Raw genomic sequence first — 67,220 nt, forward strand, 5'->3', positions numbered from 1 at the left:
ACACTTAGGTAGTACTTCTATTCGGTTGTATAGGTTGCTATGAGTCAGAATAGATTTCATGGCAAGAGTCTGACTTGGTTATAGAATGTGTTTGAATCTGGGATCTCTTTTCCCCTAAAACAAGTGTTAAATAATGAAACTGATTTTAATGAATTGATTCATTTCAAATGATACATACACGCTTTAAATATTTTCATTTAAAACAGATGTAGACTTTAAATCACCAGCCATTTGTTACAGGTCCAATATTTTTTTCTCTTAATAGGAATCTGCTGATTTGATTTCCCTGATGTCATTTTCTACAAACTACACGTGAAATGCATTGTCAGAGATGGTCTAGTGCATTGAGTACTGAAAAAAAAAAAACACTTTTAAAGTAAATGTAAACATCTACATTTTTTTCTATTCCCTCAAAGTTTGATAGTTGTCTAATCTACAACCTAATTAGACAACTCACCTTTATCCTGCATTTCCAAAGCAGTCAATTTCATTTTTATAGAAACAGTCCTCTTTCAGTCGTACATCATTAGTTTACGTATTTGTTTCCACATAAAAGAAACAAGTAAACTAAAATAAACATACTTAGGAGCACAAATGACTCTTGGCAGCGTACAAAGTGAAAGCTGGCCTCAGAACTGAATAGATACACTAAAGAAAGCTACTAGATGCAAACATCAATTGTTCCGTAGCACTGGGACTCAGACAGAAAATAAAGGAAACAGACTGTTAATCCAGCCAAGTCCCAAACAGAAATAATAAACATAATATATTTGTTGGGATTAATAGCTAAACCTTTTACTGAAGCTAGTATTTCGTTTCATTTGTAAACTTTTACATCTGAAGATATAGTTTTCCTTTGAATATATCATAGGCTAGAACTGTCATATTGTGTATGTCAACTATGTCTTCCTTTAAAAGTAGCACCATTTTGCTGGTAAAACGTAGAGGCAGTATATTCTAATATACATTAGTGTCTCCATTTAGAAATGTTACTAAAAATTCACCATGAAGCTCTTACTTGTATATTCAGATCGCATTGTATATCTCCAGGCACTCTTAACAAACACAGCAGGAAATTTCATATATTGTTTGTAGGTTTCTTATTGTTATCTTCCATTGGCTTTTTCTCTAGTCTCATTTTTCTTTAGTTCTGCCATTTGCTCTAGCAGAATGAACTAATTTATTATCATTTTACTTATTTGGTAGATGCATGGCTGACAGTAACTGAAAACACAGGAAACCAAGAGTAATAAAAACAAAGATAAATGTTATTTGAAGTTTTATTCAGGCAGTGACTGTTCTTAGGATCTGAATGGTATAACAATATGAATTGGAAGTAATCACCTTTAACTGCAGAGTATAAACTGTATCTAAACTATAAAGATTACTCTAAGAAATCTTCAAAGGCAATCAATAAATTCTAAATTTTCTATAACAAAAGAAGATAATACAGTTAAATTTGTATTATCAGCTGGAATTCAATGAGCTTACCTTGTTTTTCCAGTTCTCTCAAGTTTTCCTCCTTCCACAAAGTGTACTTTTTCTCTCTCATATCAGAAAATATGAGGTTTTCTTCTCTGACAGGCTTCGCCTTACAAAGTGCAGTGTAGTAAATTACTTATTATGGCCTTCTGAGCGTATTCCTGCACTATGTTGTAAATCCTAGCCTCTGCGCCTGTAGTTATAGTCTTATTTTTGTTGTTGTTAAGTGTCGTCAAATTGGTTCCAACTGACAGCAACCCTGTATAGCGTTTCCTAGGAGTAGCTGGTGAGCTTGCAGTTCGAATTGACTGCAGTCCAGCACATTAACACACAGCATCTGTTGTTAACCAGGCAGGATTAAGGTGAGATGTATCTTGAGTCTCCACCTTACTAGAAGGTATGACTCAAGTCACTGCCCTTTGTTTCCCTGGGAGTGTGGTCTGCATGGAGTAGACAAAAATGTTTTAGCAAAATTCCTCCTGTTTCTCTGGGTCATGCATCTTGCTTGTCTCCTGACCTCTAGTTCTTGTGACCTGTGGTCTATTTCCTAAACTGATTCACCAGCTTCTGCAGCCTTGTGAATCAACAGTCTGTCCTCTAACCTACAATTCAGGTTCCACAGTCCTTGCAACCACTTGGGTGAGAATCCTCAGTACTGACTCCTGAACTATGAATTTGGAACTTGTCAGCCTCCACCACTCATTCCCCTGTCAGTTTGTCATTCTGTGGTGGCTTGTGTGCTTCTGTGAGTCTGGAAGCTTTGTCACTGGTATTGTGATTACCAACAGGGCCATCAATGGTGGACATGTTTCAGTGGACTTTCCCAACTAAGACTGACTAGGAAGCAGGTGTGATGGACCACTTCTGAAAGGTTAGCCACTGAAGCCCTTATTAATAGCAGCAAAACACTGTCTGATAGATCCTGCTAGAAGATGAGTCCCTCAGGTTGGAAGACACTCAAAACATGACTGGGAAGACTTACATTTTCAAAGCAGAGCAGGCCTTAATGATGTGGATACACCAAAGCTTTCAGGATTTTCATTTGGTGATGGAGCACAACTCAAAGTGAGAAGAAATAGCTTCAAACATCCATTAATAATCAGGATATGGAATGTAAGAAGGATATTGTTGTAGTTTAAGTGCTATCGAGTCAGCTCCAAGACATAGAGACCCCGTTTAGGGTTTCCAAGTAGCAGCTGGTAGGTTTTAACTGCCGACCTTGTGGTTTGCAGTCCAGTGCTAAATGTATACACAAGAAGTATACATTTAGGAAAATTAGAAGTCATCAAAAATGAAATGTAACATATAAAGATCTGTATCGTGGGCACTGGTGAGTTGAAATGGTTTCATAGTGACCAGTTTGAATAAATGAATCACAAGGTTTAACTATGCAAAGAACACCAAATTAAAGTGAAATGGCATTGCATTTATTTTCAAAACGAACATTTCAAGATCTAGCTTGAAATACTATGTTGTCTGTAATAGGATAATATTTATACACTTACCTACAAGGAAGACTAGTTAATATTTTTGTTGTTTTTGTTGTTGTTATGTGCCACTGAGCCATTTCTGATTCACAGAGACCCTGTACAGGGTTTTCGAGGAGTGGTTGGGTGAGTTTGTTCAAGCTGACATTTTGACCCAGTGCTTAAGCTACAGCACCACACCAGGACTCCAATTACTGTTCACATTTACCCACCAACCACTAAAGCTAATAATGATGAAACTGAAGAATTCAACCAGCATCTTCAGTCAGAAATTGATCACACATGCAATCAAGATGCATAGATAATTAATGGTGATTGAAATATGAAAGTTGGAAACAAAGAAGAAACAGTAGTTGGAAAATATGACCTTGGTGATAGAAATTATGCTGGAGGTTGCATCACATGATAGAATTTTGCAAGACTAATTGCTTATTCATTGCAAATAGCTTTTTTCATCAAAGGTGACTATACACTGACCCTCACCAGATGAAATATACAGGAATCAAATTTACTACATCGTGGAAAGACACGATGGAGAAGCTCAATATCATCAGCCAAAACAAGGCCAGGTGTCAACTATGGAGCAGATCAGCAATTATTCATATGCAAGTTCAGGCTGAAGTTGAAGATAATTAAAACAAATCCATGAGAGCCAAAATACGACCTTGAATATATCCTACCTGAATGTAAGAACCATCTCAAGACTAGATTTGATGCATTAGACATTAATGATCAAAGGTCAGAGGAGTTGTGAGATGACATCAAGAATATCATACTGTAAGAAAGTAAAGGTCGTTAAAAAGCTAGGAAAGAAAAGACCAAAACGGATGTCCAAAGAGACTCTGAAACTTGCTCTTGAACAAAAAGACTATCAAATGACTGGAAGAAATTAAGTAAAATGGTGAACTGAAAATTTCAAAAGGCAGCTCAATAAGACAAAGTCAAGTGTTATAATGAGATGCTATTTCAAAGAGAAGTAACCCACAGAATGCGGAAATCATCAGACAGTATCATTGATATCCCAAGCGAGTTAAGTTTTACTAAAGATAATGCAAACCGGTTGCAAGCATACACTGAGAGAGAACTTCCAGAGGTTCAAGCTGGATTCATAAGAGGACAAGGAACAAGGGATATTATTGTTGACATCAGATGTACCTTAGCTGAAAGATGTTTGTTTTATTGACTATGCAAGGCCTTTTGATTGTGTGGATCATGACAAGCTATGGACAACATTGCAGAGAATGAGTATTCTGGAACACTTAATTGTGCTCAAGAAGCAGTTGTTTGAACAGAACAAGGGACCACCCAGTGGCTTAAAATTAGGAATGGTGTGTGCCAGGGCTTTATTTTTTCATCATATTTAACTTGTATGCTGAACAAATAATCCAAAAAACTGAATTATATGAAGAAAAACATAGCATCCGGATTGGAAGACTCATTAGCAATCTGTGATATGTATATGATACAACCTTGCTTGCTGAAAGCAAAGAGGAGTTAATATACTTACTTATGAAGATCAAAGACCACAGCCTTTATATCTCAATATAAAGAAAACAAAAATCCTCACCACTGGACCAAACAACATCCACATAATTGGAGAAAAGATTGAAGTTGTCAAAGACTTAATTTTGCTCAGGTCAACCATCAACATATTACATTAGGCAAATCTGCTGCACAAGACCTTTTTTATTGTTGAAGAGCAAAGATGTCAGCTTGAGGACTAAGGTGCACCTGACCTAAGCCATATTTTCGATAACCTCATATGCACGCAAAAGTTGGACAATGAATAAGGAAGACTGTAGAAGAATTTATGCATTTGAGTTATGGTGTTGGAGAATAATGAAAGTATCATGAACTGCCAAAAGAACAAACAAGTGTGTTGTTAGAAGTACAGCCAGAATGCTCCTTGGAAGCCAGCATGGCCAGACTTTTTCTCTCATACTTCGGACATATTGTCAGGAGGGACCAGTCACTGGAGAAGAATATGATGTTTGGTAAACTGGAGGGCTAGAGGAAAGAGGAAGAACCCTAATGAGATGGATTGGCACAGTAGCAGCAGTAATGGGTACACGTGTGGCAACAATTGTGAATTTGGCATAAGACCAGGCAGTTTCGTTATGTTGTACATAGGGTCGCTATGAGTCGGTACCGACTCAATGGCACCTAAAAACATTACTTTCATTTTGGTTAAATGTTGTCAGTTAGAAACATCCCAGGAATTTTTAAAATGACATTCCAGTATCTAAATATCTAAGAGTATTACATGTCATGATGGTATCTGGAGGGACAAGTGGGTGTAAAAAACGTGGAGGAGCACAATTAGTGTTATGAACCATGTACTCTTAATTTTCTTATACACTTATAACAAAAACTATTTTTCATTTACATTTCATCCCAATCTTATACAACAAAAAACAAAAAAAACCACTGCCGTTGAGTCAATTCTGACGCATAGCAATTTTATAGGACTGAGTATAACTACTCCTTAGTGTTTTCAAGACTGAATCTTTATGGGAGGTCTCTCGTTTCTCCTGTAGAACAGTTGGTGGGTTTGAACCACCAACCTTGCACCAATCAGCCAACACTTAACTCAAGACTCCTTAATGTTGTACAGGTAATTAAAGAAAATAAATTCTGAAGTTTGTGCACATTTGTAGGTATGGTGCATTTAATCTCAGATGCTAAGCAGGGTCAGGCCTGGTTGGCACTTAAATGGGAGACTGCCTGGGAATATTGGTTGTTGTAGGCTCTGCACTTGCACACAGCCACTCAGGAGCCCTGGTGTGGCACTGTGAGTTAATGTGCTGGACTACAAAGTCGGTTGAACTGCAAGGTCGGCGGTTCAAGCTCACAAGCCATTACTTGGAAACCCTATACAGAGTTTCTATGAGTCAGAACGGACTGGACAGCACTTAACATTTATGTATAGTGATGGCGTAGAGGTTACAAATTGGGCTGCTAACCTCACAGTGAGCAATTCGAAACTACCAGCTGTTCCGCGGGAGAAAGATGATGCTTTCTGCTCCTGTAAAGATTTACAGCCTTGGAAACCTTGTACAGGGTCGCTATGAGTCGGAACCACTCCACAGCACACAACATAGTGATATACAGGGGAGTTTTATAGAAGAGTTTACTTCTTACTATTACACTAAGGACATCAAGATAATGGAGTGGAAAGATTAAGACCATGGCCGTTAACCCTTTCAAGACCGAAGCATTTTCTGATTTTTTTTTTTTTAATCGTTTTCCTTCCATTACTAGGAATTTTGAATAAAATGAAAAACATTTTTTTGTATTTTAGGTTCCAGGGTCACTGAGTCGGAACCACCATCCCCAGTCATTTGAACCACAAGGTCGGTGGTTCAAGCTCACCAGCTGCTCCTTGGAAACACTATACAGGGTCGCTAGGGGTCAGAAAACGACTTGACAGCATTTAACAACATACCTGTGACTGGAGTCCTGGAAAGGAACTGTAGGATAAGCACTGGACCACAGGTAGGTTTGAACCGTTAGGTCAGCAGTTCAAGCTCACCAGCCACTTCAGAAACCGTACAGGGTTGCTTCTGAAATGACTGGATGGCACCAGCTCCCACAGCCTCAAGCATCAATGGCCTATCTTCTGACTTGCCAATTTGGATCCTTCAGTTCCTGAGACTGTGTGAGAGAAGACTCCTCCAGACGTGTATCTCTGCGCCTCCACAAGAATAGATATTACCTAACACTTAATTGTGCTATATAGACTAAGAGGCAATTGTGCCAACAGAACACAGGGGCACTAAATGTCAGTTTAACAAGAAAGGTGTGCACCAGGGTTGTATTCTTTCACCATAGTTATTCAATCTGTATGCTAAGCAAATAGTGCAAGAAACTAAAATTATATGATGAGGAACATGGCATCAGGATTAGAGGGACTCATTAAAAGTCTGCGATGTGCAGATGAATACAACATTGCTTGCTGAAGAGCAGAGGACTTTAAATACTTACTGGGATCCACCAATACTCATGGAAGCAGCAGTCAAGATTATCAAATGACTTATTGCATTAGGCAAATCTGCTACACAAGACCTCTGTAGTATTGAAGAGCAAAGAAGTCAGATTGAGGACTAAGATGCACCTGACTCAACGCATGGTATTTTCAACAGCCTTATGTGCGTATGAAAGTTGGACAGCAAGTAACAGAGACCATAGAACTGATGTATTTGAGTTATAGTATTGGAGAATATTTAAGTACCATGGGCTGCTAGAACAAATCTTGTAATGGAAAAAGCACAGCCAGAATGCTTAGAAGCCAGGAGAGTAAGACTTGTCTCATACTTCTGACAAACTGTCATAGGAGAGACCCTGGTACGATCAAAATGCTCTAAAGGAGATACAAGTTTCTTCCTTTAGAATAAAAACCAAAATTGCATTGTTAATGTCCATCTTTTGATGCCCTTTTCTAAATCATACCTCTGGGTGCAAGCATCAGTAAACAGTACTACTTAGTCGGTATTGAGTATCTAAGGGGAGCTAGGCTTTAAAGGGTAGGGTGCTACAGGAGAGGATTGGCTTGCTAGATTTTCTTTGATCCAAAAGAAGCTTCCACTGGAAAGTAAACAGAATGCATTGCCAGTTCCCCTGTATGCCTGGCCAGAAGCCATGTATTTTATTCACAGGGGAGACTGACTGGTGTCAAACCCTTAAGGTAGATGAAATAACCTTGCATTTTTCCAAACATAAGGACATCACGTTTGGTGAAGTGCAAGGTTAGGAAGACCCCCGAGATGGATTTGCACAACGGCAAATGGGTCAAGCATATCAATATGGTGAGGATGGCACAGGGCTGGGCAATGTTTTGTTGTCAAGCCTCCACAATTGTGTATCATTTCTTTTTGACAACTGTTGAGTTTTTGAGACACTGCAGTGTATTGCAGAACCCTGGGACTTGAAGGAAGGGAGGAGTGGTGATTGCTATTAAGGACTATGGAAGCATAAGACACGGTAGAAAAGTTGAACAGCTGGGATATCTGTTTACTCTAACTTATAGGGACCAGTTTAACTTTCTAAAAATCATTCATGCTGACATAAAATGGACTTTGATATAAGTAGTAGGACACATTATCCTGAGGAGTTTCTGGTACTGGGGCTGATGGGATGAGGACAGTTTGGTATGACCACGAGGAGTCCTGTTATGATAAGCACTGGACTGCTAACTACAAAGTCAGTGGTTCAAACCCATCAGCCACTCCTCAAAAATCCTATGCAGGGTTGCTGAGTCCGAAATGACTTGACAGCATGTAACAGTAATAAACACACTCACACACTGACAGTGGGATAGCAGCTTCCCACTAAACTCCAGAGGCAGAAAATGTAGATTGGGCACTGCACGTACCACTGGTCATTGAAGAGTTAACTTCTGACTGAAAGAATATTTTATTCACTAGACTAATTACTAAGTCTAGCATCACTAGGGCATCCTGGTGAGGCATTGTAGGATAAGCACGCCACTACAAAATCAGTTTGCAAACTGCAAGGTCAGCAGTTCAAACTCACTAGCCGCTCCTCTGAAACCCTACACAGGGTTGCTATGGGCCAGAATCGACTTGATGGCATTGAACAACAGCATCACTAGGAGTCCCTGTGTGGCACTGTATGATAAAGCACTAGAATGCAAAGTTGGCATGAACTACAAGGTCAGGTGGTTCAAACTTACCAGAAGCTCTTTGGAAATACAGGCTCATTTATGAGTCAGAACTGACAAGAGTGGCACTTAACAACAGTTTCAGTCAGCAAGATAAAGCCACTGAGCTGGTTATTATTAGGTTTCCAACCAAGAATGAATAGCTTCAAGTGTAAGTATATTGATATATAAATCCTCTCTTTAAGATGACCAGTAAAAACTAGGTTTCTAATGGTATGGCACTCAGAACCAGTACTAAAACTCTGCATAAAGGATGACTATTAAAAATTATATTGGTTTTTAAAGAGAACAAATATTTGCCACTGTGAGAACAAGTCTACAAAGCTACCTGAAATGATCCTATGAGACTGGTCTCAAGTCAACCTCTGAACTACCTTAGTTAGAGAGCTCAGCATTGTCAGTGCATCACCCAGATCTATAGCTACCTATCAATATGAACTCTCTTCCAAGGGGCAATATACACATTTCTAGAGAACATTTCTACAACCAAGAGTAAGGTAAACAGGGTTACAAAATGGCTACTGCCACTACTTTCTTCTACTACCTGAAAATCTTAATTTAGCATTGCTGTTGTTAGGTAATGTCAAGTCAGTTTAAACTCACAGGGTTTCCAAGAAGCAACTGGCGGTTTTGAGTCGCTAACCTTGTGTTTAGCAGAGCAGTGCTTATCCTACAGAGCCACACCAGAGCATTTAATTCAATAGTTCATTCGAAATAGTTAAAGATTAGGATAAACTGTTATCTCCTAAAATTCCTACTTAATTTTAAATAGCCAACTAGAATGCATGATATAAAACATGTATGTGAAAGATATATCCATCAGGAAATCTGTAATATTATAGAAGAAAAATGTCATAATGCTCTCTCACAGTTATAAAGGGAAAATGGAAAGACCACAGATATGAGTGAACAATTTTTATTGAAACCCTCAAAGATTAAAGAGGACCAAATGGTGAGTTTGGGTACCATAACAAAAAATCTCACCTAACTGTACCATCATTCACAGGAATGAACAAACCCAAACACCACAAAATTCAATTTCCCATGTAATTGCTACAAGTGAATATAAATGAATTAAATCATTTTATCATAGCCTCCCTTTAAACATATAAAAAAGGGAATTTACATGGCATTAACGAAAGATATGCAAAACTTACCGAAAACAAAATTCTCTTAAATTTCTCAAACTGATTTTTAAAGGATGCATCTGAAATGATTAAATGACTCAAGCTGATTCTTTTTTTTATTGCAAACTGTTTTAACATCAGCTTATCCCCCATGCATGGTATTCAAAAAGAACACAGCTTTTGAATTAGAAAGATCACAAGTTAAAATGAAGAATTAAGTATTGAAATTAGGAAAAGACTGGGGTTTCTTTTGAAAGGAATCTTCAAGTACCAACATGTATAGAAAAGAATACTAATTTTGGTTACATTTTTCCCCTTACTGTTTAAATATACAAACTATAATACCTTTCAAAATAAAATACCCACATAATTTTAATAAGAAACATTTCATAGCCAGAACTTCAAGAAACATTAAGCATGAAATTTACTAGGCCAGTGATTTTTTTTTTTTTAATTTGTGATTAATCAAACATTTGCTGTGTTTCCTATTGTAGAGCCCAGGTTCTTTCCCTTTGGTGTCTACAGTAGTTAAGAAACATTCAGTTAGTTGTGCTATTGAGACAACCAATGATAATCACTTAGGGGAGAAATGTCTTGCAATACCCTTGACAGAACTCAGAGTTAGAGTAAGGTGGGAGTTCTGGAGAAACTTTAAATGACAAAAGCACAAAATTATCAAGTGAAAAATAAGAAAACAAACTTGTTTTTTTGTTTCCAAAGGAATGCTGCACCCATTTAATTTAAGATTAGAAATCCAGGTTAAAGGCACTGGGATGTACTCCTCACCATGGACAGACTATTCAATTACACTTGACATTTCTGAGTCTGATACGGCAATCAGCTTGCTTGCTGTTTCCATGACACTTCTCACATAGAAATTTAATGTTAATTAAACAAGTTTATTCATTTGTAATGTAACTATTTTTATAAAAATATTCAGAGTTGCTAATAAAGCACCAAGAAAAAGAGAATCTCAGGGAGAGAACTCAAATCCTTCCTACAAAGTCACTCCCTTTAAAGTTTTCTCTAATAGACCTCCAAAATGACAACAGTCATATTTGACTATTGTGCCTTATCTATATGTAATATTAGGGATGTAGAACACTGCTACAGTGACTATATCCAAATGCCAATTTTCATTATAAATAGTTAAAAGAGACATTTTACAAGATTTCATGGCTTATTTCTTAAACTCTTAAAAAGGTAAAATAGGTGCAATTTTCCTTTAAGAAAGTCTTTATTTTGTAATATACTGTATTTTGATGTTCCCTTCAGTAAACACTAATATAATTACTCTGGGACTAACTACTAAAGAACTGTGAAGTAGCTATGGTTATCTCCAAATACTGTAACTTTTTTCATTTGACTACAGTATTTGTACATTTTAAGAAAATATTATATAAAAAAATTCTATAACTGAAAGCCTCAAAGAAATATGCAACTAAATTTCTTTTAATTGAAGTGACCAAAGACCACAGTAAATGAAAATACTTCTAAACATGATGTAAACATAAGTGGAGTAATGGAAAACATCAAGGTATTCAAATCTACTGTATTGCTATTTCCACCCTTAATAACATATCGCCTTTCTACAGTCTTCTTTTATAACAGTAATATAAGGGGCAGTACAATATCTTCACAACCTTATGCCATCAACTCAGTTAATACAGATGCTTCACACATTATCATTATAACAAAATCAATTTGTTTCCAGATATAAAATTAATGTTGATATGTAATTAATTAAAAAAAGATGTTAAAAAAAGGATAACTAAAAGAATACCCAGATATATGCTGTATTCCCATTTATATAGCTCTGATCAATAAAACATCAACACATTCACTTAGATACTGATTTAATCCATGGATCAAGGCCATATTTTCAAAGTATTTTAAGGATGCCAGGACACTGCAAAAGCTGGAGAAGTTGAGGAACAGTATATATACTTGCTAAACAAGAACTATGTGTTTATTTTGCTAATGAATATCTAGAATAATAAATTTTTACTTCATGATAGCAATCAGGCTCGCAAACACCCAGAAATAGGGATTAAGGGTTTTAAATGTAGTTATAAAGGTCATAAAAAGTCTGATTAGACTGAGGTACATTTACTCAAAATTTTGAGATTCATTAAGTGGTAGCAAACAAAATAATTCCTCAGACAAATGCACATTTTTTCAGTATACATACTGGGGGAAGGAAGGGAGAAGAATGTGCATTAACTGGTGAAATCCACCAAGCTGCATATCAGTATTTTGTTACACCGAACAAATTGAAGACAAGGGAAATGTTCTAATATAATTTCAGATAATGTTTCATTTGGCTAAAATAGAGCTTAAGGTTGCTTTGCCTTATTAAAAGTTTACTACAATAATTTTCCACATAAACATTTAGACTTGAACTCCAGGACTAAATATGGCATGATTATTTTGCTTTTAATCTGTCAAATAGCTAAAAATTGACAATTTAAAAACTACAACAAAGAAAAATTGAAGCAGTGTGACTCTTACATCATTGAACCACTTCTTATGGTTAACTGTTAGTATTTAACAAATTCAAAGAGTTAATGAATCCTTGCATTCATTCAGTCTTCTGTGCCTTAGCTAGGATGCATAATTACAAAAGACAGCAGATACTGGTAAAAGCTTCAGGACAGAAAGTGCTTGACGAAGTTACAGTTCTCAAGTGTGTTTGGTGAGAGTATAAGGGCATATGCGCTGATGAAAACCATTACAAGAAGAGTCAATTCTGTGTTAAAGTGTTCAAAGATGTCACCTTAAGCAGAAAAAAAGCTTTAATAACGTCTTCTTTGACTTATTAGGCATTTCCAGAGTCTACGTCATTAGTGTTGTAATTCTAATAGGATTATCTCCATAAGGTTATTGTTTGTTTCTATTTCTCTCCTGAAAGAAAAACATAAAAAGAATTACAATAAAACACTATCAATGCTTAAATATAAATCATAAGTACATATAATATAAATCATCTCCATATAAAGATCTTCAAATATTACTTCAAGAAGCTGGTTAACAATGACTTACTACTCTCAGTCCATAGTGGGATGATTACTGTGAAATATTTGAAACAAAAATCCCAAACACAGAAACATACTCCAGGAAAGGTCCTCCCCAGAGGTGGGAGGATTTTGATCAAGGTGAGATACAACAGTGCCTTTCTGATCCTTTCAATGAGCTGGAAGATTTCTTTTTTTTTTTTTTTTTAATTTACTGTGGTAAATTTTTGTGTGACATAACATTTGCCATTTAAACATTCCTCACATGTAAGTTCTGTGTTAATGAGTTTTTGATGGTGAGGTATCAAACTAATTAAGACTTTCTAGCAGTTGAAAATGATTAGTTAGCCATGGTTCAGAGTTGGATTAAAGCAATATTCCAATGTTGTTAAAAAAAAAATAATCAAACTCTGGATCAAAAATTTCCTCCATATTTTATTTTCACAATCAACACATAACTTTTCACCTCAAGGAGTATGATTAGTGTTAGGTAGATTCAGTCTGCAATATAATAAATTGAGAGAAATAAAACATTTCCATCTATCAATGAAAAAGAAAACAGCTTGAACAAAAACCAAACTAAGTGATGTTTTTGCAATATATATCAAGTATTTACTTGATACTTTAGATTGAAACCATGCATGCCAATCAATTACATATTTTGTACCATCTTTGTCATAATGTGTAATTCCGTTATTCTCAAAACTTAGCAGTCATCAGAATCAGTGATTACTGGACCCCACCCATCCCCCACAAGCCTGAGGTGGGACCTTGTGAATCTAACAAGTTCACTGGAGATACAGTTGCTCCTGGTCCAGGGACCTCACACTGAGAACCACTAGTGTTAAACACATAAGACTCTTTTCTTTCCCATTCCCATTTTATTTATTTTGCCCTCTGTAAAACATGTTTTACAGTGGACATCAATATACTTTGCAAGTGCATAAAGCTGCTAATTTGAAAGAAAACTTCGAGTTCTTTGTTATTAAAGTCCTTTCTAAGCCATACAGCAAATCTGAGAAGACGTAATAATAAAAATCAACAATTAAAAATATATCCCAAGGGAATAATCTTACAATCCAGGGACAAAGGACCCTAGAACTATCAAAGCAGAAGAGCACGAGTGGAATGTGGGACTCTATGCAGAGAAGTAATGACATCAGAGATGGGAGGCAGAGATGAGGAAGGACATGGAGAGAAAACGCAGCTGAAGACTCTACACTCAGGAAAGAAAAAGGCTGTGTGCTGGCAGCCAGGAGGCAGGCTTGCAGAATGTGCCCTTTAATTGCTGAAATGATTCCATATTCCTGAGTATTTTTGTGTACATTCCCCAGTCCCCCACAAACAAACAAACAAAAAAAAAACAGAGGAAATAGAAGTAAATAGTGTTAATTGATGATGCACAAAGGAGATTGTAATCACTGCAATGAAATGAGTGTAAAACTGTTCTCTCATGTAAACTATCACTCAATTCACAATAAAAACTTAAAAAAAAAAAAGTCCCAAGGAAACAAACAAAATCCCATAGGCTCATAAGGTTTTACAGGTGTATTTGGTAAACTACCCAAGATTTATCACTCCAACTTATACCAACTCTTTCAGAGAACAGAAAAAGTGGTATTTCCTAACATATTCAAAGATTACCATTACTTTGATGCTAATACTGCCAGGAAAAGCTAGAGAAAATAACAGTATAGTCTCATTTGCCACAAAGGACTTCTTAAGCGCTATTTGGTTGGTATAGAAATAAAAGAAGTAAAAGTGGAAGCAGGAAGGCGCGTAAGAAGGCCTTCGTACAGAGTGGAAGCTCTACAAGTGTATGGCTTGGAATACATTATGAAAGAAAGCAGAGTTAACAAGGAAGTCATGCTGATGGGTAAGATATGGAACAAGAAAAGTATCAAGAATGAGCCCAGAAAAGAGAAAGACTGTGTGCTGGTGGCCAGGAGGAAGGCTTGCAGAATGTGCCCTTAGACTGTTTAAATGATTTTATATATATATTCCTGAGGGTTTTTGTGTACATGCCTCCCTCCCCACGAAAATTCAGAGGGAACAGGAGCAATTACTGTTTAATGATGATGCACGGAGTGGACTGTAATCATTGCAATGGAATGATGAATGTAAAACTGATGTTTCTCCCATGTAAACTATCACTCAATTCACAATAAAAACTTTAAAAAAAAAAAAAAAGGGTCCAGAATTTGGCACCTGAACAACTAGAAAAATCAGAGGTGCCTTCTATGAAGATGGAGAGTGCTTCACAAAGAGTGAGTGGAAAACGTGAATTAAAAGATAATGAAAATTTCCCACTAACTTTCTGAAGCCTCTTCATATTAAATTGAAAATGCTTATTATTAACTATGATGTCTAACTGTTGCTGTCGTTAAGTGCTGTCAAGTAGGTTTGGACTCACAGTGATCCTGTATAGGGTTCCTGAGGAGTGCCTGGTGGTAAGCTTGAACCATCAACCTTGTGGTTCAAACTGATATTGCAGTCCAGCACAGGCAACCAGATATGGGACTCTAAAAATCAGATGCAAGGTCCAGGCACACAAGTTTTCGAGTCCTTAGTGCATGGCAAAGTTTATAAACAACCTAAAGTCTCCAGAAACCTATGGCCCATACTTTAAAAAGCTCTGCTTTAAGATCTACCCTTCCCATCCCACACCCCTCCCCGACAAAATCACATTTATTAGGCTTGAAGACTGTACCTAGCATTGTTACTAAATAAATATTTGAGTACAATGAGATACCTATGGCCATGCTGTCAGCTACCAAACCCAGTCACTGCTTAGAAATAGGGAACTAAATGATGAGCTATCACTGGCATCACTAGCTTCTATTGTAATTATATATGAAGCACAGATTACACAATTGACATCACATTGGCAGGCACTAGCAGGATAAGCACTCAACCTCAAGGTCAGTTTGAACCACAAGGTCAGTGGTTCAAACCCCCTAGCTGTTCTTTGGAAACCTCATACAGGGTCGCTGTTAAGTTGTAACCAACTCTATGATATTTAACAATTGTTGTTAGGAGAGTCTTAGTGCAGTGCTGTAGGATAAGCACCGGACTGTTAACCACAAGGTCAGTGGTTCAAACCTACCAGCCACTCCTCAGAAACCCTATACCAGGTGTCACTGTGAGACATTAACAGACTAGACACTCAGCAACAGTGTTGTTAGAAAGTAACAGATAGATAAAGGAAAGAAGAATTATACAAAAGAAATACATTCCAGAATGACTTAAGTTGATAGTGATAAGTGACAGCTCAAAAAGTGGTACTATAAATACACACAGTTCTTAAGATAAAAATTTTCAGAGAACCCCTTTATTTTGAGTAATAGATGACACTTAAAACCTGATTTGAAGGATTCCCCCCTGACATCCCTGTACCCCGCCTTCTACTCACAGCATTAAGCCTCAGTCAGGCAGATCCTGAGATCTAAAAGACACCTAGACAGACTGAGAAAAATTGGGTGCTACTGGTTAATGTGCTGGAATGCAAGGTCAGTGGTTCAAACTCACCACCTGCTTCTCGGAAACCCTATACAGGGTCGCTATGAGTAGGAACCGACTCGATGGGAAGACCAATATAAAATCATTAAGACTTAGAACTTGGCATCTGGAGATATACTCTTGGAAAATTAATGCCAAACCAGATCTTTGTTATGAAGTTCTGGATGAGCTAAGACCTCCTTAAGCCTTCTTTCAGGCAAATGAAGAATTGGAAAACAGATTCTTTTCAATTTCTTCAGAGGAATTAATAGTTTACCTTAATGCTTGAGGCAAAGGACACATTTTTCCTTTATTACTCGTAGGTTTTTCACCATTAGCAACATTTCAGTAGCTAGATTTGAATCCAAAGGAGGCACAAAGGAAAATTAACTGCCTATCCAGAAAGGAAACAGTAAGGATAATCACCCAGAGCACAAGTTTAATTAAAGAGAAATTCCGAAGGAGACCGTGGACACCTGAAAAAATCCAAAAGGATAGAAAAAGCTCTGGTAGCGTAGTGGTTACGAATCGGGCTGCGAACCTTAAGGTCAGCGGTTCGAAACTACCAGCCGCTCCGCGGGAGAAAGATGAGGCTTTCTACTCCCGTAAAGATTTACACCCTCGGAAACCCTGTACAGGGTCGCTATGGGTCGGACCCGACTCGATGGCACTTAACAACAACAACAACATACATAGGTACTGCAGATGCAAATACAACACACACCAAAACAAAAACAAACTAAACAGACTGGTAGTGTAGTGGTAACGAGTCAGCCTGCTAATCTTAAAGTGAGCGGTTCAAAACTACCAGATGGTCCACAGGATGAGGCTTTCTGAAACCCCATGCAGGGCCACTATGAGTCAGAACTGACTCCAGGACACATAACCACCTCTACCAAACAAACAACATTTTTTGTAGCTTAAAAATGTGGTTTTCAAACAAAAAAATGCATTAGATGAATTAAAGGGGCTAATAGCCAATGCTGGACTACTGGTGTGACACTGTAGGACAAGCATGGGACTGCTAACTGAAAGGTTCAGGGGTTCAAAGCCACCAGCTGCTGCTTATAATCCTTGCACAGGGTCACTGAGTTGGATCTGACTCTTAGGCATTTAACAACAAAATGACCGGCAGTTGTTATGTGCCATCAAGTTGGCTGTGACTCACAAGCAACACTATGTACAACAGAACAAAACACTGACCAGTCCTGCGCCACCCTTATAATTGTAATGCTTCAGCACATTGGTTGCTGCCAGTGTCAATCCATTTCGCTGGGGGTGGAAGTGGGGTATTCCTCTTTTTTCGCTGACCCTCCACTTTAACCAAGCATACTGTGTCCTTCTCCAAAGACAGGTTCTTTCCTTCTCCTGGTGTGTCAAGTATCAGACCAAGTCTCATCATTCAAATCTACGGGGAATTCTGGCTTTACTTACTTCAACACAGATTTGTTTGTTCTTCTGGCAGCCCATGGTACTTTGAACATGCTTTGTTAACACCATAATTCATATGCATCAAAATTTTTCTTCCTTCCCTGAATGTTCTTCTCCATATAATCCAGCTTCTTAGATTATTTGCTCAGCATACAGACTGAATAATTATGAAGAATACAAACCCTTTCCTATTTTAAACCATTCAGTATCTTTTGCTCAGTTTTAATAACTGCCTCTTGGTCTATGTACAGGTTCCTCATGAGCACAGTCAAGTATTCTGCAATAGCCATTACTTCTAGTGTTGTACATAATTTGTCATTATCCACACAGTCAAAAGCCTTTGCATAGTCAATAAAGCACAAGTAAACATCTTTCTGATAATCTGTGATTTCAGGCAAGATTCATCTGGTATCATTAGTGGTATCCCTAGTTCCACATCCTCTTCTGAATCCAGCTTGAGTTCTTAACAGTTGTCTGTTGATATACTGTTGCAGCTGTTTTTAAATTATCTTCAAAAAATTTACTTGCATTTGCTATTAACAATATTGTTCGACAATCTGTGCATTCCACTGGATCACCTCTCTTTGGAATGAGCACATCTCTTCCAATCGGCTGGCTAGACAACTGTTTTCCAGATATTTTAGCATAGATGAGTGAGTGCCTCCAGTGTTCCATCAGTTTGTTAACAAGATTTCAATCTGTATCCTGTCAATTCCTGGAATCTTGTTTTTCACCAATACCTTCAGCAAAGTTTAGATCTTATGTCCTTGATCATATGCCACCTCTTGAAATGGTTGAACACAGACCATTTCTTTTGATACAGTGACTTAGTGTAAACTTTCCATATTCTTTTGACACTTTCTGTATTTCTCAATATTGCAAAAGTCAAGGCTTTCAATTTTTTCTTGAGTTGTTTCAGCTTCAGAAATGCTGAGCATATTCTTCACTTTTGGTTTTCGAACTCCAGGTCTTTGGATATTTCATTATACTTGACTGTGCCTTCTCAAGCTGACTGTTGACATTTTCTGTTCAGCTCTCTTATCTCCTCCTATCTTCCATTTGCTTTAGCATCTCTATGCTGCAGAGCAAGTTTGAGTCTCTTCTGACATCCACTGAGATAGTTTTCTTCTGTCTTTTTAATTTTTCTTTTTACCAGTATGATGTTCTTGTGATAATAGCAAATCTGTTCTTGATATTATCTCTAAATTCATGTAGAATATGCTCAATGTCATATTTTGGCTCTCGTGGACTTGTCATTTTTCTTCAGCTTCAGCCTAAATTTGCATATGAGCAATCAATGGGTAATTACATAGTCTGCCCCTGGCCTTGGTTTTGGCTAATGACACTGAGCTTTTTCTACCACCTCTTTCCAAAGATACACTCAAATTTTATTACTGTGTATTCCATCTGGTGAGGTCCATGTGTTTAACCGCCTTTTGGTTATAAAAAATTACTCATTCAATCTATTGCCAAGGTCAAATTATCCAGTGACTGATCCTGCCTCTTTGTTTTCAACTTGGATTTCAATATATCTTGATGACATGTTTGATCAATTACAGACTGTTGGTAGAATTCTTTAATTTCATCATCACTGGCTTTAGTGGTTGGTGCTTACATTTGAATAATAGTGGTACTAACTGGTTTTTCTTATTGTTGCTGTGTGCTGTTGAGTCAGTTCCATCTCAGTGACCTTGCATAGGGTTTCCCAGGAGTGAGTGGTAGGTTCGAATTGCCAACCTTTCAGAGAGCAGCCTACAGTGCCAGTCTTCCTTGTAGCTACTATATGGCTATTATCCTATCACAGAAAGCATTGTACTTCAAGATAGATTTTGAAACGTTCTTTTTGATAATGAATGCTGCACTACTACCCATTTTGAATTTGTGGTTCTCAGCAGAGTAAACCATATGATTGTCAGTTTCAAAATGGCAATACCAGTCCGTTTCAGCTCACTAATGCCTAGAATATTGATCTTTATGCATTCCATTTCATTTTTGACAACTTCCAATTTTCCTAGATTTATACATTCCATGTTCAATTATTTTGGCTGTCTTCACTCATTTTGAGTTGTGCCCTATCAGCAGGTAGTCAGTAGAATATCAAGCCTAAGAAATATCTCAAATTACAGGTGGAGGGAGGGAAGATTTGGAAATAAATCTTACAGAAAAATTAAGAGAACTGTAGAACAGATCCAAAACACCTAATATAAATGAGATTGGAAAAGGGCAAATGGAAGATAAACAACTAAATATAATGAAAACTTAACAAATTATAACACTCCTCTCCTATAAGACATGGAGTTTGATTTCTCTGTTCCTGAATATGAGCTAGACTTAGAAGCTTGTACTGAAGGAAAAGAATATGCAAAGGAGAAAATGGGGCATTTTTAGTGGAGCAATAGTAGAAATCATCTTAATCAAGGAATCAAAGTTAACATCACTAAAACTAAGTTACGATGATACAGTGGGCATCTGCTTGTTGGCCTTCCCACTGTATGCGATAAGGACACACTGCCAACGTGGTATTCATCTAAAACCCCATAATTTCAGAATGTCATAAGAAAACATCATGCAAGGCAAAACTGAGAGCCATCCTACAAAATACCTGACTAGTACTCTTCAAAAATATCAAAGAGACAAAGAAAAGAGAATGCCACGAGTTGGAGGGCAGTAAAGAGACACAGCAACTAAACGCAATGTTGGCAACCTAGACAATCTTGTACACAAAAAGGATATTAATGGAAACATTGAAAGTTCTAGTAAAATCTATAGCATAGTTAATAGTACGGTGCCAGTGTTAATTAAAAACACAGTCCCCCATGGGTGTATGTGCTGTGCTCAGTGGCTTTTCTCACCATGCTTTATAACTCTCACCAAATTAATGGGTGGAACAAGGCAAATGAGATAATTCTGCCCCATCAAGGGGATTAGATAACTTGCTAATAATACAAATAAGATACACTATTGTGGGGTAAAACCATGCAAATAAAGTATATGGAACCTTAATGAGGGTATTGGTCAGTTTTGTCATCCCATTAAGGCTTAAAAAGAGTCACCAGAGGCAGAAAGGGAGACATTACTGTCATTACGAAGAAAAGCATGGGGTGGGAGCTCATCTTTTGGACTGGAGTCCAGGCACTGAGAAACACCTAGCCAAGGAGACACAATGCTGTAATACTAAAGATAGCACAAATCAATGAGAAGTGGCGGCAAGTTCAGCAGAGAACTGGCAGCAGCAGAACCAGGAAACCAAAAGGAGCAAGACAGCTGAGCACCTTCCTGGAAGAAAGGGTGCCTCCTAGCACTTGCTGATGGAGCTAGGTTTTGCTGAAAGCTGAGTACTTTGGAGTTGAAGCTTAATGGCAAAGGAGGGTGTCCCTGGGTACTCATCAGTGGAATACGTTTTGTAATACGTGCCTGAGTAGGCAAGAGGCCGGGTCAGTCCAAGAGGCTAAGGGACCAAAAACCAGGATCTTTCCTGAGTGTGAATTGTAATCTGTTAAGTTCCTAATAAACCCCATAATTGCGAGTACTGAATTATGTGCCCATTACAGTGTATTATCAAACCCAGCAAAGAAGTAAGAGTGCTGTGGCAGTAGAGGCTGGAGTCAGAATTGTTCAAAAGGTTGGTGCATGGAGTTATGTCTGACAGCCTCAAGTGAATCAGTTGATTTTGATTCTCTCTCACCTTCATGATACTGGAGAATGTCAAACACCCCGGCCACACTATTCTTGCAGGATATATGTAACACATTAAGAGAAACTGAGTAAAGGACATACAGAAGAAACTCTGCACAATCTTTGCAACATATCTGTAAGTTTTAAATTATTTGAAAATAAAAAATTAGACTCAAATACAATGAGAGGAAAAAGTGGAACAAAATTCAAATTCCTAAAAAGAAGTACACACTTACTGGAGTGATAAGACTACAAGAACACCCCTGAGACCATCACCCTATTACTCTTTGAGCTTGGAACTGAAGCCACTCCTGGAAATCACTGTTTAAAAAACAATTTCCTGTGAGCAATGTGTATCTTAAACAATTTACTATGTTGTTGTTATTATTTGTCATCATATCATTTCCAACTCATAGCGACCCTGTATAGGATGGGTTTCCACAGAGCTGCTGGTGAGATTGAACAGCTAGCTGACCTTGTAGTTCAAACTGACCTTGTGGTCTAGTGTTTATCCTATAGTGCAGCTTAAACAATCTACTATGTTGTTGTTAAGTGCTGTCAAGTTGGTTACAACCCATAATGACCCTGTATAAAGTTTCCAAGGAGCGACTGGTGAACTTGAACCACCGACCTTACAGTTCAAACCGACTTTGCAGTTCAGCACATTAACCCACAGCGCCACACCAGGATCAACAGCAACCCTACAGAACAAAGTAGAGCCGTTCATTAGGATTTCCAAGACTAAATCTTGGCAGGAGCAGACAGCCTCATCTTTTCCTCCCACAGAGCAGCTGGTGGAACTGTAGACCTGTGATTAGCAACCCAACACTTAACCTACTGCATCACCAGGGCTCCTCATAGGGGAACAGTCAACAATTACCAAAAAGAAATGATGAAAAGGCGAGGGCAGGAAAGTTAGATCAACAGAAACAGAACAAACAAATTAATGAGAATACTGACATGTGTGAAAATTGTTAACCAATGCAGTTTAACGGCGGCAGGGACTTCTATCCAACTCTTACTCCCTGTGTTCTATTATTTAGTATGAATATTCCCTGTCCTATCAACCAACCTGTGAAGGATTTAAATAAGTAGGAACTTAATCTGCAGTGTAAACTTTCATGTAAAACAAGTGAAATATTTTTATTGACTCACATAGAGACATTGTATACACAGTTTCAGAGGAGTGATGGGTGGGTCTGAACTGCTGACCTGGCAGTTAGCAGTTCAGTGGTAATTCTAAGCACCACACCAGGACACTTGAGAGATTATAATGACTGGCCTGCTGTTCTCTGTACTGTTTGAGGATAAAAGTATTACTTTTAATAAAAATAAATATTCCAGACTGTATAATTTTAAAGAAAATGGTGCACATTTCCCAAGAAAACAGTTTATTGATGAACAACGCCAAAGTAGACTAGCTGAAGTTAAAACATCTAATACATTCATTTCTTCAAGAAATTTCATGACTTGTAAGGAATAATATCCTGTACAAGTTGGTTGACAGAACAGAAAATATTCATGTTATAAAAGTAGAACAAGGGGAGTTAACAGATGGATAAAAGTCCCAGCCATTGAACAGTACCAGCATTTGCTCACAGGTGTTTAAAATCGATGAATGCACACTGAGATAAATTTCTAATGCGCAATGTCCCTGGGGTAGTGCAAACTACTGACACACTTGACTGTGAATCGAGAAGTTAGAAGTTTAAGGTCACCCAGAGTTATATGTGAAGAAAGACCTGGCATTCTACTTCCTAAAAATAGAATTAAAAACTCTATGGAGGACAGTTAAACTCTGGCACACAGTGTTGTTGTAAGCCAATGTCAATTCAACCGCAACTGTCCCCTAACATGATAGATAATTTTGCATTAAGAAAGCAATATACAGAATATAAGGGAAACAGACAAATTCTCCACTATAAAACAAATCTAAAAACAAATAATGATTGGGGGAAAGACTGGCTATGCTTTGAAAATTACTGGTGTTGTTAGGTACCACGGAGTCAATTTGGACTCACAGTGACTCCATCCATATGACAGAGTAAAACTGATGACCTTGAGATTTAATCCCATAAAGATGACAGTCTAGAAAACCCTGGGAATTTTGGGAATAGAGAGGTTTTATTTTTGAAAGTCCACTCTCAGAATTTTTAAACTTCTGCTTCTATTTAAATAAGGCTCTAACATTCTTGATCCTCTTTATGATCACATTATAATATAGAACTCCAAAAGGCTACAGTGATCAAGCTTAACAAAATAGGAGTTGAGAAAAAAGATGCAATTTAAATATATATACATTTGTATCATTTAAAGATCAAAATAACCTCAAAGTGCAAAGAAAGAGCAATAAATTCAAATACAGAAGTGTAGTAGTGAACAGTCATTGCATAAGCTATTAATAAAACTAAGAATAAGAGCACGATTCTAATGTTAGGACAAAATTAACTTTTTTAGTTGTTATTTAGTTCCAACAAAATAACATCACATGAAATTCTTGTTTGTGTATATGTACTTTTGGTTTTGTGTACTCTATGTTTATCCTTTTTTGTAGCTGTATGTACTTTTGGCTTAAACTTCATGTTTGAGTTGGTTCCGACCCACAGCAACCCTGTACAGGGTTTCATGAAGAGTGGCTGGTGAGCTTGAACTGCGGATATTGCCGTTCAAACTGACTTTGCAGTCCAGTGCATTATAAACCCCAGAGCAACATCGATACTACAGTAAAAATAGTCTCACAAGGAAAAAAACCTAAAAAGAACAAAAAACAAAATTATTTCTACCTGCAGATGATGATTTCCTAGATAAAGATGTTCTATAAAAAATTACAAAAAAATATTATATTTAGCAAAGTTAACAGGCTACAAACCATAAAGTAAATCTATTCTATATACTTGCAATAAACAATTGGAAAATAAAAACAGAAAATATAATTCCCTTTACAACATCAAGATATATAAACACTCTAAGGCACATAAATCTTTTTTCTTTTTTTAAAAAATGTTTTATTGTGAATTATATGATTGTTTACATACATGGGGGAATTTCAGTTTTACATTCATTCCATCACATATCATCTCACTGCCATGGTTCCAATTCCCTCCACGCATCATCAACCACCCAAAGGGTATATTCCAGAAATCCACCGCCTACACTTTCCCCTCCTCCCCCCAGTTTTTAGGCCACAGTCCCTTTCCCTCTCTGGGTCCAAAGTCCCCAGCCGCTTCATCACTCCACGTCATCATCACTGTCTCCATCTCAGACATCTCTTGTTTCTACGGGCAGGGTCCCGCTCTCGGCTCTTCTCCGTTGATGGTCCCAGAGGCCTCCGCTCCTATCCTGGAGAAGTAATCACTCCCTTCTTTGTTACAAAACTTCTACCTTTGCATTTCCAACCCTCATAATCTGTCCTGATAAGCATGATTCACTACAGTATCACAAGTTACCCATCTGTATCTCCTTTCATCAGCTCTGCCCAGATTGAATAGTGCCTACTGGAGCTTCTGCCTTCCGCCATGCTCCCTAGCACCAGGTTCCCTCTTGAAAGCTTGTAAGCAAGTCATTTCTTGCCTTTGTAGTACCCCCCTCCCAATTTGAGTATCCAATGTCCAAGCTGACCTTCTCTGTCCACTCTGTGTGTGGGGGTGTGTGTGAATGTTTCTTGCTGTGAGGATTTGTTCCCTCTTTTGAGTCGCTGCTCCATAGGTATAGGTCAAGTTCATCAGACTGTATCAGCTCACTTTTTTTCTTTCTTTCTTTTTCCCCTCTTCTTTCCTCTCCTGTTTGACCTCCAATCATCCAGTCATCCGGTCCAGGTCACGTGGATATCATCTGCAGGTGTGGGCGCTCCTACGCATATGTCCTCTCTTTCTGTCAGCCAGTAAGCTCCACTCTCCTCTTTGAGTCCTCCGTGGCCATGCCACTGACTCTGGGCCCAAGAGACCCCAGGCCTCTTCACACTGTTTGCCAACCAGGTCCCCAACTGGGTCCACAGAAGTCCACTGAACATTTAGGGCTTGCTTAGCTTGCCGCTTCATTGCTGCTTTTACCCCACTTCCCCCCATCGGTGATGTGTGTGGTCACCAATCAGAGCGTACATTTCCGTTGAGTCTTAAGTATTAGAAGGGGGTTTGCATTGAGTGGACCTAGCCACTAAGGCACATAAATCTTAAACAATTAAAACTACAAAATATTCCAGGGAGAAATTATGCTTGCTTCTCCCCCAATGGACTCGACAAAGGGTTAGTGCTTTTTGGGTGGCTTATTAGTAACCTTTAGTATTTATCTCTGTTGAATGACTAAGGGATCATACTAAGAAATGAATGAACATGCAAGATCTAATATAATAAAAGGGTCCCAGGGTGGTACAAATTGTTAAGCACCTGAATGCTAGCTAAAAAGTTGTTTTGAATCTACCTAAAGGAACAATCTCACCACTCTGTCAGTTTGTTGTATTGTGATGGCTTATGAGTTGCTGTGATTCTGAAAGCTATGCCACAGGCATTTTAAATACCAGCAGGATCAGCCATGGTGGACAGGTTTTAGATGAGCTTCCAGACGAAGACAGACTAGGAAAAAGGAGTGACGAACTACTACCGAATATTTAGTCACCGAAACCCTTATGAATAGCAGAGAAACACTGTCAGATATAGTACTAGAAAATGAGCCCCTCAGGTTGGTGGCAGTGATGGGAACACTGAATGGTTTCAAATTAAGAAAGGTGTGTAACAGTGTTGTATTCTTTCACCATACTTATTCAACCTGTACGCTGAGCAAATAATCCGAGAAGGGGGGGTTATATGAAGAAATACATGACATCAGGATTGGAGAAAGACTCATTAACAACCTGCTACATGCAGGTGACACAACCCTGCTTGCTGAAAGTGAAGAGGACTTAAAATATTTACTGGTGAAGATCAAAGAGCACACAGCCTTCAGTATGGATTGCATCTCAATGTAAAGAAAACAAAAATCCTCACCACTGGACCAATAAACAACATTCTTATCAATGGAGAGAAGACTGAAGCTGTCAAGGACTTCATTCTTCTTGGATCAACCATCAACACTAATGGAATCAGCAGTCAAGAAATCAAACAATGTATTGCATTAGGCAAATCTGCTGCACAAGACCTTTTTAAAATGTTGAAGAGCAATGATGTCAGCTTAAAGACTAAGGTGAGCATGACCCAAGCCATGTCATATGCATGTGAAAGCTGGACAGTGAATAAGAAAGATCATAGAAGAATTGATGCCAAAAGAACAAACAGATCTGTGTTAGAAGAAGTGCAGTCAGAGTGCTCCTTGGAGGCCAGGATGGTCAAACTTCATCTCTCATACTTCGGACATATTGTCAGGAGGGACCAGTCACTGGAGAAGGATATCATATTTGGTAAGGTCACAGAAAAAGAGGAAAACCCCCAACAATATGGATTGGCCAAGTAACAGCATCGATGGACTCAAGCGTGGCAACAATAGTGAGGTTGGCCCAGGATCGGACAGTGTTTCGTTCTGTTATGCATAAGGCTGCTATGAGTTGGTACCAACTCAATCGCACCTAACAACAACAACAACAAAGGAAAAATCTGCTTCTGAAAGGTCACAACTTTGAAAAAACCTTAGGGTAATCTGGTAGCGTAGTGGTTATGAATCGGGCTGCGAACCTTAAGGTCAGTGGTTCGAAACTACCAGCCGCTCCACGGGAGAAAGATGAGGCTTTCTACTCCCGTAAAGATTTACACCCTCGGAAACCCTGTACAGGGTCGCTATGGGTCGGAACCGACTCGATGGCACTTAACAACAACAACAATCTACAGTTAGAATCTACTCAATAGTAACTAACAACAACTTATGTTTGACTAGAATACAAGATGTATGCTAGCAGAAACTCAGACAATAAAGACTCAGCAGGTACACAGAACAGAGGCCCAGCAGAAGAATCCATGTTCCACTATTATTTTGGGGTACAATATGTGTGACTCCTTAAATAGTAAAGCTATTATATTCCAGACTATCTTTCACAAGTATAATTATTTTATCAGTTTTTAAAATTACAGACTCCTGAATACTTTTCTATTGCCTCTTAAATGTTATTTCAAATGCAGTATCAATTATTGATTCATCATCTGTGTAAGATACTAGAGTTGCAACATCTTTCAGTAAATTCAAAGTTTTCTGCCAAGAGACAATAAAGTTAGTTTCACTCAAAAATTAGAGCAAAGTTACCCAGAGGCGCCTGGGAAGACAAGCCTGGAGATCTGCTTTTGAAGGTCACATAGCCCTGAAAAGCCTAAGGAGCAATTCCACTATGCACACAATGGGAACACCATATCTGAGAGTAAGTAACACAAGTTGGAGGCATTCTACATGTGGTGAACAATACTCTTCTGCTTACAATACCAGATCAAACCTACCCTTCAAGGCCAATCTTAACTTTACTTTGACTTCTTGGTACTCCCAAGCATAATTATATTCACCAGGTATAATCTTTTTTTTTAAAAAAAACTAAGGTGTTAAGGATATCATAGTTATGCAAAATACTGTCTATAACATCACAAATACAAACTATATACACCATGGTTTGATATAGTCACACAGGTTATTTGTAAAAAGGCTTTAATGTAGTTCTGGCAGGCAATTTCTGATACACAACGTAATCTCTCTGCTTGATGGAATTCATGCCTGTGTATAATTCCCTCCCCCTGAATATGTGCTAAAGAGCCCTAGGAGTACTGTAGGATAAGCACTGGATTGTTAATAACAAGGTCAGCATTTCAAACCCACCAGTGGCTTGGCAGGAGAAAGATGAGGCTGTCTGGGTCACTTTGAGTCAGAATCAACTGGACGGCAGAAGGCGGAGTAGGTGTTGGACATAATGAGTGACTTGCCTCAAGAGAACTGGTTCTATGCTGATTCTCATCCAAGAAAATACCACTATATCAGGCAACAACCATATTAGCTCGGAAGCAAATCTTTTCCCTGAAGCTGAGAAGCCAACTAAGCATGCCTACATTCCTGACCCACAAAAGTTCTAAAATAAGTAGTTTAAATTCTCAATCCCTTTTTCTAAGTTATTCATCTTCCATTAACCTAAATTCACTGGCTGTAAGGTTCTTATCTAATCTTTCAAGTTGTTATTGTCAATTTGATCCCATATAGATAGTTCTTAAGAAGCATAATGCTCAAAGCAGGCATTTTTTACCAGTTAAGATAAAATACTGTTTGGTTGAGAAGGATATTTTTACAGAATGTTTTTGACTTGAGGTTTACAGATGATCTCAGGGCAATAGTTTCAGTTCATCGAATCTACACGGCTCCTAAAATGTGCGCTGTTCTAACACACAAAGTTTGGGTGAAATCCCATGGGTAGCCAATAGATAATTCAATAATTCACAAAAAAAGTTTATATGGTTAGTAGTAATGCCCTCGGTAATTTGGTACTGAATATTAACATAAATTAAAAACTGTTAAGGAAAATGATTGTATTCTTCTCTACCTTCATCAATAATATATTGCATGAGTAAGGATAAAATACACTAAAGAAATCTTGACATTTTGAAGAAAATGATTTAAGCCACTCAAAAAAACAACATGTAAAGTTAGTTATCAGATCTGTTTATTTACCCTTATTGAAGAATGAATCTTATCTACAACGCCTTTTGCTGGAAATATACTCTATTCCAAGACAAATCTATTCTAAATTAAGAAACGGAATGTTATTGTTTAAAAATAAATTATTAAATCAACAGAATAATTCAGCTTAAAATTTTTCCAGTTATATAAACCCATATTCACTAAAACCATTATGTATACGCCACTAAAGAAAGCTGACAGAAATGTGGTTCATTTAGTGGTGATTATTTACTATTACAAAGGAGCTCTGATAGCATAGTGGTTACGAACCGGGCTGCTAACCTCAGAGTCAGCAGTATGAAACTATCAGCTGTTCCGCAAGAGAAAGATGAGGCTTTCTGCTCCAGTAAAGAATTTACAGACTCAGAAACCCTGTTCAGGGTTGCTATGAGTCAGAACCAACTCCACGGCACATAACAACAACAAATTTACTATTACAATATGGAGGAAATACCTCCCACAGATTTATGATTAACCTGATAAACTGTAGGTCATTCACTGTACCATAGCATACCATTAAATCTCCTGTAGACCTAATAACACAAATCTGAGGGGAAAAAACCTGAAAACAAATATATGCTACAAAATGTAAAACAAATCACCCTGTCTCCTACCAACAGTATTCAGAAAAGAATCATCCTATTTAAAATACTACTTAATGTTTCATCAGAGTATTCACTTAAACATATAAAAGTTTACGCCCCATCTGCAACTGTATAAGAAAACTTTTGGGTTGAACAATACCACCAACCTTGTGGTTAGCAGTCCAGTGCTTATCCTACAGCACCATACCAGAACTCCACGGATTAAATTATATTCTCCAAAAAGTGATGGATTTGCAACTTTTGTAACCTGTGGGTATGGATTTATCCTGTTTGGTAATAGGCTTTTCTTTGCTCTGTTAGTAAATTACAACTAAGTACAAGGTGTTCTAGAGACCTGGTATGGCACTGTGGATTAATACACTGGACTGCAAGCTTGGGCTGAACCACAAGGTCGGTGGTTCTAGCTTTAACAGCGCTCATCAGAAATCCTATACAGGGTTGCTATGGCTGGAACTACTAAAATCAAACAATTGGCAGTCCAACCTACCACTTGTTCCTTGGAAATTCTATACAGGGTCACGACGACTTAGAGCTGACTTGATGGCACTTAGTAAAAGGGTATGGAAGTGTAGTGGTTATGAATCAGGCTGCGAACCTCATGGTCAGCGGTTCGAAACTACCAGCTGTTCCTCGGGAGAAAGATGAGGCTTTCTGCTCCCGTAAAGATTTACAGCCTTGGAAACCCTGTACATGGTCGCTATGAATTGGAACCGACTCCAAGGGTAGTTCTGGAGTCCTGGTGTGGTACTGTAGGGTAAGAACTGAACTGCTAACCACAAGGACAATAATCCAAACCCACCAGCCATTCCTTGGAAACCACTATATAGTGTTGCTATGAGTAAGAACCGACTCAATGACACTTAACAAGAGTGGTTCCAGGAGCCCTTGTGGCGCTCTGAGTTAAGCATTAGGCTGATAACCAAAAGGTCAGGGATATGAACACACGACTGCTCTCTGGAGAAAGATGAGGCCTTCTGTTCACTTAAGACTAACAGTCTCAGAAATCCTACAATACATTTCTACTCTATCCTATAAAGTTGCAATGAGTTGGAACTAACTCCATGGCAGAGAGTTTTTCAGTTTTAGGGTGGTTTTAAATCTTTTATTCTAAATCTGCATCCACCAGAGGAAAAACAGATATCATTTGGGGACAGTTTACAAGTCAAAGAGATAATAACAAACAGTCTTAACAACGAAAAATAATCACGAATAAGATCCTGATTTTAACTTTTAGCCTCCCGAACGATGAAAAAACAAATTATTCTTTAAAGCGACAAATGGTGCTATGGATTATATTATGTCCCCTCCCCACAAATGTGTTGGTTTTGTAACTCCTATGCCTGTGAGTGTGGCTGTAATCTTCTTTGGAAATAGTTTTATTTGTTTGGTTAATAGATAAGTATCAAGCAGAGTAGTTCAAAAAAAACCCTACTGTTACAGCTGCTTAAGGAAAATGAGGCAAAAAGATAAAATACTACCCCATTTTAGCATTGATTTGTATTTCTTAGTAGTTACAAATTGGGCTGCTAATCTCAAGGTCAGCAGTTCAAAACTACCAGCCGTTCTGCGGGAGAAAGATGAGACTTTCTACTCTCGTAAAGATTTACAGTCTCGGAAACCCTGCACGGGTCGCTATGAGTCAGAAATGACTCCACAGTGCTTAACAACACACCACTACCTGATGATCACATGCTATTGTGGCATTGTGCATTAATGGGCTAGACTGCAAGGGATGTTTGACCTGCAACGTCAATGGTTGCTCACCAGCCAGCACACCTCACAAACCTGATACAGGGTCACTATGAGTCAGAACTGATTCGACGGCAATTAACAACAGCAAACCTGATGTCGTGCTGCAGGATAAGCATTAAACTGTGAAGGTCAGTTTGAACCTCAAGGTGGGCAGCTCAAACTCACCAGCTGCTCCTAGAAAATAGGGCTCCTATGACCTGAAACCAATGACACTCGACAACACCCACCTGATGTGTTGTGGCGCTGTAGGATCAGCACTGGACTACGAAGCACAATGTTGGCAGTTCAAACTCAACAGCTGCTCTCAGAAATCCTATGAAGGGAATTGACTCGATGGAACATAACAACAACAACCGCGTGGTGTGGAGCTGAAGGATAAAAGCACTGGACTGCTTACTTCAAACCCACCATCAGCCTCTTGGAAACCCTATATGGGGTCACTAGGAGTTGGAACCGAGTCCACAGCACTTAACATTAGTTACTGTTAAAAGATTGGTGGTGGTGGTGGTATGCTGTGGAGTCAGTTCTGACTCATAGCAACCCTGCGTATGGTTTCCAAGGCTGTAATCTTTCCGGAAGCAGAAAGCCTTATTTTTCACCCAAGGAATGCATGGTAATTTCTAACTGCTGACCCTGAGGTTAACAGCCCTACTTGTAACCACTACAATACCAGACCTCCTTTTCAGAAGATTATAAACACTGAAAACCTTAAGGAGCCCAACTTCTGAAACGTATGAGGTTGTGAGTTGGAACCAACTTGATGTGTTGTTGTTAGGTGCCATCGAGTTGGTACCGACTCATAGTGACCCTATGCACAGCAGAATGAACTTGATAGCTACTGGTTATTTCATTATGAGTAAACTAATGATCTTTTTACATTTGCACCAATCACATTTTTTTCCCCTCATGAAATGCCTATCCATCTTTTTAGCCACCTTTCTATTGGTTTATTTATGCTTTCTTAAAAAAAAACAAAAACTGACTCCTAGTTCTTTATATATTCTTGATAGCAATTTTTGGTCCATTACATGTTTCACAGAGTCCTGGTGTGGCACTGTGGGCTAATGCATCAGACTGCAAAGTCATTTGAACTGAAAAGTCTGTGGTTCAAGCTCACCAGCTGCTTCTTGAAAACCCTATACAGAGTTGCTATGGGTCAGAATCAACTCAATGGCACTTAACAAGAAAAATATGTTTCATATCTTTAACTTGTGTTTTTCACTTTCTTTAAGGCATCTTTTCCTAAACAGAAGTTCTTAATTTAAATCTAGTCAGATTTATCAATCATTTATTTCATAATTAGTGCTCTTTGGTGACTTTTTCTTTTAAGAAATCCTATTTTACTCAATGAATCCCTGGGTGGAGCAAACCATAAAAGTGCCTAGCTATTAAACAAAAACTTGGAAGCTTGAATTCACACAGAGATGCCTTGCCTCAAGATCTCTTTCTGAAAAATCAGCCACTGAAAACCAACCCCACTCTCACACACAACACAAGGGGTCGTCAAATAGCAGTGACAGCAACCCAGTTACTGTATTTAAAGTCTGAAAGATATTCACCTGGGGAAATGTGACTGTCCAACATGTGAGCTTTGAGGAATTGCAGCTAGATACAATACAGATGAGGTTATACTAAACGAGGTTCTGAAATACTAACTTGCAACTCTTTTATATGAAGTAAAAAAATTTTTTTTCAATGGAAATACTAGCAAAATACCACTTGTCTTTTTATGCAAACCATGCACCCAATACATTGAAATGGAGTATTAATAAGGTGTTATTTTCATAAAAACATGGTACTTTATGCTTTTGGATGTCATCAAAGAGGACTCAGAATAGACAAGAAAGTTCAATCTTCATTACTGGGATACCAAGAATATTGGAAAGCATGCTGGGAAACCTAAAGGCAAGCACATCAAAGAAAAACAAATTGACAAATAATAAAACTTTGACTGGCAAAGAGTTAACGACAGAAAATTAGAAAAAGACACGGTGCTAAAATGCCAAGCAGTATATAGTAAAAACTGATTCCTGACACTGTGGTTTCAAACGGAAAAGAAAGTCAACTATCTTCCTTCTTACCTTCCACAAGCTGAAGAATCACGTAGCTGGTAAAGTTAATATATAACAGATTCTCCCATTTGCCATTAGCAGGGTATATGCAACTATCAACACCAGATAGCAAAGCTATGCTGTTGTTCAGTGCCATTGAGTCAGTTCTGACTCATAGCAACCCTGTAAAGGGTTTCAAATCACCAACCTGGGGATTCAAACTGACCTTGCGTTCCAGTGATTTAGCTCATAGGGCACCACACCAGAACTCCAGGTATTAAAGTAGAGTAGGTCAAAAAAAAAAAAAGACTTGATTTTGGGGCTGAATAAACATCTTGATTCAATGATGACTAAACAGGAAAGACATTTCTTTTTTGTGTTTTGGTTTTGTTTTTTATTGGCGGGAGGTGGCAAAAAAAAAAAAGGTATAGCAAAACTATAGTCAGTATACACTAGTGGCTGCCAGACACTAGTCATGGAAGTAGGGATGTGAACACTAAGGTATTTCTTGGAGGTATGATATAATTGTTCTGATTCCTGACTCTGGTAGTAGTAGTAGCCAACATGAATCTAAGGAGCTCTAGTAGCATAGTGGCTGAGAACCTCAGGGTCAGTATTTGAAACTACCAGCGGTTCTGCATGAGAAAGATGAGGTTTTCTGCTCCTGTAAAGATTTACAGCCTCGGAAACCCTGTACAGCGTCATTATGAGTCAGAACCGACTCCATGGCACATAACAACAAACATGAATCTAACAACAACATGAATCTATAAGTATTCAAACTAAGAACTGTGTATCTTGAAAACATCAATTTTACCATCTACTTTGTAAAATTTTTTAATTACAAAAGAGTATGCACACAAATGCTTTTAGAAGTCTTATTAACATTTGCCAAAAACTACACCCAATGGATAACAAATGGGGGCATCCATACAAGAGAAGTACTGACATAGATGAATTACAAAGACATTATGCTGAGTGAAAGTCACTCTCATTAGATTACACACAATGTGATTCCATACATATGAAATTATGGATAATGTTTTATAGAAACAGAGAACAGATTTGTGGTTGGCAGGAATTAGGAGTAGAAGGTCTGATTACAAAGGGGCCACACCAAGAATTTACAATTTTACAGTATACAAATTAACAAAAAATATGAGGAAGTAGTTTCAAAAAGTATATTACGGGAAGTAGAAGTAAGTTTTAAACACAAAACCACAAAGAATTCAGGATCAAGAAATTCAAGAAAACTAGTCCATTAACGGATGAATGGATATACAAAATGCAATATATACGTACAATGGAATATTTTGCAATTATAAGTCTGCAAAGTATCTTATAATAACATGGATGAACCTGGAAGACATTATGCCATGTGATGTAAATCAACCACAAAAAGGCAAATACTATATACCATTTTAATAAAAAGTTAAGAAAAGGTTACTCACAGAAAGCAACATTCTTTGATGGTTATCAGGAAAAGGAGAGAGAGGGAGGAAGAATCACTAATAGATAGTAGACACATGTTAATTCTGTTGAAGGGAAAGACAGTACACAATGTGAAGGTAGTCAGCACAATGTGGCCAAGGCAAATGAAGGCACTCAGAGATAGGCAAGAATAAAGGAGAACTACAATAATGACTATATCATATACAAAGGGACTTCAAGAAGTTTGTGGAAAATGGAATGAAAAATAATGGAAACTTCCCACAAACTTCTTGAATTTTCCCACAAACTTCACACAATTCATCAACAATAGCAATAACAATCCAAAATCTGAGTGACTACATAGGCAGATATGTATGCTATATAGAGTAGAAGAATGTTTGGGAGTGTATACACATGCTTATACGGTTATGCTGTTTGTTGTTAAGTGCAGGCGAGTCGGTTCCTACTAATAGCAACCCTGCATTCTTATTTGCATATGGTGCATGTATATTTATATATATAAAATACAGCACACAGGGAGCAGTTAGGACAATTTCTTAGACTTATACAAATACTGCATGAGGCTGAGTAACTACGATTGAAGGTTAGGAACCATTGTCTCAGGGGACATCTAGCTCAACTGGCATAATACAGAACATAAAGACGTTTTATATCCCTGTTTGGTGCATAGTATCTGGGGTCTTACAAGTTTAAGAGCGGGCATTTAAGCTACAACTATTGATCTCTTCCTGTCTGGAGCAAAGTAGTGTGAAGAAACCAAAGGCTAAAAAAAAAAAAAAAAAAAAAAAGTCCACAGAACTAGTCACCAACATGAACTATGGCCTCTTCTATCCTGAGTCCAGAATAACTAGATTGTACTCAGCAACTTGGGAGTCCTGTTGTGACGCTGTGGGTTAATGTGCCAGACTGCAAAACCATTTGAACTGCAAGGTTGGGGGTTCACACTCACCAGCTGCTCCTCAGAAACCCTATCCAGGGTTGCTATAGGTCAAAACCAACTCGATGGCACTTAACAACAACTCAGCAACTTAAGGAGCTCTGGTAGCGTAGTGGTTACGAATCGGGCTGTGAACCGCAAGGCCAGCAGTTCGAAACTACCGGCTTTCTGCTCCTGTAAAGATTTACAGCCACGGCACATCACCACCACCACCACTCAGCAACTTCTACCAATAGCTTTGACAATGGGAAATTAAAAGGTCCTAGTTAAAAATGGAAGAAAAATGTAGAACAAAACTCATATTTATAATACAGGAGAGTGGAAGAACCTGAAACTATTGCCCTGAGACATTCTTTCAACCTAGAACTAAGATCACTATCAGAAGTTCTGTTCTAGCAAATTATAATAGATTGGCATAAAAAAATTAGCAGAACATCCATAAGGAATGTGCTCCTTATAACAATCAACTAAATGAAATCAAACAGGCAAAGTTTATTCCAAAGCAAAAGATAAGATGGCAAGGAAACTAGAGATAGAAACAGGTAAGGCAGGGTGGGATTTGGAAAGTGCAGACCCTTTGCTAGGACAGCAACCAAAGTCAGAAAGCAATTTGCACATGAATTGCTGAATGGAAAACAACTGCTGTTTAAATTTTCATCTAAAGTAAAATGGTGGGGGGAAAAAAGAGAAAAGGAATGTAAAAGGGAGCTGGATTCAATTAGGCAAACAAATTCAAAATTTCAGAATAATAATCCACACAAAGCAAAGCAAATATAGTAAGTCAATATTGCTAGAGAATAGAAAAAACAACAAAAAAAAAAACTGGGCTTCTAGACTAAAGACTAAGGAAAATCCTAAATTCATACTATACACTTCCCTCAAAGAAGCCCTGGTGGTCCAGTGGGTTAAGTGCTGGGCTTCTAACCAAAGGGCAAACAATTTGAACTCACCACCTGTTCTGCAGGAGAAACATACGGCTGTCTACTTAAGTACAGATTTATAGTGTCAGATATAGTATGGAGCAATTCTACTCTGTCCCATAGAGCAGCTATGAATCAAAACCAACACAATGGCAGTGGGTCTGGTTTTCTACACATCTCTCATACAAAAATTACAAGAAAAAATAATAAAAATCTTTTGTGAACACAAAACAGCCTATTTACATATTAAGAAAATGCAGACTACTCTATATTATAAAACTATAAAGCAAAACCTACATTATTTTGAGTGGAAAAATATGTAGCCCAAGAATGTTGTTCAATGCCATAAAGTCAGTTTCAACCCATAGTGACCCATACAGGGTTCTCAAGGAACGGCCAACCTTGTGGTTCAAACCGACTTTGCAGTACAACAAATTAACCCATAGCACCATACCCACCTAAACTGTTATTCAAGTTACAGAGCCAAAGAAAGATACGTCTGGATCTGTAAAGGTTTAAAATATGTTACTTAGCTTTCCTTAAAAAAAAAAAAAAATTAAAATGATAGAAATAAGTTAAATAAGAAGCAAAATAAAAAAAAGTCAAAAGTGGGTTAGATCCGTTACAAGACTGGCAGTAAACCACAAAACAATTAAAATGTGTAAGTTTAAATCTTTGTGTATGTATGCCATTTGCAAGGTCTATTACGGTTCAAAATGGTCTCAGAAGCTCTTTGGTCAGTATGAGTTGGAACTGACTTGCTGGCAGTTGGTTTGGTTTTGGTTTTATGCAGTTATGAAACAATATTAATATCATAAATAACTCCTGAAAACAATGACATATTAAAAATAATAAAATTTTGACACTATAGACTAGGGTAGAGAAGACATTTAACTAACACTGTTTCTCTAGACGAGGAAGGAAAAAAGGTTGATCATTATTTCCTTGACATAAATCTTTTCTCCTTTGGATAATCTCATCCGACTTCCATGGAAATCAATTGCTTTAAGTACAAAAACCACGCTTAATGAAAGATTCGACTGTCCAATTTCTCTAAATTATCTAAAAATCAGCTCATCCTATAATGAGTTCATGTACAGAAAACATTTTACTACAATATTGAATAAAGTAGTGGGTTAAGTGCTGGAGTGCTAACGGCAAGATTGTTGATTCAAATCCACTCTGTGGGAGAAAGACTAGACTGTTCTCATAGATTTACAGTCTCGGAAACCCTAGGGAACAGTCCTCTTCTGTTTTATAAGGTCACTATGAGTCAGAATCGACTCAGTGGCAGCAGGGGTAGTTAGGTTTCAACTTATTTGGATTAATAATAATAAATATTCCTGTACACAGCTTCTTTAAAAGATGTCTTTATCTATAAAGTTCAATTTTATCCAACAATTAAAAGTTAAACTCAGCCAGGGCCTTGGTCATTTTTATTACTCCAAGGCAAAGTTCCTAATAGTTAAATACAGCAATCACTATCACCAGAATCACATGGGGTACTTCTTAAAAATGTACACCAGCATCCCAAATGCTTTTAAAAGATCTTAAGGTTTGAAAGTTACTGCACTAAGAATCATTTTAACTTCACTCACCACTGAGGAATGTTGGATGAAGCAGTCCCCATCTGTGCAGAACCAAGAAGCCTAAGACATATAAGTTCACACACAGAAATGAAACAAGAGCATCACATTTTGTACAGATAGAGAATTAAATTCCTGCTTTATCTTAATTTTCTATACAGGAGGTTTCCATATAACAAAGATTGTTAGAAGAGCTTTTAAGTTTACCCCCTGCTTCCTTTGAAAAGAAGTTTAAATGCATTGACTATGAAAAAAATTAGCTGGTTAGCTATTCCAACATTCACTCTTTCTTTCCTCTTAACAAGAGGCCCCAAACTTTCTCTTATAGTTCAGAAGAGAAAACACTGCCCAACCCTAAGTAGTCCTATAAGCAAATTATGGCCAGAATGATACAAACACACAAAAGGAAAATAAAATCAGATATCAAACTCTGCATGTTCTTTCCATCTCTAAGCTGATTCTCTAATGTACAATCCTCACTGTGTATTTTGTACAAGTACTTTTAGTAAACAAATTACAAAAATGCTTCAGAAGTTTTAGGCTAAAAAAACAAAAATTATTTCTCATAGATACACAGAGTAAATATTCAAAAATTTATTTAAAAGTTCTTTGCTTCAAACACCAAACACATTTTCTCATGAGATAAGTTTACAAATTGTCTAAAAAAAAAAGTGACATTGAGTTGATTCCAAATCAGGCCCTATATATAACTGAGTAAGAACTGTGCTCCACGGATTTTCAATGGCTTATTTTTCAAAAGTAAATCACCATTTTTTCATACTTGAACTACCAACCATTCAGTTAGCATGCATACAGTTTTATGCTACCTAGGAACATAAAACTCTACTTAAATCAAAACATAGAACTCGATCAACTTTGATGAACAGCAAGTAGTATGAATATGCAGGAAGCAAATTCAAAGTAGGGTTTACTCTTGAAAAGGAATTACTCAGAAAGGGCACAGAAGCCTTCAAGGAGAATTTGTAGCATTTTCTTATACTGGTTAGTTTCCCACAGAGTAAAGTTCTTAAACTCAATGTATTAAGGATACTCATACATGATCCCACCCTTAGTAAAAGACCCTATACACAAAAGTTGCTGTACTCTTACCCTACGCATGGCTTCCTCCTCTTCTTGACGCTTTTCATAATGTGCAAAGTCATCGAAGATTGAGGTGGTATGCTTGAAAGTAGCAATTATTTTAAGCACTTGCTTAGCTTTTTCTAGGGGTACCTCTTGAGTGTCCCTTGAATTGGTAACTGGTTTGTTGTCATTATTTTCTAAACGAATATGCCGTAATTGGTTATTGGGGACATCTTTAACAAAGATCCATTTAACTTCAAATTTGCCCTTCCACTTATCCTGAGACCAGACACCAGCATATGCATTATAGTCCACCACAGACTTCATCTCAGCCACTCCACAAAAATGTCCACTACCATTCACACTGAAGAGTAAATAGAGTGGACCTTTCCCATTCAGGGAACGGTAAGCTGCATCCAAACGCTTATTACCATGCTCAGTACTACACCAGATAGAGTACTTAATGGAACGATGTATATCATCTTCAGAATAACTTTTGATTATAAACACACGTCCATTCTTCAGGTTCCAATCAAAGTCTTTGGGATTATAGTTGTTTATGGCCTTTAGCTTTTCCAGCACGGGATGCACTTCCACACTAGAAGGTGAAGCACTGACAGGAACAACACCTAAACCAAAGTTTTCATTGCCCGCTCCATTGCTCTGATTGAAACCTGCTCCTCTGTTACGAGGAGCTACCCAGCGATTCTGCAGCTGTGGTTGTTGGGGCTGCACTTGATGAGGCTGGGCCTGTGGCTGAGGTCCTTGTTGCTGCTGTGGTTGTGGTGGCTGAGGCTGCTGTTGAGGCAGTTGGCTTTGCACCAAAGGTGGTGGTTGAATTAATGGCTGAGGCTGCTGGATTATAGTTTGAGGAGGCAGAACTGGTTGGGTTGGTGGAGCCTTTACCACTGACCCCTTTTCATCCCAAGTTCCAATATTCATGTTGTGTTTTATAGGAGGTGGTGGCACAGCAGAACCCCCTATTCCCACATTGCCCTTGGGTTTAAGTTTCGGTTGAGGTTTCGCAGGCTTTCGGGCAATGGCAGCCCAGGAGGTTGGTTTAGGTGCTGCACTGCTAACTGGGGGCACACTATTGGTTGCAATGCTCGTCATACCAGTGCTGCTCAAGGCTGTACCTACAGTTTTTGTCACTGCAGCTGTCAGGTCACCACCAATTTTCAGTCCAGTCATGCCTTGCTCAATACTGCTTATGCCAGGCATCTTACTCAAAGTGTCATTGCCAAATCCAGCCTGTCCATCAGTAATAGCTCTCCCAAGAGAACTAGGTGGATAGCCATAACTGCTACTATAAGCAGAACTTTGTGTTGATTGTCCCTGAGATCCACTTGTACCCCATGTAGAGAAATCAGCATTACCAGGAAAAAAGTTAAATCCATGTTGACCAAGAAACGGAGGGGTATTTCCTAATGCCCCAGGTTGACTAAATACACCATCTGGTATATAATGATGTTCTCCATTACTCATTTGTCCATAGGTTGTCAGATATGGCATAGGTTGGTCTCCAGCAGTCGACCATGCTGCTTCACCAAGAGAATATGGGAATCCAATGGATGGAGCATAGTAACTAGGCATGTATGGATCTGACATTGGTGGATAGCTGTTACTCTGGAAAACAAAAGATGGCAATCAGTAGCGAAATGTCCTCAAGAGTTAAGTAAAAAGAAAAAAATAAAGACATATGAAAGATTAAAACCAAACAGTTTCATATAAATGAAAAAGACAAACCTGTTGTAACTAACATTAAACTTACAAATTACAAAACAAATCTTAGCAACAGAAAAATGAGCTAATAACCACTCTTAAAAAATACTTGTTAAAAATCACTTATAAGGTTTGGGTCGTTTTTGAAAACTAGCTCCTCTGGAAACATTAATACTGTAATTTCTACAAAATGCAGATCTATAGATTTTGTCACTAAAAAGGTAATCATTAATAGAATCTGTAATTTCTACAAAATGCAGATCTACAGATTTTGCCAGCTGTATTTTTAAACAACTGCTTTATTAAAAAATTAACAATCAAACCATCAAATATAGGACTTAGTTCATATAATAAGAATCAGTTCAGCTATCAAATACTGTGCTTTCATAAGTAAACAAAAATGGGGAAATGCTCATACTGTAAAGGGGGAAAAAAAGATCTAAGATGCCTATTGTTGTTAAGTGTCATCGAGTTGGTTCTGACTCACAGCAACTCTGTATAGCATTTCTAATGAACAGCTGGTGGGTTTGAACCGCCAACACTGCAGTTCAAACCAAAAGTAACTTTACTGTCTAGTGCTTATCCTACAGCGCCACACCAGGACTCTGAGATGCCTAGAGTATAACCCAGATTTGTTGGTTTTGCTTGTTCATACTCAAAACAAAATAAAATCCTAACATGTTATTTCCAAATATAACAGAAACCCATTTTTCTGTTGTTTAAACTTTAGACAAGTTATTACTTTCCTGATTAGAACCACTAAAATTAGATCGACTTTGACAGTGCATAATAGATGGTCATTTACTGATCTGCCAAAATCAAGACACCAAATTCAATATAAAACATACTGAAATGCATTCCTTCAGAAGTGAATGTAAAATTTTTTTAGGGATTTCATTTAAAATGGGTTTCTTATGCCAAATAATTATCTAATTATAGATACTCAATCATTTGATTAAGCATGATTTCAAAAGCCTTAGAGTTTTAGAATTTATACTTAAGGTGTAAAAATTCCACTAAGTCCGAACTAGCATTTCCTTGCAATGGTCAACACCATTTTGGAGATTTGCGACTCACGTCATATGTAGAGACAATCTTATTCTAAGCTCCCTGGTATGGTGCTGCAGGATAAGCACTGGACTGCTAATATAACCACAATAAGGTTGGTGGTTCAAACACACCAGTAGTGTTGATGTGGAGCAAAGGTCCACATCATTGGAGCAAAAGTCTCAACTCATTGTACTGCTGGTATACTCTGTGGACTATTCTGCAGCTGTCTCCCCACTCAAGACAAGTTGCTATTGTGGCTAAGTGCCACTGAGTCAGTTCCGACTTATAGCAACCCTGTATAGGTTTCCAGGGGATTGTTGGTGGGTGTGAACTGGTGACTTTGCACACAGACCCTGCGGTCCGGCACTTATCCTACAGCGTCACACTAGGACAAACAAGAAAACATATCAATACAAATATATGGTATCACAGATACTACCTTAATTTTATTCTAAGTTATTTTTTTAAAAGCGTATCACTTTAAACTGACATGCTTTATTATTTCTAACAAGTCACTTGAGACACACCCTGCAACTGATGCAACTGTCTATAAGTCAGTCAATGAAATATAAAACTCCAAAGGGAGGGGGATTAACCGAATTTCAGCTAGTGTAAATGAACATATAAAATCAACGAAAAGATTTAAAATTTTGTCTTTATATTTTAAACAGAATTACTCAAACACATCCTTTTCTATCATAATCTTAATATTTAACAAATTGCCAAAGAAACAATGCATAGTTAAGTGAAAAAAATGGGGAAGTGAATACATTACATATGGAGGAAGAGTAGAACTCGACTGAATAGAAAGGTACTAAGTGTCTATGTTTAAATGTTGGCAGGGGTATTTGGCCTTAGTCCTTGCCTGGATGTGGGATTTAAAAAGCAGATCAGATAGAAAGTTTTTAAGTTCATGCTTTCTCTAAAATTATACTCAACTTATGGTGATTATTATTTCACCATTATAATCGCTGAATTCTACAAAAAGCTACATATTAACCTCTTATTTTGTCTTTAGTCATAGTTGAATTCAGGGGTTTACAAATTAAAGGGCTACAGAGTCACATCCAGTCTCTGCTACATATTAATTTTTTTTTTTTTTTAACCTTTTCAAAAGCTCAATGGTTAAACAAAAGCAGGGCAAGGATTTATCCATCCCTGGTTTAATCTAGTAGCCTAATTTAGGTTATTTCTTCAATGAACAACCCCACACCACACTCCCAGTTCTTTCACCTCAATGGTTGGGAAACAGACCCAATTCCTCCTGGGTATGATAACATTTATTAGATATAATTATTCTTTAAAACTCATTACTTTTAGTTACTTTGTTGTTAAGTGCCATTGAGTCACTCCTGACTCTTAGTGACCCTGTATAGCATTTCCAAGGAAAAGCTGGTGGGTTTGAACCACCAACTCTGCAGTAGGTACTCAGCACCCTACAATGCCATACCTGGGCTACTTTTACTAGTCTTTCCTAAATTAGTGATCTTATAGAAATTATATAGTTTAAATCATAAAAGTCTAAACTATTAAAAGTGCTCCATTAGGTGCTATTGCTAATAAACTTAAAAGAAAGAAAAATGTGTTTTCAATACAGTTACCATCAATCAGTCAATCAGCTTTGGCTAGACTGCTGTTGCTGATTACAGAAATGTTCAAAGTGCTACTACTAACCCCTGAACTGAGCAAAAAGTTAATACACTTGGCTGTTAAATACTGGAATTCAAGTTCACTCAGGGTGCCCTGGAAGCAAGGGCTGATGCTATATATATTTAATCAGCAGAACTCTATGGAATAGTTCTATTCTGACACATTGGGGTGTGATAACAACTTGATTAGAATCCATAAGTACATTGTATAGGTGGCCCTTTGTTTATAAAAAATGCTAATCACATTTATTTTTCAATTCTTTCTGTTGGTGAGTGCTGTAGAGTTGGCTCAAATGCATGGTGACCCTGTATAAGGTCTCTGGGGAGTGGGCTGGTGGATTTGAACTGCCAACCTTGAGGTTAACAGTTCCGTGCTTATCCTATAGAGCCACACCAAGACACTAATTTTTTACAAAGAGTTGCTATGAGTCAGAATCTACTTGATGACAATGGGTTTGTTTTTTGTTTTGTTTTTAGAAAGGCTTAGGTTTTCGCTCTAGTAGTTTAGAGCAAGAAGAGAGTTAAGTGCTATTGAAGGAGCTCTGGTAGCATAGTGGTTACAAGTCAGGCTGCTAATTGCAATACCAGCAGTTCAAAGCTACCCACAGTTCTGTAGGTGAAGATGACACTTTCTGCTCCCGGAAAGATTTACAGCCTCAGAAATCCGGTATATACAGGGTTACTATGAGTCGGAACCGACACCACAGCACACAACATAGTTTTTTACCTTAAGTTTTTGGTTTTAATTTGAATACTAAACTATAAAAAAGAAGAAAGGTTTTCTTAAAACGTCATTTATTTATTAAGCTAAGCTTTCAACTGCAAGGTCGGCAATTCAAACTCATCAAGCTTGGAAACCTTATACAGGGTAGCTGTGTCTGCAGACATGACAACAACAAACTTACTGATGTAGATAAATTGGTTTTCTAATATCTCAAGAAAAAGCTGAACAATAAGAAAAAGTTCTTACAACTGTACAGACATGAGGACATTGTTATACAACTAAATTGTAACTGTCTGTCAGTTATAACTTAATATTTTTGCCTTATTATGTACCAATACAATTTCTAAGAGGCAAAATAGAGCAATAACAGCTAATACTTCTGCATAAAGAGTCCTAGTGGTGTAGTGGGTTACATGTTGGGCTGCTAACCACAAGGCAAACAGTTCAAATCCACTACCTGAGCCTTGAGAGAAAGACAAGGCTTTCTGCTCCCAGATTTACAGGCTAAGAAACCCTATACAGGATTGTTATGGGTTGGTACCAGTTAGCAGGCAAACTACCACCACCAAACCACTACTTCTGTATAAAGCAAAATGAGTATTACTTCCATATTGTTGTTGTTATGTACCGTGGAGTCGGTTCCGACTCATAGCGACCCTGTACAGGGTTTCCAAGGCTGTATATCTTTACGGGAGCACAAAGCCTCATCTTTCTCCCGTGGAACGGCTGCCAGTTTCGAACTGCTGACCTTGCGGTTCGCAGTCTGATTCATAACCACTACGCTACCAGAGCTCCTAACATAGAGAGTATCTACCAAAAATCTTTAGGTCCAAGTAGCAGCCAACAGAACTCAAACTGGCTTAAACCAAAAGTAAATTAATGGTGCCCATAGATTTTTTTTTAAATACAAAGGTAGGGAAAGCTTCAGGAAGATTCTGAATTTCTACCTCCAAGATTATGACCAGTTTTTCCCCCTTCCTTTTCTGTCTTCCTTCACATCTGCATAGGATGTCATTGGTTTAAACTGGGTCCATGCTCAACCCTGATTAAATTACAACTCTGGGATAGAGAATATTTACTGACTTAAGGGAAGAGTTTTACCTTTTTGGATTGTAGAGCTCAGAGTACCTCACTTAACTGCTGTCTTCAAAATCCAATCACGCAAATCCCCAAGAGAATCAGGTAGAATAATTCTGAGATCTGGCATTTTACTTTTAATAAAATGTAAACTTCTAGAAATCTTATATATAAGTTGTGTGTGATCTTAAATATGAGCTATATTATATATGTCTGCCTTTTTGATTTTTGAATTACAGGGAGAAATGATTACCTAATAGAAATTGCTATTAAAGTTCACAGCTTATTTCCATTCAAATACATATCCCAAATACCAATTAACCGTTGTATATATTTAACACATAATTTCTAAAAGAACCCCCAAACCAAACCCATTGTCTTTAAGTCGATTCTGATTCATAGCAATGCTACAGGACAGAGTAGAACTGCCCAATGGGGTATACAGGACTGCGTATCTTTATGGAAGCAGACTACTGACACATCTTGCTGCCACAGAGCAGCTGGTGGATTCAAGCTACTGAAATTTTATCAACTGAGTTCTCTAGCCACTGGGTCACCAGGACTCCTTTTAAGAATTCAAGGTTTTTCAAAATCCTGCACTGACTTCCTAATTCTCAAAATGTAAATTAACATTTGCATGTCAAATTTCCTTCTACTATTTTATAAATGATTGTACAGTTTTTAGAAGTATCATCTGAGTACATAAGGATGTCTTAAGAAAAACTGCTATTAAAAATTTTTTAATATTATAAAAAGTACCATCTATTATTTTTTTTAAAAGCATCATCTGTAGTAATTTGAATCCACCAGTTGGCTCTGCAGCAGAAAGATAAGGTTGTCAAGGATTTACAGTCTCAGAAACCAAATATAAGATCTCTATGAGTCAGAATCAACTTGATAGCACACAGCAGCAGCAACAGGAATAGACATATAATAAGGATTTTTTCAGAAAACCTATGTTATGCAGTTTGAGTTCACCTGCTGCTCTGCAAGAGAGAGGGAAGTTTTTCTTCTCCCACAAGATTTATAGCCTCGGAAACCCCATAAAGGATTGCTATGAGTTGGACAGTGGGTGGTTAGGTGCCAGGCACTCAGGACTAAAAGACCAAGTCTCTGACAGGGAGCACTTTGCAGCCTAGTGGGAAAGGCATATTAATCCTACAATACCACAGGTGCTGTATTTGAATGCACAAACAAAACAACCACTCTCGTGAAACAGGAGGAAACAAATAACCCAGAAATAAAAAAAGAACTACGTGTGCATGTAAAACATACACAGAAACTGGGAAGACTCTGATCATGAAAAAAATTATATTTTCAAAAAAATCTGTAACTTTATTTTCTTGGATAACTTTGATGGAGAACGTTGACAAAAGATAGAGAAGGAAGGGAAGCTGTTTTAAGGATCTGCATGTAGTAAATGCATCCTCACTCCAAACTTGTGGTAATTCTTTAACATGTCACAGACATCTTTAGACTTGAGGTATATGGAGATTGCTGAGTGACAATACAGAAAAACCAGTTAGAAAATATTAGCACACAGATAACAAAAATCTGAACTAAGTAAGGGCAGTCATAGAAACAAAATTTAAAATGTTATTTTATTTTCTTAATTCTCCATACCTTTTTTGATAAACATGAGTAGAAGTTTATTTTCCCAAATATTCAAGAAGACAAGTACAAACTTTAGTTTCCCAATTGATTCTTCAAATGTAAATGCATAAATTCTCTGACATTTTAAGCCATATCAATTAAAATCATAATTTTCAATCAATGTATTCTGAAGCACTGTTGAGGAAACCTAATTTTAAGACCTGAAAAGCTGACATTTTATCCTTGGGTTTCATCTGAATCAATCAAATGTCAAAAGTCAACTGATCTAAAGTGTATGAAACAATTTCAATCACTGGTCAAAAACATCTTTACCTTCAAAAGACGAACTTTAGTTAAATTAGGCAAAGGGATTTAATTTTAAAGATGCACTACAATATTTAGTTGAAAAATATTTAATTACTTAAGCTAGGTAAGTACAACGAACTTAATTTAAATAGTTATATAACTTTAAACTGGCACATTGAGACATTTTAACAATGAAATCCAATTCTTATTAATGTTCTGTGATAGCACTATTTGAAAAGTCAGAACAGTTTTTAATTTCTACTTAACTAGGGTAAATACAAGTTACTTAAATACTTGTATAATTTACCTTAAAAATTTCCAATAATTCTTGATTGCTTTTAAGAAACATTTAGTATCCTTCATAACTTAAATATGTATGTATCCTCATTAAGGAGCTTTGGTAGCGCAGTGGTTACGAATCGGGCTGGGAACCACAAGGTCAACAGTTCAAAACTACCAACTGTTCCGCGGGAGAAAGATGAGGCTTTCTGCTCCCATCAAGATTTACAGCCTCGGAAACCCTATACAGGGTCGTTATGAGTTGGAACCAACTCCACAGCACACAACAACAAGAACAAATGTACCCTCATTATTAGGAGTCCAGGCATGGTGCTGTAGGATAAGCACAGGACAACAATGTTGGTTTCAGCTACAAGGCCAGTGGTTCATGTTCTGGCTACTCATCAGAAACCATATACTGAGTCTCTATGAGTCTGAACCGACTCGATTGCACTTAACAACCCTCATTATGGATAATTATGTTTAGCACTATAGAAAGACCTACAAACATCTAGTTTACTTTAGCCTAGTAAGGCGAGAGGTAGGATACTGCTTACTGGAATCACACTTCAAATTATTTGAGTTCACTAAGGCAAATGTCTATGGCCTTTTCTTAGAAAATGGTTTTAAAGATACCTTTATATATTAAATATGTATGTACCCTCACTATAGGTGTCTAAGTGTGGTTCTATAAGATAAGTGAAGGACCATATGGTTAGTTTCAATTACACGGCCAGCAGTTCAAACTCACCAGCCACCCGATACAGGGTCACTGTGAGTTAGAACCGAATGAATGGCACATAACAAGTCCCTGTGACAATGAAAACGTATAAAGAATCTGTTAGTAATTAAAACAAGTAATATAGGATCCTCTCAGGTAGCAAATGCCAAACTAAACACCCTTGAAAACAGTTGCAACAAGTTAGAGGAACTTTATACTATAGCCTCCTTGAAATTCACTTTATAATATATAAATTATACTTTTGTTGTTAATTGCCTACCATCAAGTTGGTTCAAATTCATAGTGACTCTGTATAGGATTTCAGAGGATCAGCTGGTGGGTTTGGTTTGCAGTCCAATGCTGATCTTACACCACCACACCGAGATTACATAAATTAAAAACAGCAATCCAGCTATTTAATCTACAGAATTCCTTACAAAGAAGTAGCAAAGCATTGCCATAAAGGGCATTAAGATACTCTAAGGTCCTGGATATAATAAGCATAGTTCTTTAAAAACTTGCTCAAGTTTCATAACAAATGATCTTCCCACATTTTTTCATAAGTTTCTGACAACCTATAAGTGAAAAGTAAATTTGCTACTGACATAATAATAAAATTCAATTTTATAAATACAGGTAGACTTTATTCTTTTAAGAGCAACCAAACTTTCATTTATTGCGTCATCAATTTTCATTCTTTCCCAATGATTGCTGTTGTTGTTAAGTGCCTTAAAGCTGTTTCAACTCATAGTGACCCTGTATAGGAATTCCAAGGAGCAGCTGTTGAGCTCGAACCGCCGACTGACTTTGCCGTCCAGCACATTAACCCGCAGCACCACACCACTTCCCTCCTAATATATCCTAGAAATGCAGTTCAGTAGATAGAAGGCAGTAATTAAAGAAAAACGGCCAAGCGATAATTCAGGTTCTATACAACCACAACTTTTTATAGTCCTCTGCAAGGTCAGCGGTTCATGCTCACCAGTCACTCCTCGGAAACCCTATACAGGGTCGCTGTGGGTCAGAACTGACTCGACAGCACTTAACAGCAACAACTGTATATTCTACAAAGGAATGTTTTAAATTTTTTTATAAAAGTTTCATTCCAGAAAGTTTTCTCTAAAGAAACAAGGCAATACAGATAATGTATTTCCAGAAGTGACATATTTTTTATTAGCAAACAGAAATGGATGAAGACAACACAGATATCACGATATACACAAAGACCAGCAATTGTTTCTCAATGATTAAATCTAAACCACTTCTGTACGCAACCCAGATTACATAATTGTGAAAATTTGAACATAAATATCAAAAGCTATCAGCTAGTTATTCAATTTGATAAAATATACAATATTGAATCAGTTGTTTATAAAATCTTTAATTCTACTCCCTGAAAAATTACAAAGTTAATAACTCTAAATAATTCTCCATGAAATTAAAATGGGAATGCTTTATAGAAAGAAAACACATTTACCAAAAAACTTCAGGCACAAACTAATAATTGTCCCATCTCACCAAACGTTTGGGTAATCACACCTTTCAATTTGCTTTGGAGCTCTGGTGTGGTGCTGTAGGATAAACACTCGTCTGCTAATCACAAGTTTGGCGGTTCATACCCATCAGTCTCTCCTGGGAAACCTGATGCAGGGTCTCTATGAGTCAGAATAGACTCCATAGCAATTAACAACAATTTATTTTAGCAATGAAAATATGGCAGTGATAGTGGAACGATTATATTCTGTCAACATTGCAGGAAAATAAAGCATAGAGATCATTTTCACCTTTAAATGTTTACTTTATATTTTAGAATCAAGTTTCAGTCAGCTATAGTATCATAAATCATAAACCTGCAACTCCTATTCACTAGTAAGTAAGCATATCACAGTTATGCTGTAGTTAGTCTCAATTAATTAAACTATCTATTTGAAAATCGTTCAGTACTAATCAAAGTTTTAACTATCTAAAATATAAGACTGTAGGAAAACTTACCTGATTTGTCTGGCTACTTAGGTATGGCTCAAAATCATCATCATTTACAGCATCTTTTTGATGAATCGAACCGTTTTGTACTGAAACTAAAAAACATGCTTGTATTACATGTATTGTAATTAACCTTTATGAAACTCAGTACAAATAAAAGTTTCATTTTTCAAACCAACTCCTGAATTCTTTTCACTTAAATACCTTTCTATATATAAACTTTATTTAGGATATAAATATGTGCCACAAAGAAAATGATAATTCTTATTATTTGTAAGATTACCATACATACAAGCTATATATAACACTTCCCATTACCTAAAACATAAAATACCCCAACTTCAACACTGCAGTAAGCTAAGTTTTATGAAAAAATTGGAAAGTGCTCCCTAATGCTGTGTTTGAATCTAAGATACATATTTCAATTAGTGCTGAATAAGTATAACTGCTGAGTATTTTCTACCTTTCTGTATTACTTAGTTCAATCAGGGTAATGAAGAATAGAATAACTCTATTACCTGTCTATATTTTGGTGACTGAAGATATAGTAAATATCTCAAGTTAAGAAAGTTGCTAAAGTTCACTTAAAATAATGTCACAAAGAATAAATACTATTACAAAAAACTCTAAACACAAAAGGCCTTAAATCCACACCAAAAAATACAAACTTCCACATTACAGCACAAATAAAATTAAGATATCAAAGATAACTCTTGCAACACATGAGACAACCAGTCTGAGCATAGCTTATTATGCCAAATTTGTTCAGAGACCATTCCTATAAGTGCTCTATAGAACTGTTATTCTCTGGATGCTGTATCTCAAGAATGCTTTTTTAGTATAGACTCCAGAGGTAAGAAGGTACTAGGTTTGAATCCCAAGTCTATCACTCAAGAGGTTGGGTAATCTCCATTTAATTGCCTTAACCTCTCCAACACTCTTACTACTTCTGTTCAAGAAGATTATTAATACTACCAAACTAATCTCATTTCAGAATTAAATGATAACACTTAGTCAGATTAGGTATTATTATATAAAAAATCACAAGATCCAAATAATACTAGAAATGATTTTTTTTAAGTTTTTATTGTGAATTGAGTGAAAGTTTACAGGGCAGTTCATCAGTTTTACCTGGAACAATAGAAATGACTTTAAGACAATAAAAACAGAAGCTTTCCTTGGCTATAACCTAATGTGGTATTACTACTTTCTGTGTAAATAATATTATCCTATACCACTGTTTAAAAAAATGAAAAGTTGAGGCACAAAAATAAGTCAATAGCTGAAAATGTACTACTTTAAAATAATGCATCACTAAGTTATTACAATAAAGTAAGGCTGGAAATGATGAGTTTGGTTCCTCTATAATATAAAAATAACTAATTTAACCAATGAGTTTTGATCACCTAAATTTTAACTTTATGAGTGGGCTATCATGGGAGCAAAGCATGAAATCACATAGTTCTCTACCATCCACTGAGTAACAATCATTGTTCAAAACATGAAACTCCTCTGTGAAATCTCAAAGTGGATCTCTGAAGATACCACATTGCCCCTCGAGAGGACACAGGAGTAGCCTGACGGTCAATTTGATCCTGACCCCCTAAAGGGGTTAACAGTATTTGAAAGTGACCAAATCCAGGTGAAATATGAGCTTAATATGCTCCCCAGCATTTAAATATGTTAACCATGGGAAACAAAACAAAGACGGTACCTTAAGATATTTCTGGTGTCGTTATAAGGCGGAACCTAATCATTTCCAGCCAAAGGATTCTGACATACTGCTTGTCCTTTACCAACAGGCTTTACTGCTCCTTTATCAAAGGTAGTCAAGAGTGAAATATATCTTTTTAAAAAATTTGTCACTATTACACTAGTACCTAACTGATATTTGAAACAGTCAATCTTTTCAAAATTATACTTCTTGTATTCATTTTATGCTCAGAAATCTAATCCACACTACTACTTCTAGTCCAAAGCACTACTTAAAACTTTTAGTTGAACATGTTTATACTGCCATTCTTGATTTCCTTCTATTCTATCCCTTCTCTTCTCTCTCAGGGGCTGAGAATGAGAACTCAATATTCTCTTACATTAAGCAAATAGCATGCACTCATTTTTAAATGATGCATAAGTATCTAAAAAAATGTCCTAAATACCGTTCAAGAAAAAAGTCAATCTAAAGAAATAGCTGGTTAAAACTATTTTGTACATACTGATAAGCAATTTTACATTAAATTAAATCTAAATAAAATGCTAGCCCTTGCATTTCAGAAGCATGTTGTTGTTGTTCAGAAGCATACCTTTAATTAACTTAACTGTCATACATTTTAGTTTTTGAACATTACTTAATGATGATTTACTATCTTGGAGACTGAAAGCCATTAAATAGTAAAGAAATCCAAGCCAGTTCCATAGTCTGTAACAGATCTTCATGGAAAAAAGAACAGATGACTTACATGATCCTTCGCCTGTTTCCTCTGCTCTATGAAGCAGAGTCAAATCAAGATAGAACATGGGCCTTAGGAGCCAGGTGGTTCTTTGTTCTGGTCCTGACTACATCAAGTTAGGAAAGTCAACAGATCTGTGCATCATGTTTTCCCACCTACAAAAACAGCGACAATACCATATACCCTCGATCTCCTTATAGGAATGTTTTGAGGATTAATAATAAAATGAAGCCTAAAATAATGACAGTAAAGTTCTTTGAAATAATTTATGGGGTTCGGGAGAGTGGGGAAATGATACAAAAGGATATTGCCAAAATACAAGGCAGTTTCCACTACTCTTCTGAAACATTAAAGACAGCCAAATTCAAGCTAATTCTTTCAATTTGCTGTTATGCAAAAAGGATGCACATATCCCTAGATTCAAAGGGGAGGGGGAGGAGAGATAAAAAGAAATCCTTTCCCATGTATTTGCCAATTTATAGTTAAGTTAAAGGGCACAGAAAAGTAGATAGCAAGGACTGAGACTATAGGAAAATGCAATCTGGCACTTCCATCCATTGTGCCCTCAGGGACAGGAATAACACATCTTTTTTCCAGCAGGCAAACCTTCCACCCTAAATAAATGAGTAAACTTGACATAGATTCATTATTAAAGTATGCATCAAGAGATTAAAAAAATTATCCTTAAATTTTATTATCTTTCAGTTATCAACCTTGCCAAGGATAATAAGAGGAACTGATATTTAATAAAGGGACAATCGATAACTTAAGAGTTCAAACTTATACACAAGTAAAGCTAGGCTATATTAGACTACAAAAGCATTCTGTTTTCAGAGAGATACATATGGAATTCCTTTCAAATTATAGCTCCTTTCATACATTTAAGATAAAAGGATATACAGATAAACCCTCAGCAGAAATTCAGACACTAAACAAGTCAGGTACTAGGCTACTATTGTCAATTGAAGATAATACAGAAAACCCAAAAAAAGATATATAACATTTCTAAAATTATACTACATCAACTGAAAAAGACTATGGCTTCAAAAAATAAACTGACACCAACTTTCAGGGACATATATGAAGCTTGATAAGTTCTGAAACAAGGGTACTACTCATATTCTTAGACTCCTGGGGTGGCACTGTAGGACCAGCACTGGGCTAAGTAAGAATCACAAGATTGGCAGTTCAAACCCACCAGCTGTTCCACAGAAACCCTGCACAATGTCCCTATGAGTCAAAACCAATTCAATGGCACTTAATGACAACAACTCATATTCTTACACTGAGGCTGTAGTTCAAGGAAAACAACTTTGCTTTCTAATCATAAAAGTAAATAGAACAACTGTAAAACAATTTTAATAGTTCAAAAACAAGTCAGCTATGGCAGAGTACTTTTTCTCAAATACGCACACAGCTACTTGTATTAATTTACTGGAGGTGCTGCCATTGCCTTGTAATCTGCCCTTCAAGGGCAAAAAAATACAAGTTATGTATAGGTGTATCTGTGCACTTACAGCATCTGTCATGTTAAAGCATTTTAAATGACCAGCAATACTTTTAGGCCAGTGGTTTTTCCCTCCTGTCGTGACTAAGGGAATGGATCTTACTACACTTTAAAAATCTATGCGGTAAAGGAGGTGAATAGAATGCCAAAAAATATAATGGCTACTGGAACAGTGCACTATGGTGACCATTTACAACAATCCTCATAACATACAATGGGATTTATGGTTAGAATTACCACTTTCATTTTAGATAGAGGGGAAATTCTGACCAAAAGTCAAAATGTATTCAAGCTCACTTGGCAAGTCAGTAGCCACAGGCAGTATTACAACTCAGGTCTCCTGGGAATCCCAGTCCATCGTTCTATCCATGGATGAAATCATGAACTGAACAGTAAGGGGGGAAAGAAAGAAAATTTCTTGGAATAAAGAACTACCTAAATAAATTATTTTGTGCATCTAAATATACCTAGCTGAGGTGATACTGATGGATTGACATACTTTAAATAATCAAAAGATATTTATCTAAAAATAGGCAATATGTAATGTAGTTTATATGTAATGTGTATCACCAGGGCATACTTAAAAGTGAAATGACCATGTCCTAAATCATGCTTATAGTAATATAGTACTAGCTTACAATGCTGTAGATGGTCTACTTTGTTTTGTCAATTATTAAATACTTCATAGAACTTGCTTACTTACCTTAAAGCAGGTAACACAAAACACTTAGCATTTCAAATAGCCTTGCAAAGTGCCACCTCCCCACAGATCTAGGATAAAATAATTTATGCTAGGCAATAATGACCACAAATTTCACACATCTCCAAGCCTATATACTTCCTAATGACAGACTAGCAATAAAGAAAATAAAGAATTTTTTTTAATTTACAAATAATTTTTAAAAAACATTTAAAACAAATCAACAATTCCTATTTTGAAGCTTGTGTTTACAACAGAAAATTTGAAAACAACACTTAAAATTCTAAAACTCGAAATTCCAAATGTTTACAGACTACAAGAAAATACTTCAGTCAAAACAAAGCAGTATATTTAAGTTACCTGATACATACAGGGCCATATATCTGGTATGGATAAATTCTAATAAAAATTGTACAACACACCAAAAACCTAACTCACAAAACCTAGCTTCTAAATGGAACAGAGTACCCAACAAATATACAATAGCAAAAACACAAAAAAATTTATAGTACCAGTAAATTACTAAACTCACATCTAAAAGGTTGTTTGTTTTGTTAAGTAAAATTTCGCTACTAAAATAAAAACAGGGAACATAATTCTGGAGTGTCATTTCACAGCCTATTACAAAATGTTATATAATTCACAGTAATGTTATTTAATTGGCATTGTCCCAGGAAAGCAGTTATTGTTCTACACTTACTAATGTCACATGATTAAGGTCATGTTTCAGTCAGCTGACTGCACTGTTTCCTCTATCAAATAGAAAATAACACTTTTTTCCCCCAACGCTTTGCTTTCAAAGGAGCTTTATTTAACTCAAGAGTAAACCATATAATCCTCACAAATGATTTGTTTAGTTCTTTCTAAAATATTGAGTCACACCTTGCAATCAGGATTATACAGCAAAAAGAAATGCCTGTTCAACTTTTGATTTCTTACATGCTGTTGTCTCACTGCAACGGACTTCAACAGAATCAGTGATCAACAGCATGTGACATGGGCTATGTGGGTTGTATGCTCCATTGAATCCAGAGATGTCAAAACAAAATGTCTACTTTATCAACATACTAGTCTATACTGGTAGAAAATAGTGGCAGAAGTTACACAATACAGTATGCTTAAAAAAAAAAAAAAACCTAGAGAAATACCAATATATGCATAATAATCCCTCCTTAATTGAAATACAACTTAAAAAAAAAAACAAAAAAAACTGTTTCTCGTACCACTTTAAAAGTAGCTTCAATGCAGGGAACTACTGAAGTTTGGATAACATTTGGCTGCCTTTGCCATGATGGGTGCTGCTTCTCTACTTTAATCCTACATTGCAGGAAAAAAAATTTTTAAAAGGAGGGGGGCAAAAACAAACAACGACAGAAACAAACAAACAAAAAAACCCAGTTTAAAAAATCACATCAAACCAACATTAGGAAACTAAGGAAAAACATCGAAGCTCACCTTTATTTCCTTGCCCTTTAGGTCTCTGTGTAGCAAGACGAAAGGTGTGGTAAAGAGAAGAAAAAAGAAGGGAGGAAGAGTGTTACTCAAAGACATTACCAAAAACAAGCTATTTTCTACAACCCGCGTAGGAGTAAAATCCATCCCATCCTCCTCTGCTACCGATTTCCCAACCACTCGCCGCCTTTCAGCCTTCTCCCACCACTCGGAACTGTCTTCTACAGCTGCCTAGGCTCAGTCCCACGTCTCCCGCCCTCGGGAGGCGTCCGAGGGCCCGGAGGAGCAATCCTTTCCCTACTCCACCGCGGCACCGCGCCCGCCCGCCGCCTCGGCCGCAGGCTCCGAAGCCAGATGCACGCCCCGGCGGCCCTGGTGGCAGGACCGCAGCAACTAACGCCTGGGGCACCGTTATGGGGCCGGCAGCAGCGGCGACGGGGAGGAGCCGCAGCCCCACACGAGGGTGGAGCTCCGGGGCTCGGGCCTTTGCCGAGCCCGGGGCCTCTGCTCCCTCACCTGATCCACGCTAGTGGCTGACATTCTTCACCGCAACCCGAGAGCTGCTGCTGCTGCCGCCGCCGCCTGGGCCTCTCCCCGTGCACTCACACCAGTTGGCTGCCGCCCTCAGCCGAGAAAGTGTTCCAGCCGCCGCCGCTGCGGCCGCTCGCTGAGAAGCCAGAAACAGGAATTCGCACTCGGGAGTAGGCGGAAGGGGCCCGTTTCTCCGCCTGCACGCTCCTTTTCTCCCTCTTGCTCTACGCTTCTCCGGTCCACAATGGCGGACAGACTCCCCTGTCTCACTTCCGCTCCGAGTCGCCCTGACCTTCCGCTCTCCACTCTGACGTCCGCACTCACCTCGCTCTTCTCCCCCACGCCTCCCGCCAGCGACCTTGGCTCCGCCTCCGCACAGCCACGTCACCGAAACGGGACCCGCGTTACCGGCCTTTGGGCGCATGCGCCAGGCCGGTACGCGCTTGTGCGGCTCGGCGCGCTAACTTGCGTGGCTTCTGCGAAGGCTTCGTTGTAGAGTTCGTACTGCCCCAAAGCCGCTGGGCGCGCGCTGAGCTATCTCCAGGAAAGCCACCTGGTGCCAGATTCCATCGCCCTCGAGGCAGAAGAAGGACTGGGCGTCAACTATTGCAGATTGTGGAGCCAGACTGAAGGCGGGGGAGCCGGCGGCAGAATGGATAGAGGGCCGAGTGGAGGCCACAATGAGCGAGGATCTCCGGAGCCTTCCGAGGCCATCCAGGGCTGTGTGGGCGGCTGTGGTGAGTCAGCCGCCGTCGGAATAGGGTTGCGGGGCCGTTGTCAAGAACAGCGAAAGTGGATGGGTGAAAACTTTGGTTCTGTGTTTCACAAGTGAAATAAAATAGGTGTACCGGCCACACACGGGAACTACAGAGGGAAAATTCCATTATCTCTGAAGTCAACGTTCTCACCCATTTCATGTACTTGTGTTTTGACTTTGTTCCCCTCGACTCACGTTCAGTTGATTTGTATACTGGTGAAGATGCGTTGGCAAAGAATTGCATAGTGGTTACGGGGCATTTTCTTCTAAACTTAAAGAGGAGGACTAATCGACCCGACAGCACGTGACACCAACAACAGCAAAGGAAGAAGGCTAGACTGTCAATAAAAATTGTCAAGGTTACTTTTTGCAAATTGCCAAACAAAAAAAAACCCCACCAGTTCGCAGCATACTGAAATGTATGTTGGAATAACGTTTGCAGTTGAGGCTGAGATAACTTGAAAGTGTGACGTCATTTCGCCAGTCAGAAAATAATTAAATGATCATTTGTAAAGTATAAAATTGCTGAATTATAGAATTAATTTTCTATTATTCTGTGCAACAGCACAGAATAATAAAGCTGAAACTTTCTTGAGACACCGTTTTTATCTAAATCCTCAAGAGATCCACCCAGCTCCCATGCTTTCCTGTAGTTTGCTAAAATATTGGGGTTCAGCCCTGATTTTCCTTATTGTTGAGCGTCATTACCATTTCCCAGGACATCTCTCAGTTGTGGGCTCTAAGTCTGTTCAGTTTCCCCATCCTCTACTTACTCACAGACTTTGTTTACATTTAAAGAGTTTGCTGCTATATGCTATATGCTATGGGGATTGAGAGATAATATACAAGAGGAAGCTTATGAAATCTTGCAGGTGTTGTCTTTGAACCAAAACTACTTTAGTGAAAAACAGCTTTGGAATACTAGCAGACATGTTAGATGCCATCGAGTTGGTACTGACTCACAGCGACCTTATGCACAACAGAACGAAACACTGCCCCGTCCTGGGTTATCCTCACAATTGTGGCCGCACTTGAGCCCATTGATGCTGCCACTTTGCCAGTCCATCTTGATTTCTTGATTGGGGTCTTCCTCTTTTTCTCTGACCCTCCACCTTACCAAACATGGTATCCTTCTCCAGTGACTCGTCCCTCCTGACAATGTGTCCGAAGTATGAGAGTCAAGTCTGGCCATCCTAGACTCCAAGGAGCACTCTGGCTGTACGTCTTCCAACACAAATCTGTTCTTTTGGTAGCCCATGGTACTAGCAGGCTTAGAATCTGGGAAAGACATAAACCTTACTAAGCCTAGTTTCCTCACGAGTAAAAGAAGGTTGTTGTTAGGTGCCACCAAGTCAGAACTGACTCAGCGACCTTATGCACAGCAGAACAAAACAATGTCCAATTCTGAGCCAACCTCACTACTGTTGCAACACTTGAGTCCATCGATGCTGCCACCTGGCCAATCCATCTCCTTGGGGGTCTTCCTCTTTTTCTCTGACCTTCCACCTTACCAAACATGTTATCCTTCTCCAGCGACTGTTCCCTCCTGACAATATGTCCAAAGTATGAGAGACGAAGTTTGGCCATCTTGGCCACTAAGGAACATCTGGCTGCACTACTTCTAAAACGGATCTATTAGTTCTTTTAGTATTCTCCAATACCATAACTCAAAGGCATCAATTCTTCTACGGTCTTCCTTATTACTGTTCAGCTTTCACATGCATATGAGGTTTTTGAAAATACCATGGTTTGAGCCAGACGCACCTTAGTCCTCACGCTGACATCTTTGCTCTTCAACACTTTAAAAAGGTCTTCTGCAACAGATTTGCCTAATGCAATACGTCATCTGATCTCTTGACTGCTGCTTCTGTGAGTGTTGATAGTTGATCCAAGAAGAGTGAAGTCCTTGACAACTTCAATCTTTTCTCCCTTAATAAGAATGTTGTTTATTGGTCCAGTGGTGAGGATTTTTGTTTTCTTTACATTGAAAGGTAATCCATACCGAACGAAGGCTGTGCTCTTTGATCTTCATCAGTAAATGTTTTAAGTCCTCTTCACTTTCAGCAAGCAAGGTTGTATCATCTGCATATCGCAGGTTGTTAATGAGTCTTCCTCCAATCCTGATGCCACGTTTTTTTTCATAGAACCCAGCTTCTCGGATTATTTGCTCAGCATACAGGTTGAATAAGTATGGTGAAAGAATACAACCTTGTCACATCCCTTTCTTAATTTTAAAACATTCAGTGTTCCCGTGTTCTGTTCGAACAACTGCTTCTTGGTCCCGGTACAGATTCCTCATGAGTACAATTAAGTGTTCCGGAATACTAATACTTCGCAATGTTGTCCATAGCTTGTCATGAAGGTAATGTATATACAATTCCCTGTACAAAGTAAGCTTTCAACAGATTGTGACTGCCCATGGCTAGTATTTTTGCTAGATGATTCCCAGAATAGTAGTTGTATTTATCGTCTGTTCATTATACTCATTCCAAGCACTGTAATAGTTGTTTAATTATAGCATCCTTGTTAAGTGTTATTATAAAAAGTTACCAAAATAACAGCCACTGTAAGAGTCAGAATTTAAACACAGGTAGTTTGAGAGTCAGAGTCCTGGTGTAGCACCATAGGATAAGCACTCAACCCCAAGGTCAGTTTGAACCGCAATGTCGGCAGTTCAAACCTACCAGCTGCTCCTTGGAAACCTTATATACAGGGCTGCTATGAGTCGGAACAGACTCGAAGGCACTTAACAATAATATTCTTAAAATATCACCTTCAGGTCAAACTGATGACACTGAATAGAAATAAATAAAACTGCTTTAAAATAGGAAGCCAAGAACTTTTTCATTCATTCTGTGTTTATTGTTACTGTTATGTGCTGTGGAGTTGGTTTTGGCTCATTGCTACCCTTTGCAGATTTCAGAGAAGCATCTTGTTTATTGCAGGGAAATTCACAAAGGTAAGAAAAGGACAGCAGAAAATGTCTAGCAGTACAAAAATTTCTGTAAAACAGGTTTTCAAAACAACATTAGCATCTTCTGAGCACCTATTACAAAATGTTCTCTAGGACCCCCACTCCAGAGTCCTGATGTGGCTCTGTGGGTTAATGTGCTAGACTGCAAAATCAGTTTGAACTTAAAGGTCTGCGGTTCAAGCTCACCAGCTGCTCCTTGGAAATCCTATACTTGGTCGCTATAGGTTGGAACCGACTCCACAGCACTTAACAACAACAATAAAGGGTACCACCCCAGAGTTACTGAATCAAATTCTGGGGTTAGGTCCAAGACTGTATCAGAAAGAAAAAAAAGTTCGTAATATGAAATAATTTTAGATTTACTCAAGTGTTTTAAAGATAGTGGAGTTCTTATACATGGGCAGCTTTTCCTAAAGTTAACATATTAAATAATCATGGTACACTAAGAAATTGACACTGGCACAGTACTGTTTTAACTAAACTAGATGCTATTTGGATTTCTCCAGTTTTTTCACTTAACGTTTCAGGATCAAGTCCAAGATTACATTTCCATTTAGCCATTGTATGTTAGTCTCCTTGGATCTATGACAATTTCTTGGTCATTCCTTGTCTTTCATGACCTTAACGCTTGTAAAGAGTATTAAACAAATTTTTGTAGGCTGTCCCTGTATTAGTTTCCTAGGACTATTGGACTGCTTATCACAAGGTCAGTGGTTTAAACCCACCAGTCGCTCCTAGGAAATTCTGTACAGAGTTACTCTAAGTTGGAATGGACTTAAGGGCACTCAGCAACAACAATATTGCTATGAACTACCATAAGGTGGGTAACAAAATGACAGAGTCGCTGTCTCAGTTCTAGAGGCTACAAGCCTGAATTCAGTGTGTCATTAAGGCCATGCTCTCAGAAGTCTGTAGAAGATCTTTTGTCTCCTTCTTTATGGTAGTTGTTAAGTGCCTTTGAATCGGTCCGGGACTCCTCAGTCTATGGTTGTTACGTGCCACCGAGTTGTTTCCGACTCAAACCCTGTGTAGGGTTTTCAAGGAGCAGCTAGTGAATCTCAACCACTGACCTTATCCTACAGCAGGACTCCCAGGTTATGGTAGCCACAGGCATTCTTCCCTTTACTATATGTCTAGCTCAAAGATATTGCTTATGTTGAATTTGGACTCATCCTACTCCTGTATGACCTATAATTAATTTATAATATCTTCAAAGACCCTATTTCCAAACAAGGTCACCTTTACAGATACCTAGAGTTACGACTTCCAACATATTTTTCCTGGGGGCCACAGTAATCCCTCAATTTGGGTTTGTCAGACTGGGGTTATAGGTTTGTGGAGAATACTACAGGTAAAGGCTCCCATTCTAATATCAGGGATAATTGATATCAGTATGACTTAGTACTAGTAATGTTAACTTTGATTAAGGTTGTTTCTGTCATCATCTTCACCACTAAGAAGCATTCCAGCTGTACTTCCAAGACAGATTTATATGTTCTGGCAGTCCATGGTATGTATGTTCAGTATTCTTTACCAATAGCATAATTCAAATGCATCCAATTCTTCTATCTTCATTATTCATTTTCCAGCTTTTGCATACTATATGAGGCGATTGAAAATACAGTGGCCTAAATCAGGCACAACTTAGTCCTCAAAGTGACATTTTTACTCTTTAATGCTTTAAAGAGGTCTTTTGCAGCAGATTTGCCCAATGCCAGTACTTCTTTTGATTTCTTCACTGTTGCTTCCATAAGCATTGGTTGATTGTGGATGCAAGTAAAATGAAATTCTTGACAACTAGAATCTTCTGTTTATTTATGGTCCAGTCATGAGGATTTTTATTTTCTTTATGTTGAGGTATAATCCATACTAAAGACTGTAGTTTTTTTTATTTCATCAGTAAGTGCTTCAAATCCTCTTCATTTTCAGCAAGCAAGGTTGTCATTTGTATATCGCAAGTTGTTAATGAACCTTCCTCCAGTCCTTCATATTGCCCAACTTCATGGATTTGTTCAGCATACAGATTGAATAAGTATGGTAAAAGGATACAACCCTGACACATACCTTTCCTGATTTTAAATCGTTCAGTATCGCCTTGTTTTTTTTCAAACAATTGCCTTCTGGCCTATGTACAGGTTTCACATGAGCATAATTAAATATTCAGAAACTCCCATTCTTCCCAGCATAATCCATTTCATATACCATATCATAGTCAGTGAAACATAGGTAAAACATTTTCATAATTGTTTACAGCCAAAATCTGAAATCAACAGTGATATCTCTCATTCCATGTCCTCATCTGAATCTACCTTGAATTTCTGTTCGTTTCCGATTGTCATGCTGCAACTATTTTTGGATTGTTTTAAACAAAACTTTCACTTGGTTGTGATATTAATAGTATTGTTTAATAATTTCTTAGTCTGTTGGATCATCTTTCATTGGAGTGGGTATGAAGAAAGATGTCTTCCAATTGGTTGGACTGGTAGCTATCTTCCAGATTTCTTGGCATAGACAATTGAGTACCTGCAGTGCTGTGTCAGTTTGTTGAAACATTCAATTAGCATTCTTTTAATTTCTGGAACTTTGTTTTTCACGAATGCTTTCAGTGCAGTTTGGACTTCCTCTAATACTGTTGGTAACTGATCGTATGCTACTTACTGAAATGGTTGAATGTTGACCAGTTCTTTTTGCTGCAATGTCTGTATATTCTTTCCATCTTTTCATACTTCCTGTGTCATTCTATATTATAACTCCAGGTGAATTTTTTCCTCAGTTCATTCATTTTGCAAAATGCTGAGCATGTTCTTTCCTTTAGGTTTTCTAATTTCGGGTTTTGTACATTTCTTTATAATACTTTGCCTCTCTAGCTAACCTTTGAAATTGTATCTTTTTAATGACCTTTTGCTTTCTTCATGTATGATGTTCTTGAAGTCATCTCATCTGGCCTTTTGTCCATAGTGTTTAATATGTCAAGTCTGTTCTTGAGATGGTCTCTAAAGTCAGATAGAATATACTGAAGGTCATATTTTAGCTCTCGTAGACTTGTTTTAATAGTTTTCATCTTCATCCTAAATTTTCATATGAGCAATTGAAAGTCTTCCACAGTTTACTGACCTTTTGGCTGATGATATTGGATGTCTCCATTGTCACGTTCTATAAATGTCAATTTGTTTCATGTGTGTTCCATTTGTCAAGGTCCATATTGATAGCAGCCGTTTATATTGCTGAAAAAGCTATTTGCAGTGAAGTTGTTGGTCTTGCAACAACTTCATATGATCTCCAGTGCTGTTTCTGTCAACAGGACCATATTTTCCAGCTACTGATTCTTACTATTTGTTAGAAGCTTTCACATTCCAGTCACCAGTAATTATCAGTGCATCTTTGATCAGTTTCAGAATATAGAAGCTTCAATTTCTTCATTACTGGTGTTAGTGATTGGTGCATAAATTTGAATAACAGTTGTGTTTACTAGTCTTCCTTGTGGGCAATCTAAAGTGGCCAATACCAGACCATTTCAACTCACTAATGCTTATGTTGAACTTTCTGCATCCTAGTACGTTTTTGACCACCTCCAGTTTTCCTGGATTCAGACTTCATACATTTCATGTTCCATATTTTGAGTAGTGCTACATTTTGAGGATTTTGAATTTGAGGAGACCGTTGTTCTCAAGTCATATTTTGAGTGTCTGAAGGTATCTTCTTCTGACACTTTATTAGACAGTGTTCCTCTGCTATTAATAAGGTTTTCAGTGGCTAATTTTTTGCAAGTGTTCCACCTATTCCTCCTTCATAGTCTGTTTTAGTTTGGAAATGGCTGAAACCAGACCATCATGAGTGACCCTGCTGGTATTTGAAATGCCAGTGGCATAGCTCCCACCATAACAGCAACACACAAGCTACCCAGTCCACAATACAGAAAACTGCCAGGTGAATCTAAAGTTAAGGAAAGGAATTAAAGTTCCACTTCCTGGAACAGGAATGCCTACTTGTATTTGCATGTCATATATAAGGAAGGCCTTTTCTCCTTATTTATTTATGTCAGTATGATTTTATGAGTATCTCTTTCTTTAGTTTATAACCCAGTACTTGCATAATTTTATCCTGTTGCTAAAACAGTTCTGGCCATTGGAAGCTCAATTTATATCATTTAGATATGCCTCAACCTTTTTCTTTTTCTTTTTTTTATTTAGCACTTCATTTTTGAACACTAACTTTGTTACTTTACTTTGATAGAAGTATACACACTAAAACATACAACCATGTGAAAATCAATAACATTGGTTACATTCTACATATTGTGCCACCATTTTCACTGTCTCTGCCCATATAGTTTCACTATCCTTGGCTTAAAATTACTGCCTTCTAAGGAATCCTGGTCTCAACGGCACTTAACAACAACAAGGAGTCGTGTGGCTCTGTGGGAAAATACATCAGACTGCAAAATCATTTGAACTGCAACATCGGTGGTTCAAGTTCACCAGCTGCTCCTTGGAAACCCTACACAGGGTCGCTATTTTGGAATTGACTCAGCTGCACTTAACAACAACAAAGCTTTGTATCTATACTTCAGTGTTATTGGTCTCATATAGCTAGTTAAAAGAACACAGTGCTGACCACTCTTTACTAATTTAGCTAAACAGTTGTTTAGTTTACAGATGAATTTGGAATAATTTTGGTTCATGTCTATTCTATAATATATCCCTTATGGTATAAGTCACTTAATGTTTTCAAAACATGTATGTATAAGCACTCATAATATGAACGTGTTGTTAGGTGCCTTTGAGATGGTATCAACTCATAGTGACCTTAGCACAGCAGAACGAAACACTGCCTGATCCTGTGCCAACCTCATTATCGTTGCCACGCTTGAGCCCACTGATGCTGCCACTTTTCCAGTCCATCTCACTGTGGGTCCTCTTTTTCTCTGACCCTCCACCCTACCAAACATGATATCCTTCTCCAGCAACTGGTTTCTCCTGACAGTATGTATCAAGTGTGAGAGATGAAGTTTGGCCATCCTGACCTCCAAGGAGTACTCTAGCTGCACTTCTTCCAACACAGATCTGTTTGTTCTTTTGGCAGCCCATGCCACTTTCAGTAATCTCCTCCAACACCATAACTCAAAAGCTTCAATTCTTCTATGGTCTTCCTTATTCACTGTCCAGCTTTCACATGCTAACAAGGTTATTGAAATAAATACCATGTCTTGGGTCAAGTGCACCTTAGTTCTCAAACTGTCATCTTTGTTCTTCAACACTAAAAGGTCTTGTGCAGCAGATTTGCCTAATGCAATACATCGCTTGATTTCTTGACTGCTGCTTCCATGAGTGTTGATGTTGATATGAACTTAGAAGTATAAATATGGTGAGACACTCTGTCATTAGACATCTGTAAGTCATGAAAATGTTAAGAAAATTTCTGAATTTAGACAGAAGTACATGAAGATTACAGGCAAACAAGCTTTAACTTGACTTTGAACTGATACACTGTGATAAAAGAGGCATAATTTAGCTAATCTTTGTAAATTAGCCTTGAGACAGAAATCTAAACAATCTCCCTAGTTTCAAGCCTTGATGAAGTGATATGTCATTCAGTTAATTTCTAATCCTGGAGACAAGACATAACATAATAATTTTTGATATCACACTGCACTTATCACATGGAGCCAAGGGGACAAATTTACATAAACCCTAAATTTCTGTCCTCTCCTTGAGAGAATGCAAAGACAAACACCAGAAGCTGACTGAGACTGCCCTCCTCTGACCTAAATCTAGTTAGTTACAAGGTACCTCTGCTGAGTTTGAGCCTTGGTTAAGCTATTCCTCCAGTCGCCCCCCCCCCTTTTTTTTAAAAGAACAACTGTTTATTGCTACCAGAGGCTTTTGTCATCAGTACAAGGTTATGACCGCAATACCTTTAGACTGCTCAGAGAGCTCAGGATCCATAAGTCATTAAGAGAAATATAGGTAGACTGGGTGGCAGGGGGATAATTTTTATCTAGAAAACTCTAATAACATAAACTTGGATACTGAATGCAGTTATAACATGTTACAGACACAAATCAAACAACTGTCCAACCTTCAGACAGTCTTTCCTATTGGTTATAAATGGATGAAACTTCTAAACAGCTACAATATCTAACTTTAGTTTACATACATGTTTCTTTGGTGAGGACCTGGATATATTAATTTCATCACAAATTATACAAATGTCAAGAATGCTTTCAACAAATCTAAATATGTCCTAATTACATGTCATTTCACTTTAAGACAAAAATAAAAGTACCTCACGCCTTATACAAAAACCAACTCGGCATGGATTAAGGACCTAAATGTG

At 37.7% G+C, this 67,220-nt stretch overlaps 1 protein-coding gene across 4 annotated transcripts; it reads right to left on the reverse strand.

The window, feature by feature from the left end:
- Positions 1-9,549: 9,549 nt before the first annotated feature.
- Positions 9,550-57,487, reverse strand: YTHDF3 (YTH domain family, member 3). Of its 4 annotated transcripts, XM_006860059.1 has the most exons (6): positions 57,139-57,487; positions 56,626-56,650; positions 52,973-53,118; positions 50,523-50,608; positions 39,437-41,035; positions 9,550-12,680 (listed from the first exon to the last, which is right to left on the reverse strand). In XM_006860059.1, the coding sequence occupies exons 3-6, from the start codon at positions 53,028-53,030 to the stop codon at positions 12,657-12,659; spliced, it is 1,767 nt and encodes a 588-aa protein (XP_006860121.1). In that variant the 5' UTR covers positions 53,031-53,118; positions 56,626-56,650; positions 57,139-57,487; the 3' UTR covers positions 9,550-12,656. The 4 variants fall into 4 exon arrangements, with proteins under 4 accessions (XP_006860121.1, XP_006860124.1, XP_006860122.1 ...); XM_006860060.1 differs by lacking the exon at positions 52,973-53,118 and having other exon boundaries at positions 9,552-12,680; XM_006860061.1 differs by lacking the exon at positions 52,973-53,118 and having other exon boundaries at positions 9,552-12,680; positions 57,229-57,414.
- Between the last annotated feature and the right edge of the window lie 9,733 nt (positions 57,488-67,220).

The sequence above is a fragment of the Chrysochloris asiatica genome, unplaced genomic scaffold (genome assembly GCF_000296735.1).
Source record: "Chrysochloris asiatica unplaced genomic scaffold, ChrAsi1.0 scaffold00036, whole genome shotgun sequence".
In the NCBI taxonomy this organism is placed as follows: Eukaryota; Metazoa; Chordata; class Mammalia; order Afrosoricida; family Chrysochloridae; genus Chrysochloris; species Chrysochloris asiatica.

Bases quoted from the DNA above. Each gene is read 5' to 3' on its own strand.
- YTHDF3 (XM_006860059.1), bottom strand. From the start codon at position 53,030: ATGTTCTATCTTGATTTGACTCTGCTTCATAGAGCAGAGGAAACAGGC. The intron at 41,036-50,522 runs GTAAGTTTTCCT...TTTGTTTTCCAG, and splicing joins TAAGTAGCCAGACAAATCAG to AGTAACAGCTATCCACCAAT. The intron at 12,681-39,436 runs GTAAGAGTACAG...TTTTTCTTTCAG, and splicing joins AGGAGGAAGCCATGCGTAGG to GAGAGAAATAGAAACAAACA.